This window comes from Primulina huaijiensis, chromosome 15 (genome assembly GCF_012295235.1).
Source record: "Primulina huaijiensis isolate GDHJ02 chromosome 15, ASM1229523v2, whole genome shotgun sequence".
Classification (NCBI taxonomy): Eukaryota; Viridiplantae; Streptophyta; class Magnoliopsida; order Lamiales; family Gesneriaceae; genus Primulina; species Primulina huaijiensis.
Window position 1 is genome coordinate 17,656,770 of NC_133320.1, and position 58,514 is coordinate 17,715,283.

The following is a 58,514-nucleotide window of genomic DNA, read 5'->3' on the forward strand; positions in this document are numbered from 1 at the left end:
ATTACAAGTTATTTCATTACAGGGATCCAAGGAGCAAACATTTTCACTATGATATTTTCAGTTCAGTTATGCACGTACTATAATTACCATTGAAATGATATTTTACGTTACACCTCAGTACAGGAAATTTTCACTTGCATGCGACTTTATTATTTATTTACTTGTTATATTTACGATATATGCATGCTGAGTCTTTAGGCTCACTAGACTTGATTGTTGTAGGTACTGATGATGTCGGGACCGAGGGCGGAGATCAGTGAGCCAGCTCGAGTCGGCAGTAGTGGGACCCGAGGACCTCATTTTCAGCATTTATTGTTGTTATCGCTCAAACATTTTTATCTACCGTTGGATAAACTTTTTACAGTTATTTTTACAACATTAATTTCTTCCGCTGCTATTTTTAAACATGATACGTTATTCAACAGTTTATTTTATGAACTGGATATTTTATTTAGTTTAAAAGAAAATTTTTAAATTTTCCGCAAATTTTCAAATACGGATTTTTAGGCCTTTACAAAAGCTCAGTTGATGGGTAAAAGTGTCGCTGATGTCTCCGCCGCCTGGTACCATAGTTATACATAGATGGATCCATCGACCAATAGCTGATACGAAAGTCACAATAATAATCTGAATAAAAATAAAAGAAAAACAAATACGTTTATGATGACATGATTTGAATATGTTTATGTTATGGTTTTGTTTAAGTTCATGCTTTTGAAGATCATGAAAGTTATTTTAATTACAGTACTTTTCACTGTTGCATGATATGTATATGTACTTCGTTATAACGGTTCAGGTGTGTTGAGTCTTTATACTCACTATGTGTGACTGATACATGTGATCATGTTGATGAGGAGACTGGAAGCCCGAGGACTGAGTGGACTGAGATGGTGGTGCACTGGAAGCCCGAGGACCTTGCGTTTCTTCCGCATATTATGATTTTTAAGAGGACTGGTTAAAACAATATTTCAAAACGTTCTTGATTTTATTACATTAAGGATGGGTGGGTTTTTTTAGTAATTTGTCAATGGTTGATTTTAAAAAGTAAACGTTTCCGTTGGTCACACTTTCTAGATTTGAACTGCAGTAAATTTTCTATTGGAGTTGGTTTTATTTTAGTACATGGTACGAAGTGTATGTATATATGTGTGTTTGTATTTTCGACCAAGGCTTGTTTTACTTTAAAAAAAAATTTGCATTATTTTAGTAGTAGATGTTTCAATATACTTCTTCATTAATCAGACCATTTAGAAATGTTGACTTGACATCCATTTGATAGAAATTAAAGTCTTTATATGCAGTAAATGCAATAAATACTCTAATGGTCTCAAGTCTATCTACAAAAGCAAATGATTCATCAAAGTCTATTCTTTCTTTTCGTCTATATCCCTGAGCTAAAAGTCTAGCTTTATTTCTTACAACTGATCCACTCTTATCTATTTTATTTTTAAATACTCGTCTAGTTCTAATAACATGTATTGTAACGTCCCGAAAATTTGAAGGTCAACGTGAACCACGTGCATGCAAGTTATTAAATTTATTTGGTATTTTATTAAATTGTTTTAAAGCATTAAAAGCATGCGTATTTCATTAATTTGTGTTTAATTAATTATTTTGTTCATTTAAGCATTTTATGCATAATTACTGCATGATAGGATTTAATTCATGTTATTTTATAAGTTCATGCATTAGGGTTTCTAGGTGCATTTCACGCTCGAACGAGGAACGGAGATCGGAGAATTTTTAAAAAATTATTTAATTATATGATTAATTTTTATTAGTTAATATAAGATGTTTTAAGGGTATTTTTCAAAAATAGGATTGTATTGAGTATTTTTATGCGCATGATTTTATTTTTAATGGTACATAATTTTTATCGAATCGATGGACTTTTTGAGGGATCGACTAATATTTTCAAGAACTTTCCAATGCGAAATATTTTTCGAGAGTGTGTTTGGGTTTAATGGGCCTAATTTTAATGTTAGTGGACTCAAAACTCTTTTAATACCTTTTTATTTAAAACTAGGACCCATTTACTAAATTGGCTTTTATTTATTTAATCACCTAATTAACTCTAAACCTAAACTCTCGTCCCCACATTAGGCCTTATTCTTGCAAGTGAAAGTTTCCGGCGCCTTCCCGTTGCTTCTTTCTTCATCGTTCTTGCATTGGAATCATCATCAGGCACGCATTGTATCAATTTTTTTACGCATCACACATGTCATATATGCTGATGAACGTGGTCTTGCATGAAATCGTTCGATCCAAAGCATGGCATGAAGTATTTTCGATTTTGGTTGCTTTTCCTTCATTATTCTTATCAACTACTCACGTCTTGGTTATGATATGTGCAAGGGGCTGCTGTGTTGTGTTGTTAGGGGTCTGTAGGTGTCGAGTTGCTTGAGAGGAGAAAGCTGCAGGACCCGGCAAAGCGTGGGTGAGCGAAGGGGTGGCGGGCAGTGGCGGAGCCAGGAATCTGGCGCTACCCGGACTAGAATTTTAAACTCTAACATCTTTCAATATTTTAAATTGATCTACCCGGGCTAATATCAAATTTATCCAAAATTATACACAAATTTACATATAAATTTTTTAAAAAAAATTTGGACCACCCGGGCTAAAGCTCGGGTACAAGGGGCTGTACCTCCGCCCCCGGCGGCGGGTCTCCATGCGTGCGTGCGTTTGGTGAGTAGATCGAGAGAATGTGAGTCGCAGCGGTGCATGGTTCGTCCTTGGCCATGGAGCTGACCCACATGGGTCCGTGACAGGTCCTGGAGAGAGAACCGTGAGTTGCTGGTGTTGTGGTGGATCGAAGGTAGTAGGATGAGTAGCAGGCTCGGGTGAGTGACCGTTTGTTCGGTTGTGCAGTAGCTTAGGATGTCGGTTTGGATTAGTTTAGAGGGGTCATTAGGGTCCTAATGGTGAGTCTTAAAGGCTGGACAAGTGGTGATAGAAGGGGACCGAAATAGTTAAGGTGTGGAGACATGTGTTGGAATATAAGCGTATGATGGATTTAGAGGACATAATTTATGTAGCAAATGGTTTAGAATGAGTTGTTTAAATTATGGTTCAAGTTGGGAAATATTTGGGTACGTTTTGGGTTGATTCGGGTTAAAACCGAGGTCCAAATTTTTAAACGAATCGATCACGTTTTGTATTGGGCTCGAGTTTACGTCTATGAATGCTTTTAAATATGTTTTGGGACATGTTAAGGAGTTTGGTAAGCTTCGGGTCAATTTCAGAAGTGGTCATTTTGGTTTCCAGGGCTTTAATGGTAAGCTTTGGGTTTGGGTTTAATGGTAAGCTTTGGGTTTCCAAGGGCAAAATGGTCATTTTGCACCCGGATTGAGATTTTTGTCCTGGCAGCGTCCTGAGCACAAATTTATGATATTTTAAATGTTTATGCATCACGTTTATGATTTTTATGAAATTACGATAAATACATTAGATGCTTGGTTTAAAGGAAAAGTTACGTAAATGCATGTTTTTTTTAGTGGTGAATATGATGATTTTTGAAGGATGGGAATTGATTGTGACTGACGATGTATATGTATATGATGATATGAGATATGATGAGCTGAGGCCCGAGCTCAGTGGGCGGTTAATGCTGTCGGTGATGTCCCCCGCTGCCCGGTACCATGGTTACATGTAGATGGATCCATCGATAGAGCTGATACGAAAGTCACAACTAATGAACTGAATTCAATTAAAAAAATGTTTAAGTTTATGATGACATGATGAGCTGTTTTGACACGTATATGATGATTTGAGATATCATGATTTGACATGACATGATTTTTATACGACACATTTATGTTATGCTTTAAAGTTCATGAACGATATGTTGAGTATGATATTTTTTACTTCTGTGTGCATGTATATGTACTCGTTATTCTTGGTACAGGTGTGAGTCTTTAGACTCACTAGACGTGTGTGATGCAGGTGAGCTAGTTACTGAAGAGATTGGAGGTGCTGGACTTTGAGTGGGCAGCACTGGTGCGGCGACACGACCCGAGGACCGCACGATTTTCCGCATATTGATTTATGACCTTTTGAGAGAAGTTTACACATTTTTATATAAGTTGAGGATATTACGATTTTACACATTTATGTTTACGTTGTTTCTGGATGATGTTAGTTAATTTTAAATTGCGCTACTTTTATTGGCAATTAAATATACGATCATTTTAAATGTAATTTCAAAATGGGAGCTTTAAAGAAAAAAAATATTTCCGCATTTTAAAACGATAGACGTTTCATGTATATTAGCTGGTTGAGGAACTAGATGTCAAACTTTATTTCTATCAAACTGATTAAGTTCTTCTTGAATAGCATTTATCTAGTTTGAATCACCTAAGGCTTCATCAATCTTCTTAGTTTCAAGTTGTGAAAAACACACATGAAAAAATTCATCTATCATTTGTTTTCTAGTTCCTAGAGGAGCGGTTAAGTTACCTATGACCAGCTCGATGGATATTCTTATTCTACTGGACACTTGGTTCAAATAGGTTTGGATCTGGGTGATGAATGGTTGGATCTTCATTTGTTTTAGTATGATCTTCCATTTAATGAATTTCTGGCTATTGATTGTTCAATGGTTCGATTTGTTCACCAGCTTGATTTTGATAAGCTTTTGCATTGCCGGTTGTACTTGCTTTAGGAGTAATTTCAGGCTTTCTTCTCAAATTTGTCTCATGGTCACTACTATAATCAAGATTACTTTTATCCAATCTATTGATTAAATCATGTATATTATTACTGCTATTATCATGACACATAAAGGATTCATCAAATACTACACGTACAGATTTTTCAACTGTTAGAGTTATATAATTGTAAAATCTATAATCTTTGCTAACCAAAGAATATACTGAAAACACACCAGCATCATATTTAGCATCAAAATTAGTTAAATGTGTTTTACCGTTTTTATGAATTAAGCACTTACAACCGAATATGCAGAAATATGATATTTATGGTTGTTTTTCCTTTCCAGGTCTCATAGAGAGTCTTTCCATAATTCTCGTTGAATCATTTATTTTTCAGTCTGTAGTATGCAGTATTTACAGCTTCTACCCAAATACTTTAAGAGGTATCAGATTCTGCTAGAATGGTTTGAGCCACCTCTTATAGTGTTCTGTTTCTTCTTTCAACAATACCATTTTGTTGAGGTGTTCTTGCAACTGGAAGCCCGTGCTTGATGTCATTATCTTCTAGATAGGTTGAAAGGAGTCTGTTGGTAAACTCGGTGGCTCTAACAGTCCCGATCCTATCCACCACAGCAGTTCTCTCAGTTTTAATCTCCTTGGGAGCTTGCTTAGTTGGGCAACGGTATGATCTTTGGAACTTAGAAAGATCACCCATGTATATATTGAGAAATCATCAACAATTATCAAGGTGTACTTCTTTCTTCTAGGCTCATTACCGGTATTGAACCAAATAGATCCATGTATAGAAGTTCAAGACATCCAACTGTTGAGATCCTTCCTTTGTTCTTGAAAGTTGATCTGACATGTTTGCCTAACTGACATACAATACACACTTTATCTTTGATAAAATCAATGTCAGTTAACCTTGAGACCAGTTTTTGTTTGCTAAGATTTGCAATATATTTGAAATTTAAATGATTGAGCCATTTATGACAGCCATTTCTTATTACCATGCAGAGCAACAAAATATATAGGAGCGACAAGATTTTCTTCATTCCACTTACTTTGTGGTTGTTTTGTTCTTTCAGTGCGGTTAACATAACATCTCCATTTCCGGATTTAACCATACATGTATGTTTGTGTATAATCATTGACACATAGTTGTATATATATCCATTGATAGAAAACACACATATATGATGGTTGGGTATTAGACCACAAAGGGACCAGGAAAACCTAAAGTATTCCACCGCATGGAAGGTGGTATAATAATAATACTCATACATTGACATTTTCAGTCACACTGACAATATCTGTCAAATCTAAGATCCAAAAACTAAATCTGTATCCGTATGAGATAAAAAAAAGTCGAAATTTCCGACAAGTACCCTATACTCCGATGACAAATGATTCCAGATACAAATTTAATCAGTACCATCACACAACATCTGCCACCGTGCTTAGCACAAGAAACACAATAAATATATTTTTTTTATGAGAAACACAACAAAATACTCATATTTATTAATCACTCACAGTAAAATAAAATTACTGTTAAATAAATAAATACACGAGTAGTGCACAAACCAATCCTGCTGATCAAACAAATACATAATTATTTTCCCAAATATACATAGCTAGCTTGTAATTGTTGTGTTTGAACAGAAGAAAGTACAAAATAACATAACATGTGTCATTGAAAAACGTATAAAGAAAAAGTATATTTACATAATAATGTTTATAACAATATAAGAGCTTCAAATAATTTGAGGCGAGAACCATAGCTTCCCACCACGTCGATACATGCTGACATAATTTTTCGTCAAAGAAAACCTGTCAAGGCATCTACTATTTTCTCTGGCCTGCAAATAGACATTGCTTTCAAGAGATTTGATTTTATGTATGAACAAATATCTGGGAGAAATGTTGATTACCAATCCTCCTGTGGCATGTGACCCGCGCCTTCTATCAGCTTAAGTTTTACTACATCAGGATTCCTTTTCTGGAATTCTTCGGCCACTGTTTGAGGAAGATACTTGTCTGATACCCCCCATGCAACTAAAGTCGGCTTGTCCCAGCTTTAAAAAAGAATCACAAGAGTTTTCATATTTCGGTAACAAGAAATCGTGTAGTTAGTAGCACTAACTGCAGTTTGTGTAAGTTTCAAGAATTTTGAATCCGTCGTATAGATCATGATCATGAAATATTTTCAAGAGTAATGCAGTTTCATTAAATTTAAAATGCATTGTATTGTGTTAACTGAATCAGTAATTCTTGGATTGCTTTGTCTCGAAAAGAAAATTCAGACTTCATGCATTCGCCAACATAAAAATGTAGTGTACAAACAAATCCAGCCTAATAAGTACCTTCCAGATGAAAATCCAACAGATATTTGGCTCGTAATATCCTTAAAGTTCATTCTCTTAGCAACTTCAAGCAGGGCTAGAACAGAAAAAATAAAATAAAATTAGCCGTGTATATTATGCGTGCATGAATGCTATAGGGACAAATATAAACTAATTTTCCCATGCTTTAGGAGAAGCTTAAGCTTCGGTTGCTGTAGTATTGAATTGGTCCTACCTATACGTGACTATGAGAGACAATCAACAGTGGGTAAATTATCTGTAATTGTTTGCCTATGCCTTTAATTTTGAGATCTTTCTTGACAAAAAATAGGAGACTGTTGATGGATTACTCATCTTTTTGAGAGTGAGAGTACAACGAATAAGTTCTGTAGAAATAATCATCACAAGATTTGAGTGTGGAACAAACCAAAACCAGGTCCACTGCTCGCCAAATATGGTAACCGATACACATCAGCTTTTTCCAACTTCAACACATAGCTGCCAAGTAAAAAATTCTTTTTTTCATTAGGATATGTTCCGTGAACGTATATAGACTAAAAAGAAAATAACTTCCAAATGCCAATCGATGATGATTTTTTAACATGATACTTCTTTTTGCTCTCAGGGTAAAACTCCAACACGTTGCTGTAAAAAATGTCTCATTCATGTCCAATTAAATCTTCAAGAAATTAGCAAAAAGGTTTCAGATGCATGCTATATTTGAAGGGCCACACTCATTTGAATGTAGCAACAGTGGAATTCAGTTTGCGAAAAATTGTAAGAAAATGTTGGCACAAAACCAAGAAAATATGACGAACTATGGGCTTGCTGACAAAAAGGGAAAAAAATAGAATCCAAAATTATGGACACATATTTTAAACTAAAAGTGGAGGGATTTAGACTGGATAAGAAATTTCTAGATACGTACGCACTACCAGCTTCAATAAAACGCTCAGCCATAACAGCATTCTGGCAGGTGAATTCACCAAGAAATGGAATCCTGGTTATCAGTACAAAGGGAGAAGAAAGACCATGTTGTATTAGCAAACAAATAGATAATTACTAAATACTTATAAACCATGAAAAATTGAGAATGATGGTCATTCAAATGACAAGCACTCTTTGATTGGGGGAAAAACGACCATTGTTCATGGAAGTTTCTACAGAAAGACCCCTTGGTTCTAGCAAACGGATCACAATTACAAGTACCTGGGAGCATACTAATAAAGTGAACGAAATACGAACAGTTAACATAATATGGTAATAGATCTTAGGTTGTAACTTGATCATGAGCGAATTTGTTGATGTTTCACCCATGAATTATGGAAAGAAAAATATAACCTGAGTTGTTGGAACAGTCCAGGGACTGGAGATGAGATAGTTAACGGGGTGTTCAGAATCACAAGTTTTGACATTTTGCTTTGATTTTTCAATGCCCATGTCAATCCATATGATCCCACAAGAAAACCCTACAAAAAGAAAATAAGTGGAAAAACTTCAGGCTCCAAATTGAAGTAAGATGGTAACTAAACGCAGCAAATGCAAATAATGACTTTGGATGTCTGCATAGTACTTTCAAGAAGTCCAAGAATTTTTGTGTTATAACCACAAGTTTTCTCGATAAATCAATTTAAGGCAAAAATGGAATGATATCACCTCTAAGTATTTTTAGACTTGAAATGTGAAGGAATACAAGAGAATGATAATTTCATCATGAATAAAAGATTATGACCCCAAGGGAGAACCCTTGAAACGAGAGGGTGATTTCTCTTGCTGCTGGTTCAAGCTAGGACATTCCAGCAAAATAATATTCTTGATAAAATCCCTTCCTAACAATCTTCCCGTATATATTCTTTTCGCCCCCGCTGTAAAATCACACCCCCTAACACATGGTCTCTTAGATTTCCACTATAGATCGATATAGAATAAATTGGATTATATTTATTTAAGGCCATAACAGTTTGCATTTGAGAAAGAAAGATGTGTGGAATGGAATCTATATGTTCACTTCACTAGCATATGCGTGGTTCACTTATTAGTATTACGTAAACAAACTCTGCATCGCAATTAAATATGTTCAAACCTGAACTACAAGATGAAACGGTGAGGTCACCCCTAGGGTAACAAGAAGTTTGTCAAATACTTCATGGAACTCTTTCTCTGCCAATGAACTAATTGAAAATTAAGAAGTTCCTCCATAAAATTACGTCAAACGAATCTTCAATGTGATAACATTTTTAACATGATGATTGAAAGTCACAAACCTGTGTAGTCGAATCCATATCTAGCCTGCGGCTTGTCACTAAAACCAAATCCTATCCAGTCAGGCGCAAAGCAATGAAACCCGACATCTGCCATCTAATGAAAGAAATATAGCCTCGGAAATCAACAAGTACGAACAAACAATATTTTTGTTTGTATAAACAATCACCACTTTCATTTTCAATTTCTGCATTTATCTCACGCGAGTACAAAGATCTTTACACCGTAAGAAAAGGCATCCAAGCAATAGAAGCACCAAGTTCCAACCAGTCGCAAAGATTCGGAAACAACAATTAATAAGTTCATTTTTAGAATGGGCAACGAGACCTGAGACATAACAACTCGATAGCTGAAGGATTGTGTTGGAGCTCCATGGAGAAAGACAATGGTTCCACGCTTGCTTTGAGGAGATCCTGTCAAACGGAAAATGCTACTTCTTGTTTCAGACATTCTGCCGTATTTTGTGCTACATTATCAGTTGCATTAACTCGATATCTCATACATGAACCCAAGTCTAGCCATATTGGCCCACACATCACATTATAGGACAAGTGAGAAATCTCCAGTGAAGCAGTTGATGTAACACCAAGCTTGTACTAAGTTGAACATTTTGAAATACGAGAATTGTAAATACAACTATAAAGAAAAATCATACCTGTCTCCCTCACAAACCACCGGAACCCTCCAGACTTAATGTAAGATCCATATTCCTTTCCTTTGTCTTCTATTCTCTTGAATAAATATTGGGACAAAATACACCAATATTAGTGTCTCCTCCACCGACAAACTCAAGCTGAACACAATGTTTAAGGCAAGAGTGAATTCAACAGCGGCAAGCAGAGCATCGCCTCGCTCAAATGAAAATAGGGTTTCATAATTTATGGGTCAAAATGAATATACATAAAGCTTATCTTATCAACACATTTGTGAATTATCCCCTGTTTCAGCGGGGTCAAGAGGGAAAAAAATGCAAAACAAAATAACTCAGTGATTAGGAATGTTGGAGATTACATAGAGCATTTGGCCGACATTTCCATCTTCGGCGGGGGATTCGGGTAGCTGAATCGCACTCCGACTCGAGGGGTTATCGGTGACGAATCCAAAAGGATTGAATGTCGGCTTGTCTTCGTCTTCCTCAGAAGCCTTGGCAATTGTACGGATTCTTTTCCACGTAAGAATTTTGTCCTTAGGAAAAGAAGGGGTGGTCGAGAATCCGATGAGCGCCGGCGGTGGAGAGAGAAGAGACAGAAGCATTATGGCGGCGGAGTGGTGGCGAAAGAGGGAGCTGGAATATTAACCACCACTAACCGCTGATACTGAAATCTTGATTTTTGAATGGTCAACATTCGATTGACTTCAAATAAAAGAAAACAATTTTTAAATGGTTGTTTTCTTTCTCAGAATCGGAAAAAAATTCACTTTCGCCAAAAAAAAACAAAAAAAAAAAACTTATTTTGGCTTCTGTAGATTTGAAATTTCATATTTTAGTTAAGCACAATTTTTACTTCAATTTTAGATTCATGAATTTTAAATGTTTTATTTGAAATTCGAATCAAGGAATCCAAAAGCAACCTATAAAATGGGGTCTCTTTGAAATATAAGAGTCTCTTTTTTTTTAAAAAAAATCCACCTATATATATAATATTTAATATATAATATCATGTTATTATATAAAAAAAATCTATGATACATCATTATAATAATGTGATGTGATTATATTATTATACCATTTATATATTTTTGTAGTATTACAGTTTATTTATTGTGTATATATATATTTGAATAATATCATATTATTATATAAAATGAGTCTACGACACCTCATTATAATAATGTTGTGTGATTATTTCACTGTTTATATATTTTTATTGTGTTATATAATAAATAAATATATATATATATGTATAATGTCACAGTATTATATAAAAAGAGTCAATGAAATCCCATTATAATAATGTGATGTTATATACATAATTACTTAAACATGATTAACATTATATACATCATATTATTATCATAAAATTATACATATACATATATTTATTTTTAAGATTTTGTAAACGGTCATAAACTGTCATAAAGAGCCAGTTTTTACCATATAAATATGATTTCAAAAACACATTCAATCACTCAAAACTACTCTTCCTCACTAAAAGTTTTCTTCATCAAATTTTCGAAGAAGAAGAAGAAGAAGGTGGTTTTTTCAATGTTATTTTTTATAATTATTTTGGTTATTATACTCACCAGTCTTGTATTAATCGGAGAATATATGTCTCGTGTTTTTTCTTTAATTTTAAGAATGCTTGTACTTGTAATTTATCCGTTAATTTGTATTGCAATATTAATAGATTTAGAATTTAACTAATAAAATACATTGTTATTTTTATAGTACCACCATGTCAAATTTGGCAAAGCTCGAATTCGTTGCGCTCGAAATTACGGGAAAAAATTATATGTCATGGACTCTCGATGTAGAAATGCATCTTGAGTCAATGAATTTAAATGAGACCACTAAAGAAAATGGTATCTTATCATCACAAGAAAAAAGTAAAAGCTATGATATTTTTGCGTCGACATCTTGATGAATGATTAAAATGTGAATATCTCATTGAAAAAGATATCATGGCTTTATGAAAAGATTAAAGGAAAGATTTGAACATATAAGGGAATTTATACTTCCGACCGCCCGTGATGAATGGAATACGTTAAGATTCTAAAATTTTAAGAAAGTCAATGATTACAACTCGACAATGTATCGAATAATATCACAATTAAAATTTTGTGGACATGAGGTTACGGAATTGGAAATGCTTGAAAAAACATTTTTCGCTTTTCAAGCATCAAATATAGATCTACAACTACAATATAGAGTGCGTGGATTTGCGAGATATTCTGAAATTATCGCATGTCTTCTTGTGGCGGAAAAGAACAACGAGCTGCTAATGAAAAATCATCAGTCCCGACCCATTGGATCAACATCATTTTCAGAAGTAAATGTTGTATGTAAAAATAAATTTAATCCTGGAAAACAAAATCAAGGTCAAAGATAGGGTTTTGGTCGATGTCGTGTTCGTGGTCGTGGTCGTAGCCGTGGTTTTGAAAACATTCAAGATAGTTATTTCTATAAATCATCTCAAAAGAACTTCACGAATCACCCACTAAAAAGGTATCATGAGAACATGAATGTTAATGAAAATCACTCAAAATGATTTGACAGTTCTTGTTTTAGATGCGACACTACAGGACATTGGTCTCATATTTGTCGAGCTCCCGGGTACCTTTGTAAGTTCTATAAGAATCAATAAAGGGAAAAGAAAAGAGAGCAACTTCATTGAAAACCGTGACCGTTTGAGTGATTCAACTCATTTTGATGCTGCAGCTTTTCTGAATGATTTCTCTGAAAATGATCAACATATTGGTGGAATAGAAATATAAAATATTTTATTTTTTATATACTCATATGATAATGTTTTATTCTATAATTATGATATGTGTTATAATCAATAAACTGGTGGAATGGAAATGTAAAATAGTTTTATTTTTCATTTACTCATATGATAATGTTTTATTGTATAATTATGATATGAGTTATATTTTTCAATAAATTACATTCTTATTATCAGTAAATTATTTTCATTGCATATTTTTTTTAAGTTCAAATATTGAAAATGCTATGAACAAAGCTAAACAAGGAACTAATCTCATGGAAGTTTTCATACTTGATAGTGATACAAAACACGCTATTTTCTGAGGTAAAAGATATTTCTTGGAACTAAAACCAGCAAAAACAATAGTCAATACAATATCAGGTCCCGTAAACTTGATTAAAGGTTGTGGTAAAGTACATTTTTTGTTACCTAATGGTACAAAATTTCTGATAAACGATGCTTTGTATTCACCACAATCGAAAAGAAATTTGTTGAGTTTTAATGACATATATTCCCATGGATATGATACTCAAACAATAAATGAAGGAAATGAGAAATATATGTGTCATACCACATATAAATCAAGAAAGAAATATGTAGTTGAAAAACTACAAATGCTCCCTATTGGATTGTATTATACACATATAAGTCCAATTGAATCAAACATGGTAGTTTATAATTTTTCAATATTAATTAATTGGCATGATCGATTAGGACATCCTAGTTCAACAATGTTATGCAGAATTATAGAAAATACACATGGTCATTCGCTGAAAGACCAGAAGATCTTTCAGTATAACAAGTTTCAATGTAAAACGTGTTCTTTTGGAAAACTTATTATAAGACCATCTCCCGCTAAAATCCAAATTGAATCACCCATGTTTCTTGAACGTATTCAGGGTGATATTTGTTAGCTAATTCATCCACCATGTGGACCATTTAGATATTTTATCGTATTGATCGATGCCTCCAGCAGATGGTCACATGTATATTTATTATCAACTCGGAATGTGGCATTTGTAAGAATACTTGCTCAAATAATAAAATTGCGGAATCAATTTCTCGATTATACAATCAATAAAATTAGACTTGATAATACAGGTGAATTTACTTCTCATATTTTCAATGATTATTGTATGTCAATGAGAATCATTGTTGAGCATCTTGTTGCTCATGTACATACACAAAATAGATTAGCTGAATCATTGATTAAACGTCAACAACTGATTGCTAGACCAATGATTATGAAAACAAAACTCCTTGTTTATATATGGGGACATGCAATTTTATATACTGCTACATTAATTCGCATCAGACCAAGTGCATATCCCCATTGCAGCTTGTCTTTGGTAAAGAACCAGACATTTCTCATCTAAAATTTTTTGGATATATAGTATATGTGCCTATTGAACCGCTTCAACGAACAAAATGAGACCTCAAAGAAATATCGAAATTTATTCGGTTATGATAGCCCATCAATCATTCGATATCTTGAGCCTTAGACAGACGACGTGTTTACAGCGCGTTTTGTTGATTGACATTTTAATGAAGAAATCTTCCCAATGTTATGGGGAGAAAAGAAACATATTGAAATGGATATTACATGGTATACATCATCATTGTTACATCTGGATCCAAGAACCAAACTGTAGCGTCTACTAATTTAAAATGCTGCTAAATTTTTTTTTTAAAAAAAATCACATTTTCAAAAATAAAAATTTAAATATTTTTCATGCATGCAACCCTACTGAAAAATATGTCATTTAAAAATAATCTTAAATTCTTTAAAGATAAAATATTTTTTGTAACGATAATGGGCCATTAGGTTGAACCAACATGGGTCTCGGCCATGCACCACTACTGATCATGAGTCGTTAGGATGGTCCAGCATGAGCCTTAGCCCATGCCCATGCACCGTCGCTCATAGAATATCCCACTCTTGGAAAGTGCTTTCTTTCGCCTCTCCCAAAAATTGAACCCAGGACCTCCAGGCATAATTACCTAGATTCTTAAAGTGTTGGTACTGTACCAACACTTTAAGAATCTAGGTACTTATGCCTGGAGGTCATGGGTTCAATTGTTGGGAGAGGCAAAAAAAAAACCACTTTCCAAGAGTGGGATATTCTATGAGTGACGGTGCATGAGCATGGGGTAGAGCTCATGATGGACCATCCTAAAGATCCATGATCAGTAGTGGTGCATAGATATGGGCCAAAGCTCATGTTGGTTCAGCCTAATGGCCCATGGTCATTACATAAACAATATGAAAAAGATGTACAGCAAATTGTGCACATGCAAAGAATAGCAAATTAAATACCAGATGTATTTGTCGACACAAATGAAATTCAAAACAAAAAATTTGAAGACACTCATGATGTCATAAAACGATTGAAGCGTAGAAGGCCAATCGGTTCCAATGATAAAAATCTTAGAAAAATAAAATACATAGAGAAACACGATGATTTTACCGTGTATGGAAGGTACTCCCAGATATTTTTCAAGGTCAGTCGTTAGTGGGATCCCTGACATAGAAGATAATTTATTAGCCACTGTATTCTCCACATTTTTAGATACAAAGATCTGTGACTTCTGGAAGTTAACTCTCTGTCCAGAGCAAGATCAGAATTTATTTAGAATCTCCATGATGAATATTAGTTGTTCCATTGATGCCTCCGCAAATAGGATCATGTCATCTGCAAATAATAAGTGCTATAAAGGAGGACCATTTCTAGAGAGTCTAATAGCTTTCCAATGGCCATTATAAACTGCTTGACAGATTAGGTGACTTAGTCTCTCAATACAGAGCACAAAGATGTATGGTGATATAGAGTCACCTTGTCGGATTCCTCTCCCTGGTTTGATCCATTCCAATTGTTCTCCATCCCAAAGAATCGACAGTCTAGGAGATTCAATACAAGTCATGGTTTTTCAGACCCATTCCTGAGTGAAGCACCTCTTGGTAGACAATTATGTTATCGGAAATTTGGCATCCTGTGACAAAACTTCTTTGACATGGCCCTACCAGGTCGGGCATCACATGTTTTAGACGGTTAGTCATAGTTTTTTTAAGTATTTTGTAGCTTACATTGCACAGACTAATAGGCCTAAATTGATTAACAAACTCCGGGTTCGAAACTTTAGGGACCAATGATAGAAGAGTATCATTCATGCCCCTAGGTAATTCTCCTGATGTGAAGAATTTCAGTGTGAACTCATAAATTGAGTTTCCCACTATATGCCACATTTTCTAGAAAAAACCTGCCGGTATACCATCTAGTCAAGGAGCTTTAAATGGTTCCATATCGAAAAGTGCCTATTTTATCTCTTCTACCAAGATTTGTGCATTTAGAGTAATTAAATTAGCTTCTGAAAGCAATGGGAATTTACATTTTTCCATAGCAATGTGATGGCAGTTGGGACCCGATTGGAAGAGGGAAGAATAATATGAATAGATCATGCTTTTTAGTTGCTCCACATCTGTAACCCAGTCTTTGTTATCTGCCATAAGAGCTCTAATTTTATTTATGCTTCTTTTGATTATAGCATAGGCATGGTAAAATTTAGTATTTCTGTCCTGTGAGACAATCCATTCTTCCCTGGATTTTTTAAACCACATGAGTTCTTCCTTCTTTAATACAATGTCTAATTCTTTTTTGAGTATGGTTTCCAGCTTCAGAAGTCAGTGCCTAGGTTGGTTATTCAGGCATTTTTGCACTTCGTCGATTCTAGCTATCAATATTCTCTTGCGTTTGTTCATGTTGCCAAAGGTAGTGGAGTTAGGCATGCTTAACGGGCCGGTTTGACCCGGAACCGACCCTGAACCGGTATGGAAGAACCGGACCCGAAACCATGTACAATCCGTTGGTTTGTGGGTTGAACCGGTTTTAGCATTTTCTGAATCGGTTCAACCGGTTCTGGGTTCGTTTCCGAATCAGTTTCGGTCCTTATCCGGAACCGGCTCGGATCCGGACCCGAAACGGGACCCGAAACCCATAATCCGAATTTTTTAAAAAAAAAATTAAAAAATGGCCTTTGGGCCAATGGCTGCATTTGCATTTGCAGCAGCCAACGGCGGCTGCACATTTTAAATTTGAACGGCTACTGAATTGTGCAATTTTTTTTTTAAAATTTGGCCCCCAATTTTGGAGGCCAAATTGTAAATATTATTTTTTTTAACCCTCAAAATCATCTATAAATACAACTCATTTTTTATATTTCACATATCAATTTTCTCTCAACTTCTCATTTCTCTACAATCAATATATTTCTTTGCTATCATTTCTCCAAATATATTCAATAATTGTGTTATAATTTTATCTATAATCCGTATTATTTTTATTGTTATTTATTTATTATTTCGCAATTTACTCATATAAATATTTTGATTTCAATGGCATCATCTTCAAACCTTTGTGGTGGTGGTGGCGAATATGCTCCCGACTTTGGTGAACATTTTGGCTACATCCCCGACTTTGATGAAGTCGAACCTGGCCACGAGGATGAAGAAGCCATGGAACTCCCCAACAAAGATGTAGGTACGCCATCGTCTACTCGAGCAAGCAACACAATGTCAACGAGCACGACGACAGCCCGTGTAAAGTGAAGCAAAGTTTGGGATCACTTTGATATTGAACAACAAGGTACGAATAACTATTTTGCAGTTTGTAAAATTTGCAAAACGAGGTATTCTTACAAAACGGGTGGTGGTTCCGGTGGTACTGGTACTTTAAAAAAACATTTAGTTAAGGTACATAAACTTGACCCTGATACGCTACAACCTTTCGGTAGGGAACCAATACAACAACAAATTAATCTTTTTAGCGGTAAAGCTTTTACAATTACAAAAGAAATTTCTCGGAAAGCCATCGTAAATTTTGTTACCAAATATTGTCAACCTTTTATACTAGCTGAACAAGAAGGTTTTGTTGAATTTACTAGTACTATTTAACCTGATTTTCACAATATTTCTAGGCACACACTTAAGAAATATTGTTTTGATATTTACAAAGAATATAAAGAAACACTAAAATCGCATCTTTCAAATATTTCTTGTAGAGTTAGTTTGACAACTGATATTTGGACTAATTTAAAATATGAATCATATCTTGTTGTTACATGTCATTGGATTCACGAAACTTGGACAATGCAAAAAAGAATTTTAGCGCTAGATCATTTAGAATCGTCTCACATCGCATACACTATAGCTAGATATGTTTTAAATGTTGTTAAGATTTATGGCATACAAAATAAAATAATGTCGATAACGTTAGATAATGCGAGTGCCAATACTCTTGCAATTAAATATCTTAAAGATTCATTAAAACAAATTTTAGAAGGTAATTTGCTTCATTTTAGATGTGCGTGTCATATTATCAACTTATGTGTTAAATGTGCCTGCGATGAGCAAATATCCACTGTAATAGAAAAATTCAAATTATGTGGGAAATTATTACGTGAAAGAAGATATGGACGTGACTGGAAAACACTAGTCGAATCAACCGGAATTAAATTTAAAAAATTTCCTCTTCCTATTGAAACTAGATGGAATTCTTCATATCACTTGCTTCATACTTTATTACGTTTTCAAGATTTAGTTACTCCATATTATAATAATATTACAACACAATCTTTAATGCTAACTGACGTGATTGGAATATTTTGAGTAAATGTGTTTCTTTTTTAGAAATTTTTGAAGAAGCAACCGAAAAATTTTCTGGCATCAACTACCCTACTTCAACCATGTTTTTACCTTTGCTTTTCAATATGTTTTATAAATTTATTGAATATCGCGATGATTCTGTTATGCGTGATTTTGCTTCAAATATGGAAAACAAATTTTTAAAATATTGGGAAACTATCCCAATTGTGCATGGTTTAGCAACATTACTTGATCCTACTCAAAATTAAGGAGGATTAGAAGTGTTTTTTTTGAATATTATGCTAAATTTCTTGGGAAGAATGTTGACGATCAAAAGAAGTCAATCATGCATTCTCTCCAAGAATTGTTTGATTTGTATGCTAGTGAACAATGTGATGAACCGAGTGCGCAGCCGGAGGAGATGCCGACATATAAGAGAAAAAGTGGATCACTGAACTTCTTTCAAAGTTTGAAACGACAAAAGTTCAAAGGAAAATCGGTGACAACAACCAATTACAATGAGATCCAAATTTATCTAAGTCAATATATTGAGACTACGGATAATTTCGATGTTCTTGATTGGTGTAAAGTAAATTCTAAACTTTATCCAGTTTTATCTGCAATTGCAAGAGATGTCCTACCCATTCAAAGTTCAAGTGTTGCTTCCGAATCAGCATTTTCAGTATGTTGAAGGATCATTGGTGACCAAAGAACTAATTTAAAGCCAGAAACACTTTCCATGCTAACGTGCCTATAAGATTGGTTTGCAGCAGAAAAAAAGAATAGGGCCTCTGGCGCGATCGACGAATTCCAAAGCTCAAGTTCCGACAAAGATCCAGAATATTCAAAATATATTTTAATAAATCGTGATGAATTTTAGATGTTTAATTTTAAAAATAAATGTTTAAGTTATTCTGTTAAATTTTTTTTATGTAATCACAATTATTTCCAATCAAAATACTAAAAAAAAAAATTTCCATTAATATTACTAATTTTAATTATATAGTAAAATATAATAAATTAGAGTTCGGAACCGGTTTGGCGCGAACCGGAACCGGTTTATTAGAAGCCGAACCGGTCTTGGTTTGGATTGGTTCCAAGTATTTCAACTTGGAACCGGAACCGGTTCCTAACCGGTTCGGACCGGTTCCGAACTCACCAGACCCATAACCGGTTGGAACCAGTCCGAAACCGGTCCGGTGGAACCGATAAGCATGCCTGAGTGGAGTTCCATTCTAATAGAGATTTGGCTAACTTATCCACATTGTTACCAAGCGTGAGATTGTTTTTCCAATCTTGTTCGATCACCTTATGGAAATCCTTGTGGATAAGCCATGCTGCCTGGAAACGAAATGGCCCTTGACCCTTGTTATTCTTGTGACCATTTAGTTCGACTAAAAGTGGGGCGTGATCCAATTGAATGACAGAAAGATGTATCAACGTAGATTCAGGAAACATTTTCCTCTGTTAGAATTTGTGTTCGACAGATACCAAAAATAATAATAATATCAGAATAGGATGTAAAATTGTAAATTTGTGTTTTATCAGAATTAAGTGTTGTGTCAAATGTTACAACATTTAAAACAACATGCAGCGGAATATTAAAGTTTGTAACATAAATCGATTTTAAATAGATAGATGGACAAGATTAAATATGCACAAGTATAAATACTTGTGCGGTGCCTTATGGCAAAAATTAATCACTAGAAAACCAAATCGTTTACACAAAAACCTATCACTAGTGATTATAACGAAAATCAATTTTCTCAAAAAGTTGAGAAAACGAACGCTTTCTAAAACAAATAACCAGAATGAAAACTTAATTAAGAAAGCAAAAACGTAAGCCCAAAAGTAAAATCAACGAAACACGATCTTCAGTCAACTTCGTTACGGATGTTGTCTGAAGATGTTGGCAACATTCAAGGCAACATGCGGTATCTGCACTCTTCACAACAGCATGTCCCTTGAAGAAATATTTCTCTGAAATCTATTACGTGCACAAGTGCGTGTATATTTGATCGAGAGAAGAGAACACCACGAAAATCTCCCACTAAAAACTCCCACGAAAATCACTCCAATAAAAACTCTTCCACGAAAACTCTCCTCCAATTAAAATCACGTCCACGTAAAATCCTTTCACGAAAATCACCTCACTTGAAAACTCTTCAACAAAAACTCCCAAGCACGTGAACTCTCTGAATTTTTCTCTTCTCTCTACTCTCTTTTCTCAACCTCTTATTTATAAATTTCTCCACTTCGAAAATCTACAAGATATGGTAAACAAAAATTCTATTAGAAATAATATCTTTATAAATCAATAATACCATATCATGAAAATCATTATCATAAATATTATATCTAGAAAAAAACTCAATATTCCACATAATCTTATCAAGAAGGAAATTAAATTTAAGTAAGATATTATATCACAATAAAATCTTAACATAATTATCTAGAAAAGCAAAACTATAATTAAATATTAAATATCATATCAACAAAGAAGAATATATTAGGAAAATTATTTAAGATAAGAAATCATATCAATTAAATAAAGAAAATATATTTCCCTTCATCCTCCAATATATAGTACACGCTCCTCTGTCATGGCGAGCTCCTTTGACTGTGTTAGTGCTTAGTCCTCTGACCCATGTAAATCTTGAGCCAATGTTACCCAGGTCTAGGAGACCTTGACTAAACATCCAATCGGTATGACCAACACTCCTATTACTTGCCACACTACCATTTGAGCTAACTTCATGCTCTGAGCTGACGGAATTGTAGTCTTCTATATATAACCAGGGCCTGAAATTTGATATTTTGCTTCGTGAGATCCTGCCACAACCTTTTTCTAAGCGTAGCATTGGGACTACCATAGACTACTGACAGGAACCAAGGTATCCGATTGTTGCCCTCAACACGAGCTAGAAAAAACTGAGTATGGGAGTAGACAATCTCTAAATGGATTTAAAATATCCAAATTCCCCCACTAAATCCTATTGCTTCAACCATTAGCCAGTTAAAGTATCCCATTTTTTTTACACATATCATCAGCATGGGAACCTGATACTCGAGGCTCAAGCAAGCCTAGTATACTTGGGCTGTTTTTTTTAATCATATCTTTTAGGATGCGGTTCAATTCTTTAGAGACCGCTCCTTGACAATTCCATACCAATAAGGTCATACTTAAAACCAGAAGCGAGATAGATTGCACCCTTCAATAGTGCCTAAACAACCCATCTGGACGAAAGGGAGAATTAACAAAGTTGGGGCTGGGATTCCCCAAACAATGTTATCTTGACAATCTCTTCCTCATTGTTTTCCTTTTCATGTTGCATGTATTCATCCTCATCTGTAGTTCTATATAAATGAGGAGGGTCCTGATGGTGCTCAGTTTCCATCTTGTTTCCTAATAGATAGATGTTTTCCCAATTGCCTTTGCTTTGTACATTATTGTTGAAAATTCAAGCCAAATTTTTATTCAAACCTTTTTTCAAAGTTTGGTTCAAAGTTAGGCTACCAAATTTTTAAAACACATCCAACATTCACACTTCACCAAACCCAAAATTTTTCCCATAAATACCATACATTTGCATCCATTCAATCCATCCCAAAAACAAGCAAAAACACAAGCAATTGAGTGTTGTATAGCCTAGTCATTTAGATAAATTTTAGTATGCTCTGTGGTTGCGGCAATGTCCGATCTTCCACATCAGAAAGAATTTTCTATGTGATTAGAGTTGTGTGAGTTCCACTTTGAAAGTGAGATTGAGTGTGTCATCCAAGAATAATTATTTTTGAAGTTCTTGATGTCCCCTAAGTTGTTCTAGGGAGAGTTGTTGTTATCTCCTATTATTGTAGGAATGATTTGTACCCATTATTGATATAGTGAAGATTTCTTTTGTTGGACTTCGGTCTCGTGGTTTTTCCCTAATTTGAGTTTTCCACATAAAAATCCTTGTGTCGTTTTATTCATAATTATTATCATTGTTGATATCGTGGAAATATTTTGATCCGATATTACCGCTAAAAGGAAAAGAATCAACCCTTCCGCTGTACGAAAAGTTATTTAATTTGGCTATCTTTCCCAACAATTATTGATTACCTCACGCATGATGTGTTTCCCCCCTTGTGAACCTCGTACCAAGACGTGTTCTTATTCAGCTGAAGCTTATCTCTGTCCATTATGGTTTTCTTTTCTTCCCATATTTGTGTTGTCCCCTGTAGTAATTTTTAGATGGTATATTATCAGAATCTCGTCTATTATCAAGCTTACCAAGTTTTTCTGTGTGTCCAATTCTGTTCTTGTCAAATCTGCGAGATACTCGCGATACCATCATCCAAGGCCCGAAGTTCTTTGTGATTTTTGCTGGAATTAGTTCTTTCCTAATCTGTTTAGTGTCTCCGCCTCCCTCCTTCGCATGCATTGTCGTCGTATCAAGGTTTTTCCCCACCTCTATTTCAGGGCAATCTCCTTGATGGTGGCCATACACTCCACACGTGAAGCAAACCATGTGGATGCCCTCATACTCAATCCTTCGGACTTTTCTTCGTAACATAAATTTTGCGAGGAGTGGTTTGGTGATATCCACCTCCACACAGATTCTTGCGAACTTGCCTCTAGATACGAGGCTGGTGGCTTGATCTACTCGAATGGGCCTGCCGATCTTCCTCCCAATCTTCATTAAGAGTTCCTTGTCATAGTATTCTACCAGAAGGCAAGGGAACCTCACCCAAATCAATAGCTTATTTGTATTATCCGAGAGTGGGTCGAAGTTGGGGGACCATTCTTTCGCAATCAGATAATGATCCATTACCATCCATGGACCTCCAAACTTAGCGTAGTAGTAGTCATCTATGGAAGCAAATCTGACAATGAAATAATCATTGTCAAGAGCAACAAGATCAATCGGTGCCTTAGGCTTCCACAATGCCTCGATACGTCGAAAAATATAGTTATACCCAATTGACCTGCCCATGACTTTAACGATCAAGGTTTGACGCCATGGCCAACGAAGCCTGATTTTTCCTCCTGGGATTGCTTAATAACCGGGCACCCTTCGTCTTCTTCATCTTCTCCATAAAATTCTTCGTCTGAAATGAGCCCATCATCATCTGGGTAGATGTGTTGTGTGCCTAGAGTATGAGTCCCAAGGAGAATATCCTTGAATGAGTGTTGGTTTGCTGCGTTTGTCGTTGTCATGGCTCTCCCCTTTGCATTTTGGTTGTCATGCAAATTTCCTTCCATTACCACGTCTTCTTCCTCTTGGAACATTGTTAGAGAAAAATCCCGAAATTTTGTGTTATTCCTATGGTATTTCATTCAATGATTTCTTTTGTCCATGAATATGTGAATATTATCATAACTAATGAACACATAAAACTATATAAATATTGCTCAAAAATAAAACCACAAAATAAAATTTCAATCAAAATACACAAATGGCTCCTATATTTAGATATATCCATGAATTAAATCCTTAAACCTTGCACTGAGCAATGAAACTATGACTGGATCGTTGTTACGATCTAACTTCATATGAAAACAAAGGAGATATCACATTAGAATGCATATTTCATGATGTTGAGGTGCATGATTTTCTCTTATTGATATTTGAAAGTATAATTTATATTTTTGTTTATTTTATAGGGCTCACGCATACATGCAACAATAAAAAAAATCGCGTCATTGAGAAAATCAAACCAATCCTAACAAATTTTCATATTTTTGTTATTAAAAACGTAATTGTTGCAGAAAATAGACTGAAATATAAGATTAAAACAAACAAATATAAAATTAATTTTATAAATAAAACAAATGTATGCAAGTATCATTTGTCTAAGATGTTTGAATTCAAAAGATTTTTGAATTCAATATGATCAACGTCACTCCACACACTGAGCACATGTCCATATGTTTGAATCATTGGAAAATCCATCCCACACACTGAGCACATATATAAATTCCAAATTAAAGTTACAAGCTGTTAAAATATTTTGAGAAATTTTTCCGTGACAATTACGATAACTGTTAGTATCATGCCTATACAATGTTTCTGGAAAATGAGTATCATCAATAGCCCCAATGCAATCCTACAACAAGACAAACTGAATTAAAATAGTTGTACTAATAATAATAACAAAAAAAATAATTTCATTAGTTACTTGAAAATAAAGATAAAATCTTGTACTCTCTCTTATTTTTTCTAGCACTACAAATCCAGGCTTGACCATCATATCTACTGCAATGCAATCCAATGCTCTCAACACTTTGTTGAAGTTTTGGTTAGAATTGTACTGTGATCGACCAAATATTTTACGAATCAAGCAATATCAAATATTTTGACCGACAAGAAGTAAAAACGTGGCAAGAATTTCTTCAATAAAATGTATTTTGTATCTTGCAATGATGCTTTTTCTATAAGAATGTTGCACAATTTTCAAAATATGGCATGGTACATTCTATGAATTTCTTGAAAGTTTTTTTGATCCTCTTTTAATATTTTATGAATATAATCATGTCCACTTGAAGTTGTTGGTCATCAATTTAAGGGACGATGGACAAGTTCGCAATGCATGTTAATTATGTGCTTGGTTAGCATATAGAGGATCCCAAGAATTTCCCTCAACAAATACCTAACAGTTTCTGTAATTTTTCTTGAAGTTCCTCTTCTTCCATTTGATCTTCTACTTCATCTACTTTGATATATGACATTAATTGAACCACCTGATATTAGACAAATAATTAAAATGAAAAAAAAATCTATGAATTTATCGAAAAAAATTCCTTGCAAAACTCAAATTTAAATTAATAATCCAAAAGTCAAGAATTTGTTAATACTTTAACAATCAGAAAAAAAAATCAAAAAAATATTTCCAGAGATTGTAACATAATATAACTCATTATTGATCATGTCCCTGAAAGTATCATTCATGTAATTTATAGTCTATCCATCCCGAATGCTCTTCAATTGTCATTTTCAAGAAATCCAACTTCTTTGATCTGGTGTTGAGCAAATCAAGCACCTTATATCGAGTACGGTTATCCAAATTTGGGACTTCCTTGATAGCATCCCAAAAAGTGTCACCTGCATTCCTTATTGATTATATCTTAGAAACTACTTTATCAAGAGAGTGAGATAATTTGGGTCTGTATTCTTGAATATGCTTGATTTTGCTTCAAACTCGGCCCTATCTCGTTTTCTATTTGTTGGTGGAACCTCTGAATTTATGGTCTGAGGGGATAATGGTGAAGCAGAGTCCTCGAAAAATGGAGGTTTGTATGAAGATTCTTGTATGTCACTTTGCACGAATTTACCACTATTATAATCAAAGATATAATCATTTAATAAATTAGTTTCCCTATTTTCTTCTATCTCAAATGTTCTTGCATCAGTGTCATCTCCTAGTCCAATTGAGTATTTTCCAATAGCCGTTCATGTCCCAACCGCAATTCTCAAATCTTCATAATCATCAAAAGTTTCTGTCCGATAATGTTCATGTATAGGATGAGAATGGTAAAAAATTAAAAAACACCAGGTGTTAAAACTAGTTATAATTATAATTATAAATATAAATTTTATTATTTTAACTCAAAGACTCTTATCTTAAAATAATCCTACCATACTTCATCTTTAGTAGTTAATTTCTTTGTCACGGAATCCCATCCAAAACCAGAGTTATGATATATAAGCTTACAATAATTGTTGTATCGTTGTTTGAACCACTTTAAACGACTTTGATATTGTGCAATAGTCTTTTCACATCCAAGTTTTTCGTTTAAAGTAGGAAGTAATTTTTTATCTTTTGTTTTTTGTTAAATTACTCCATTTTTATCACGTCATCCTCGAATTGCACCATTAACCATGAGTTTTAACAATTCATTACTCTCTTCAGTCGTCGACACATTATATTTTTCTTGTGAATCTCCATAGATAGTATTACTTGCATAAGATAGAAAATGTACAATGATAATAAGCTAACAAATATATACATTTTACTAGGTATTAACCAAAAAAAGCAAATAACAATTAAGTTTCCGACACAAAATAAAATCAATGAATAGTTATATGGGGAAGTCTGTTTTTATTTGTATAAAGCTAGAAAATAATTTATCGGTCTATGATTTTAATTGTTCACTATTATTATCTTGAGTATTACATATTTCTGGTGGATTTCTCTCCGTCGAGGAGCTATTTGTTTTTGTAATCTCGTTTAAATTGATTTACGATTATTTTATTTAGTGCAAAAAAAAAAAAGAAAGGAATGATAATAACATTTGATGTCTTCATTGTAGGTAAATCGACAGTATTGTTTTTTCAGAAATCCTATTACAGAACCCTATCAAAACTAGAATAAGAGTCATATATGTTTCAGAATTTTCACATCTAGAATAAGAGTTATATATGTTTCAAATAAGTCCAACCCAATAACACATCTTGCCCAATTTACAAATTAATTAAAAAAAACTTAAAAAGTTAAAAAGAACTTTATAAATAAAATATATATGTAAGATTATGTAATCTCTCTTATAAATAAGTTAAAATATTTTAAAATAACCACGCAGTTTATTATTTTTTCATAAGATTATGGCCACATCGTCTAAATTTAAGATGGAACAAAATTTTTTACTAAAAACGAAAGGAACAAATGTCAATTGTGAGAAAGTCTCACGTATATTTATTCATGAGATCCATCAAATCTGTCCATATTTAGAATAAAAAATAATATTTTTCACAAAATTTATATATTTTTATGGATGAACAAATAGAATATTTGTCTCACAAAATTGACCCATTAAACTATCTCACAAAATTTTTTGTGTATATATTAATATTTCCTAATCATTCTCAAATCTTTCCTTATTATGTGATTTATTTTTATATAAACATTTATAAACCCTAATAATTTATCAGTTTTTTTTTTAAAATATTTAGTTAAATTATATCCAATTTGTTCATCTCGGTACAACATATGATGACCTACTGTTGACAATTTGTTAGCTTCAACATAACAAAATATTAAATATAAGCATTGAGCAGAGAAAATAAAACATAAAATTAGATTAAAAAAAAATCGGTTTAATTCCTAACTAGAAACCGCAACTTTGGTTTGAGAAAATACAAATGTACAGACTTCCCCATATCACATTGTATGCAAAATTTTGGAGCACACACATAACAGACAGAAACAACGAACGGAACACAGAAAGAGATACATAGAAATCATAATATGTTTTTTTTTTATCAAATCACTCATGATTCAAGAAAGAAATCATATGTCTGAAATTCGAGGAACACTAGAATTGTCTTTAGAGAGGATAAAAACGTCGTCTTTGAATGACAAAGAGAGAGATGGGTGAGGATGATATTTTATTCGATTAAAAGTCTACCAAAATCTCTAGGGTGAGTAGAAGATAATTTTTGAATTTCTAAAGTTGTACCTAGAGTTTTAAAAGTTTGTACGTAAAGAATTATATTAGAATCATTGTAAATCTAAGAAAATATTGGATATCTATAGATTTTTAAAAAGTCAAGTTTGAATACCACTAGACTTTTTAAGACTCAAGAAATATCTAATTTGAATACCACTAAAATTTTATAGAGTTTATAAAAGTCTATGTTCAATATCTCTAAACTTTTAAACTCCACAAAAATCAATAAAAGTTATTAAATTTTCAAGATTGAATACATACCCCTAAATCAAGGTGGCTCCCCTCTAGTTTTTAAACTTCATAAGAATTATCATTTAATTGGAAGCCTACTTCTATGTGAAGGTGCATCCCTAAATTTTGCACAGTTATATATTTACGAACCAGAAAACGAAATTACTAATCGGATTTATATTTTCATGTATATTTTAAAATGTATATATTATATTTAATAGACCATATTTTCTATTTGGTTAGTATAAATTAATTTATATTGAATCAATGTATTTCTTCAGAAAAAATATCCACATAAATAATCTGTATTTGGAGATAGTTTCTGAGTTAAATGTCATGTTAGATGAAAACAATGTTTTGATCAAGTTTTTAGGATGACCAAGATAGAATGGTGGTAGAAGGAAGAGTACCATATATTAAAATAAAGTTGATTGGTATAAGATGTAGGTAGGAAGACAATATAATCTTCCTTATTCTTCTGAGATTGCTGCATTAATTGTGGGATATTTCGATGAGTCTTTGGGCGATATAGATATTTTAGTAGAAACACGAACATGACAACTTAAATGTATCAATGAATTGAATCTTGCATATTTTGCTCTCCGATATCTTGTACTTTTCCTGAGGATGGTTAAAATGAAGATTTTCAATTGTCAGAATCTATGTCAAGTGTTGGAGGTAGAAAAAAAATAAGTATAAGAAAATTTTTTGCTTATCATGATAGGTATTTCGAATTTTCGAGTAATTTGTTTCGAGAAGACTTTTTCAACTGTTAATTGTCGATGCATACACAATGATTGAATATGGAAAGTTGACATATATTCGGATGCATCAGAAACCATTGAAATGTGAAATGTACAAAGTTCTTCATGATACATTTTTTGTGTGGTGAAACAAATGCATGTACACAAGGAAAAATTATTATACCGCCTTCTAATTTTACTGCATGAGCAAGATATATGATTCATAATTACCAACATGCGATAGTTGTAAGTAAATAGGTATGTTACCCAGATGTTTTTAATTACATTTACATGTAACCCAAAATGTCCCGAAATTGTCAGATTTATCAAGGCATGGTGGTTGAGGGCCGAAGACAATCCAAATATTATTTTAAGAATCTTTAAAGTAAGTTTGGATGCCTTGATTAAAGATGTCATATAGAATAAAATATTTTGAAATGTTAAAGCAGGTAAAAAAAATTAAAAGTTTTTGCAATTATATCTTAGGTACTACTTTTTTGGATTTAAGCAAATTAATATCTTTTAATAAATATAATTCATTAAATATGTCATATAGAATAAAATATTTTGAAATGTTAAAGCAGGTAAAAAAAATTAAAAGTTTTTGCAATTATATCTTAGGTACTACTATTTTGGATTTAAGAAAATTAATATCTTTTAATAAATATAATTAATTATTGTTCTTAAATTTTTTAGTACTATTTATGTGGAATCCAAAAGCGAAGATTATCGTATGCCCACATTTTTCTTTTCTTATGTAAAAGAAAAAATATCCAGCAACAGAGACAATTGATCATATCATGTATGCTGAAATTCCTATGAAAAAGATGATCATGCTTATTACGTTGTAGTACGGGATCTATTGATGCACGGTCCATACAGTGAGGTAAGAAAAAATTCTCGGTGCATGTCTGATGGTCGCTGCACAAAGCATTTTCCTATAAAATTTGTTGAAGTGACATCAATTGATGAAGATGGATACCCAATTTATCGACGCAGAGATAATGAGCGAACATTTCTAAAAAATTGTGTTAATTTGAATAACAGATTTTTTATTCCCCATAATCGTTATTTGTTGATTTGGTACAAAAATTATAAGAATGTTGAATTGGTTGCATTGTGCAACCAATCTCGGGCTATAAAATATTTGTTCAAATATATAAACAAAGGACAAGATCATGTGACTGCACCATTCTATCGAAGCTCAGATGATGAGATTTGGGAAAAAGTGTTGATAGAGTTATTATGTACTACGACTGCATATATATTTCCCCGTGTGAGGTTTCATGGAGAATTTTTTTATTTGACATTCAATACAGAGATCCACCTGTTGATCGTCTAAGCTTTCATCTTTTGAAAGCAAAATATTATTTTTTCAGATTCAAATGAAATCAATAATGTTCTCGATCGACCTAATGTTAACTATAGCATGTTTCTAGTATGGATGGAAGCTAAAAAGGAATATCCAGAGGCAAAAGAATTAACATATGTTGAATTCCAATGAAGTATGTTTTGGAAGCAGGATACACGAGAATTTGTTCCAAGAATGCAGAGATTTTCAATTAGACGCACTTTTTTTACATTCCTCCAGGTTGTCGGGACATGTATTATTTAAGATGTCTCCTCAATGTAAATTGTGGTGCCACTTGCTATGATGATATAAATTTTGTTAACAGTGTTCAATACCGTTCATTTCACGATGCTTTCTATGCATTGGGGTTATCGAATGACAAAAAAAGAGTATATTGACACTACAACAAAAACGGCAAACGACAACGGATAAAATCCGTTGTCATTAGGTAATTTACAACTGTTGTAATTGATGGTGTTATTGAAAGTGCGTTCAACGACAACGGATTTTATCTGTTGTCGTTGCTATTATTTGCGACGGTTTATCACAAACCGTTGGTAATTAGCGACGGTTTATGATTTAGTTTGGCGAAGGTTTATGATTTAGTGACGGAAAACATACAAAACCATCGCTAAGTAGCGACGGTTTTATATACTGTCGCTAATATTACCGACGAATTTCCATACGTCCGTCGCGAATTTTAGCGACGGTGTTTCATGATATCCGTCGCTAAGTTTTTCAGTAAAATAAAAAAAATTTACTTTTAATAATTTAATAAAAAAAAACTTACAATCTAACTATGCTAACAATATTCATGATCTTAACTAACACTTAAAAATTTACCAAAAAGTGAAGCGAAATTTTTTATCCTAAATCGAAACTAAAATCGTCTAAGAGAGAAAAATTTCAAGTGTTGTGTAGTGATGTGGAGGAAAATGGACAGAAAACGGGGATATTTATAGACAATATGCGACGTGTTTGGATGAAACTGTCGCTAATAGCGACGGTTATTTATTAAACCGTCGCTAATTTAAAAATTACGACGGTTTTGCTTACAATCGTCGCTATATTTAGCGACGGTGTTGCAAAACTGTCGCTAAATTTAACGATGTTTTTAACAAAAACCGTCGCTAATTTAAAAATTCCGACGGTTTTGCTTAAAACTGTCGCTATATATAGCTACGGATTTAGAACCGTTACTAAATTTAGCGACGATTTTAAACAAAACCGTCGCAAGTTTTAAAATAGCGACAGTTTTGTTAGAACCGTCGCTAAATTTAGTGTCGCTTTTAGCGAAACCGTCGCTAAATAGAGCAACATTTTAAAAAAACCGTTGTTGTTTGTCCAAAAAACACGCTAATCGACAACGGTTTTCTAAAAACGTTGTCGATTGTCCAAAAAAAAACACGTAATAGATATGAACCGTTGTCTTTGACCCTAAAAAAAGGCTAAAAGACAACGATTTTTAGAAAATCGTTGTCATTTGCTTAAAAAAACACACATACGACAACGGTTTTAGTGAAAAACTGTTGTGGTATGTGCGTTGTTGAAAGGCGATGTTCTTGTAGTGCGACGATATTATTGAAGCAAGTCATTGGGCTTCAGAACAATCTGTGATAGTTTTACTCGCTACTATATTGTCATCGAATTATATCGGCCAACTTGAAGTAGTTTAGAAGTCATGTAGGACATATTTATCAAATGAAATTTTATACAGACACATAACTTGCTGCAACATCAAGGTATGCATGCACTTCATGATGAGTTGTGGTTTGATATAAGATCTTTGTAAGAGGAACATGATAATCTCCTTAATAATTTGAACTCTGAGCAACATCATATATATGATACGATAATGAATGCACTTCATTCAAATAAGGGAGGTTTTTTTTTTTGTATATGAGTATGGAGGTACTGGAAAAACATTTGTCTGAAAGACTCTCTCTACATTCTTGAGATCTAAAGGAGAAATTGTGTTGAACGTGACATCCAGTGGTATAACATTTCTTGTATTACATGGTGGAAGAAATGCTTATTCCCGCTTTGCAACTCCATTTAATCCTAATGAGGAATCAACATGAAATATCAAATAAGGGAGTTCTTTTGCGGAGCTTATTGAAAAATCTATACTTATTATTTGGGACGGAGCTCCAATGACACATAAGTTTTGTTTTGAAGCTTTGGATAAAACCATGAAAGATATAATGAGATTTTTCAATCCTTCAAGCCTTCATTACCTTTTGGAGGCAAAACAGTTGTTTTCAGTGACGATTTTCGACAAATATTGCATGTTATCCCAAAATATAATAGGCAAGTTATTGTTCTTGCCACCTTCAATTCTTTGTATATCAGGAGACATTGCAAAAGTTTGAGATTGAAAAAAAACATGCGACTACAAAATTTAGGTTCTGATGAAGAAAGTGTTAAAAAAAAAGAATTTTCGGATTGGACAGCTAATATAGGAGATGGAAAAATTGGAGAACAAAATTACGGTTAAGCGACAATCGATATTCCTAATGAAACTTTGCTGAAAAATTGTAATGATCATATTGGAGCAATACCTGAGAGTACGTATTTGTTTTCAGACATCACTATCAGTGATACTGCATATTTTCAGTGTAGGGCTATTCTGGCGCCGACTCTTGATGTCATTCAGTCCATGAATGAATATATGATATTTCTAAACCATTATGAGCGAAGGTTGTATTTAATTTCTGATACAACGAGCCACTCGGATAAATGTTGATCTACTGTATGATGTGCATACCCCTGAATTCTTAAATGGAATAAGATGCTATGGAGTACCAACTCATGATTTAAACTTGAAGGTTGGAACTTCAGTTATGTTGCTGCCTAATATAAATCATTCTCTTGTATTATGCAATGATACTATATTGATAGTGACTAGGCTCATAAACCAAGTTTTGTAAGGACAAATTCTGACTGGAAGTAATTCAAGTCATAAAGTTTTTATTCCAAGAATGTCATTAACCCATTTTGATCCAAGACTTCCTTTTAAATTCCAACAAAGATAATATCATTTGATTGTATCATACGCAATGACAATCAACAAAATTCAAGGTCAATAATTGTCTCATGTAAGAATTTGAGGTTTGATAGTGACAATAACTAGAAAATTCAACAACAAACGTCGAATTTAAGGAAGTTTCCAAATTTTTTTTGGATAATTTGTTTGTTTTCTAATTGTACATTTCATAATCCATTTAGCTAATTTGTATTTTAATTATTTGTTCAAATGCTCATATATACTAATCTTTATCGTTAATTACATTAAATAACATATCGTGCATCGCACTAGTGAGATGCTATTTATTTTTAAAATTGCCTAGTTTGTATCATATCCTAAAATTATAAACGAGATCATCACCAATGTTTTTGTAACGTCCCAAAAATTTGAGAGTTCACGTGAACCACATGCATGCAAGTTATTAAATTTCTTAGGTATTTTAATTAATTATTTTTAATGCATTAAATGCATGACTATTGAATAATTATGTGTTTTATTTCACGGTTTATTAATATTTCATGTATTAAGGATTTTAGCAGTATTTCACGCTTGAACAAGGAACGGAGACCGGGGACAATTAAGAAAAAATGTTTTTATTAAATGATTATTTTTAATTATTTAATTTATGATGTAAATATATGAGATTTTCGAAAATGGGCTTTTTAAGGTATTTTTACTCATCCAGTCAAATTTTAAACCGGTATGCAATTTTTGGCAAAACGGATTTTTGAGGGTTCGGATAATATTTTCAAAAACGTACCTAAACGAAATATTTTACGAGAGTGTTTTTGGGCTTAATGGGCCTAGTTTAAGATATATTGAGCCTAAAATCCTACTCATCCTCATTATTTTTAATTAAGGCCCAATATACACCTAATATTATATCGAACCTTACCCAAAACCCTAACCCCTCCTCACTACATATTTCGGCTGCCCTACCCTCTCCACCTCCAGCAATAGCTCGTGACATTTCGGCAACCATCTTGCTCGGTTTTCACAAGTTTTTTTCAAAAGAACTCATCCCAGTCCCTCCGGTACCCGTTCTATGCGATTGTGTCGAGGTTTTCGAGTGTCACTACAACAAAAACGCAAAACGATGTTGTAGCTGCCAGAAAACCGTTGTAACTTACAGTGTTGTTGAAAGTGGGTTCAACGACAACGATTTTAAACCGTTGCCGTAGCTATCATTTGAGACGGTTTTTCAAATTAGCGACGGTTTATGATATACCGTCGCTAATTTTAGCAACAGGTTTTGAATAAGCCGTCGTTCATTAGCGACGGTTTAAGATATACTATCGCTAAAATTAGAGACGGTTTTTTACTAAGTCGTCATTAATGAGCGATGGTTTTTGACTAAGCCGTCGCTAATTAGCAACGGTTTAGACATAATTCATCGCTAAATTTTTAAGTAAAATAAAAAAATTAATTTTATAATTTAATAAATCTACCAAACAAACTTACAATCTGACTAAGCTAATAATATTCACAACTAACACTTAAAAATTTACCAAGAATTGAAGCGAAAAAACTTACCCTAAATCGAAACTAAAATTTTCTAAGAGACAAACATTTATTGTAGATGTGAAACGGTGCGGAGGAAAATGGATAGAAAACGTGATCATTTATAGACGTCGCTAATTTATTAATAGCGACAGTTAAGCGGACACCGTCGCTTTTAGCGACGGTTTTGTTTAAACCGTCGCTATTTTAAAATTTGCAACGATTTTACTTAAAACCGTCGCTAAATATAGCAATGGTATAAGCAAAACCGTTGTTGTTTGTCCAAAAAAACAAGGTTTTAGAAAACCGTTGTCTTTACTTAAAAAAATTCTCAATAACAACGGTTTTAGTGAAAACCGTTGTTAAAAAGTAAAAGATAATGGTTTTTTTGTAAAACCGTTGTCTTTTAAGTGTTGTGTATTCAGTATTTTCTGTAGTGTGTAAATACGCAAAGGAACGCCTTATACCTCTTTTTTCTCATCAATCACATCATGATATGTATTTTGAATGATTTTTGCATTATAGTACATAATTATATCATTTTGCATTGAATTTACGTGATTTTTACACGAAAATATGCACATTACATGCCATGTTGTTCACATTCTTGATATGGTTGAAGGGCTGCCGAATCTTTGAGGTCTAGGGAGCATTTTACAGCAGGTTTCGAAGGTGTTTAAGGGTGATACCAAGTCTGGATCGAAAGGAGTAAGGACCGGTGGTGATCTCTTGGTTCTAGGGTTCGAATGCTTGGACTGGGTGCAAGGGAGAGGGAAAAAGTGCATGGTTCATTCTAAGCACTGGTTCAGGCCATGTGGGGTCTGTGTCAGGGCTGGGAATGGGTCCATGGTCAGCTGGTAAAACGGATAGGCTTGGATCGAATCTTGGTGACAAGTTAGGTCGAGTTTTGGCCGAGTTCGAGTGATCCCGATCGCAAAGGCTGTAGACGTGGGTTAGGTTGGTTCATTCAAGTGCACATGGGTCTGTTCATGGTCCTAGAGGGGTTAGCCAAGGTCTAGAAACGTCGGTTTCGGGTCTAGGGTCGAAGGTCAGGTGCACTAGGGTTTGAATCTCGATACGTGCAGAAAATTCCAGCAGCTACTCGAGGACTTTCGAGGATCTTAGTTGGTCTGAAATAAGTGGTTCAAGGGCTGGTCATGTAGGTTCAAGTCATGGTTTAAGTTGGGAAAGAATTGGTTGAGTTTCGGGTTGATTCGGGTTAAAATCGGGACCCCGGTCCAAGTTTTAAAACGAATCATTTAAGTTACAAAACGGGCTCAAGGTTACGTGTAGGAAATGATTATAAATGTGTGTTATGGTGTTTTAAGGAGTTTGGTTGGCTTCGGATCGAAATTTTGAGGTCCAGGAGTAAAATGGTCAATTAGGGTTTCTAGGGGCAAAATGACCATTTTTCACCCGAGTCAAGTTAGCAATCCTGGCAGCGCCCTGAATACTAAAATTGCATTTTTTAAATTTATATGTTATCACGAATATGACTTTTTATGAAAATATGAAAAATACGTTGCATGCTTGATTTTAAGGAAATTTACGTATACGCATGATTTTTATAAGTGATGAATATGATGATATGCTTTGAAAGATAAGAGTTGGTTGTGACTAATACGAACACGAACATGTAAGGCCAAGGCTCAGTGGATGGGTAAAACTGTCGCTGATGTCCTCGCCGCGGGGTACCACGGTTATACGTAGATGGATCCATCGACTAGAGCTGATACGAAAGTCACAACTAATGATCTGAATTCAAATAAAGAAAATGAACACATATATGTTGACATGGTGAGATATATTATGGACACGTTTATGCTTTGACACGATATGTTTAAGTTCATGCTTTTAAGATCATGAAAGGTATTTTGACTACAATACTTTTCACTGTTGGATGTTATGTATATGTACTTGCTACCGCGGTTCAGGTGTGTTGAGTCTTTAGAATCACTAGGTGTGATTGGTACAGGTGAGCATTATGATGTGGAGACTGGAGGAGCTGAAGACTGAGTAGGCGGAGCTGGGTGTGGGCACGTTAACCCGATGACCTTATATTTTTCCGCATATTATGATCACGAGTCATGGGTGTAAACAATATTTTAAATGCTTTTGCACCTCCTTATACGTTGATGATTTAGACAGACGTTGAGTCCTTTTAAAACAGTAGACTAGGATATTGATTTCATTTTAAGATTTAATTAACTACAATTCTTTATATTCAGTGGTTGGACAACTTTTTAAAATGCATGATTGATTCCTTTTATTTCATGCATGTGTTTGAGTATTTCCGAAAAGAACTTTTAAAAATAAATATTTAAACAGTTATTTTAAGCAGTAGACGTTTCAGTTTCAATCTCAAATATTCTTTAAACATTTACGTGTAACACATGATCTCATGACAGAAAATGTGGGGAAAGCTTTGACAATTCTGAATGTTTTGTTCTTCTCAGTTTAGTCCTAGATGTTTATTTTTTTTATCGATTTGGTCATTCCATATATTTAAAATGTGAAATCTCCCGACGATACAAGTTGGATTGGGACATGTTACACGAATCATAAAGAAATTTTTGTGCAAGAGATCCGTGGAAAGAGGGAATGGATGTGAAAGAATAGTACGAATTCCTTCCTCTTCACTGACAGCAGTTAAAGCAACAACATACCAAACCTGAATTGGCATTCATCACACCATCTCGCATCGACCTAACAAGATAGGCCTAAAGTGCACGTATTACCGAATCAGTGGCCTAAATTATTGATCTCCAGTTAAATTTAAATTATACGTGTGTTTTTAGGTAAATCGTGTACTCGAGTTTTTGCTTGATCTTAGTTCATCCCCACATGTAAATTCGGATGCGATCATATTCTATACACATTTTGAATATACTCTCGTTTAGTTTTCATCTTCCCACTGACATTTGAACTTGTGACATTCACTTTATCCTCCCAATGATTTACGGCTATATCACGCAGTGCAGACATTTAAATTATATTTTTACTTGATATCAAATTTGATTAAACAAATCAATTATTACCCAAACACAAACTCTTATCAACAAGAATTAAATCCCTGAAAAAAATAAATTTGTATTTTTTTTAATTAAAAAAATTGAGCAAATATAAATAGATTCAATATGAATACCCTGTCACCATGAACTTCATAATGTTTGCAGATTATTTAATACTTCAAAAGTTTCTTGGAAATGTAGGAAAATTGTGCCATTGCAAACTTATAAAGAAAAGGTCAGAAATTAGAGAGGGAGAATTTTAGAGAAAGTGGAATATGTGAGAAAATTTGAACTACTACATAAATAAAATGATTTTCATAGTTTTCTCTTTTTAGATGATTGGTTCTTGAATTTTGTTCTTTCTACCAAGTTTGTGTAACCTATAAATCCATTTGAATTGTTGGAATACTTCAATTTCCCGGAGGAAAAAACAGTTTCGATAAAAGATAAAAAAAATACTGAAAGGGCTGTTGATCATATCCTTTTCTTGATTTAAACTAAATTTATTATCTAAAAATTTGAATCATTGAATTTTTAGTTCATCGCATATATATATATAGATAAATATTAACTCTTAGAGAAGGTGCGTCGAAAAATATTTGAAAGTATTATAAAGTAGAAATATTAAAATTTTCCTACCAGAAATTTATCATTCAAGTTTTTGCCTATTCAATTCTAAGATCTCGCGGAAGAAAGGAAATCTCATCACCAAATCCAATCAAAATATAATTTTCTGTTCCAAATTTTCCATTTCATAAATGTAGTTGAATTACATAAAATCAAATATATTGTTATAATTTATAATATAACAAATTAATGCACAACGGAATTAATAGAATGAGCTGACATAAATTGAATTGTAAAGAAACTTACCATAAGCTGCAGATGACTGGAAAGCCATGGAAGAAGGTGTTCTTGTTCTCCATTCCACCAAATTTACGAACCAACAAAAGCATAAATAGCTTTACAAAAAGTCAGAGAAAATCCTTATTTCGCCATGTCTTCCCACAGGTTTCTTGAACTTCTACATCTATACGTGATTCTTGAAAAAGGGGGGGGGGGCATCCCAAGAAGTTCAAGAAAGCTGTGGAAAAACATGACAGGATTCCCAATACTCCCCATTCAAAGAAAATGGCTAAAACAAATTCAAGAAAATATAGTTCCACGAGGAAAACCTTAACTCGAATCGTGTCCACGAACTTAATTTCTTGAAATCGATTGAAATATGTAGAGAATTTCAAGAAAATATGGGTAAGAGAAGAGTATATAGTGGTGATAATGGGACTTAAAATAGCAAAAAATATATGGTGATATTGAATATTGATATATTTGAGCAATGATTAAATTTGTGGGATGGATTTTCCTTTGAAGGAAATGAGGACCACTCTGTATAATTCAGCAAACAATCTGCAGAAATCATGCAGCTTTATAGCAGAGCGTGGGGGAGAAAGGTAGGGTTCCTCTTCACGTTCATGTATAGGTGCAATACATACAAAAAAGTGAGTGCCCTCTGGGTTATTATGTTATCATGGGACTAAATCTAGCTATGATACATTTGTTGTGGTTTTCATATTGTCTATAATTTGATTATTTCTTGAATAATTCGTATGCTGTAAATAAATCGAGCCGATTCATGAGCTGACCAGATGAATAGGCCGAACTCGAACATGTTCGAACATTTGTCCGACCCGAACTCGAGCTAAAATTATTATGTTCGATAGTTCGCGACCCTTGAAATTTTACTAATATTATATAATTTTATATTCAATATATACACATCAATAGTTTAAATAGCTCGCGAATAAGTACGAACATTTCGAGCCAAACTTGAGAAAAGAATTTAAAATTTTCAAGTTTTGAATCGAACTCGAATATACTTAATTCGAATTACTTAAATTTTTACTGATAGTCGTTTCGATTCGGTTATTTTACACTCCTAGTTACGGTCATACCGCATTAATTAACCAAGTAGGGTTGGTTGCTAGTATTGAATATTTTTAGAAAATAATGTGAAATTTTTCAAAAAGTAAGCGTTCTCCACAGCTATTTGCGATTCTTTGAGAAATTAGGTCCGAAATAGCTCATGCATGGGGCTCATGTAAGGAAATATGCATGCAGTTGTGATTGATCACGCCACCGCGCAATGGGTTTGTCAGCAAATGCTCAACTATTTTAGGATGATTGATGCTTTGTATGTGGGCGATGGTAAATTTTGTGATACACCGTGAGAACTTCTCCTATGTATTGCTGACCATTGAATTGGGACGATGATCCCATGGTTTTCCCACAGAAGGAGAAGTTCTCCAATGTGACTCCATCAGCCTCATATATATTTTGAAATGAGTCAGTTTGATTTGCATAAGCCCGGGATCAATTCCTAAATAACTAAATTAGTTTTCCTCTTTTCAGATCTAGACTACACTTTTCCAATACGGCCGAGCAAACCAGACTAATCCACATTGACCAAGTGCATTATATTATTGGTGTACAATTTTATTTTATTTTATTTTTTTTTTATCAAGAATCCAAAGTTGGATGCTCAATATCTACGAAAAAATATGGGTTTTAGTAATTGGCTCAATTTTCAGATATCATTATTACTATATATCAAATTCATTCAACAAATACACTACAGTTTACATAACTACACTTCTCTTCAAATTTTCCAACTGCACAGTAACATGTCTGAAATGTTGTATGAATTGGTTAAAAGGCGAAGTATGAATGAATTCTTCGAATCTACTTACATCGTCATCATACATGCTTGTCTGCCAGACGAACCTTATTCAACGAATCCCTTAATGCTTGCCTAGCAACCATGTAACGCTCTTGAGTTGTGATCCCTTCTGCAACAACTTGCATTGCTCGTCTAGAAAGGTGATCATACCACTGAACAGGGTTAGTAATGTCAATGGTGTTAGATCCGAGATCGCGAGCGTACATTCGTTTCAAATCTTTTCTCCACCGAGTTAAAATGTACGTGCTCGGGATTTCTTCAACCCCGTTGTGGTTGAGGACAGTTAAGGCATGTCGGCACAGGTATCCTCGGAAGTTGAAGCAACTACAGATACAACGAACCTCTAGACCTACTTTATCGAACATAACCTCAAAATTTCTTGATTCTTGGGAATCTCCTTCGGTATTCCGTTCCTCAACCATATAGGTGATAACTGCCCCGTTAGCATGGATTTGAGTTACAATGCAACAATTAGCCATCAACACCACCTCTTCTTGGAATCTCAAGAATATATCTTTGGTATACACTTCAGAAAGCTGCAATTCGTAGCTGTAACTAGTTCTCAACACTGGTCTAAAGTCTCTTGACTCTAAATCGTTCAGAGATTCCTGATGAATTTTATTTTGTTGAACTAACTCGTAAAAATTAAAGAATTCAGTCCAAGTGGTTTGCTCATGTAAATGACCGTGGAAAAAGGGAGACATGTATTCACCTGGTTGTGAAGTATATATTCCGGCAAAGAAAGTATCTTTCAAATAAACTGGAACCCATCGTTCTCGATCTTCGTATAAAGTTCGAAGCCATTCACGATCCTTGATAGAACAATGCTGGATCATCTCCTCCCACGCCATTTCAAAATCTTCTACTTTCATTGAGCTGTACACTGCTCTGTTTAGTAATGTCTGGATTAGAACTGACTCCCTCATTTCTCCTACTTTTTCAAGAATGTACTGCATCACATTATGTAGACAAAGACGGTGGTTAGCCCTTGGAAAAACTACAGAGATTGCACCACACAATGCCTTACTCTTGTCTGTAATTATAGTTTGTGGAGGTCGTCCTAAAACACATGTAAGCCAGGCTCGCATCAACCAAATATACGTCTCCATAGTTTCATTCACAACAAAACCACAACCCAGCAATACGGACTGACCGTGGTGATTTAATCCAGTGACCGTCAAAAGCGGGACGATATATGTTCTCGAAAGATATGTTGTGTCAACTACGACGACATCACCAAAATAACTATAGGCAGCCCTAGACCTAGAACTGATCCAAAACACGTTCTTTAAACAACCTTCATCGCTTAAATCCATGACATAGAAAAAGTTTGGGTCAACAAGTTGCGCCCGATGAAAATATTCATAAAGAGCAAGCACGTCGCCGCCTCTGAGTTTTAAGTGTGTTGCCTGCTGTACATGATTGCTAATTTCTTTTTCATTTGAGCTTTGATAACTCACTGCATCTGCGCAAAAAGTTTGATATACCTTGATTGTTTGCACTTCTATGTTAACAGTGGACTCCAACTTCCTTTTGGCTCCTGCATCAATCTTCTTATGTGACCTGGAGTTTTGAGCTCTTTCATGGTCCAGCAAATGATTGTGTTCTGTTTTAACTTCATCAAACCTCCATCTGTTCGATTCCAGTAATCTCAGCCTAATCATTGCTGGGCATCCAGTCCTCGTCTCCTTTCTTCGAGTGCTTGCTTCTTTCATTGCCTTAAAACCTTCGCAATTACAACACAGAACTGCCCCACGCTTCTCTTTGCTGCTTCGCTTTGTCCATGAAGATTTGACTCTAATACCAAATCCAAGTTCCTTGGAATAGCAGTTGTAATAGTTATAAGCATCATCATACGACTCAAACTCCATCCCCACGGCAGGAGGGAGACAAGACTTACCCCCAGTACCATCATCTATTATAACGGGATTACCATTCCCGTGAATCTCAGGAAATTGATTGCCCCTGCTATTGTGGTCACTGCCCGGAACCTCCATAATTTGCACACTGTTGCTCTCATGACCATTTTTTCCAAATTCAAGCATGTGTCCACCGTCAATACTAAGAATTTTCCCTCCATCATCGCCAAGGTCATTTCTTTCGATGTCAAACACTCGCTGAATGGAATTTTTAAGATCATTGCTTCTAGCTCCAAGCATTTGGTTGTCCTCATGCTCAAGATCATTGGTCTCAAACTCGAAGTCAGCTTCACCTTCATCATCTACCAGTTCATCACCCTCTTCATCTCCATCCACCTAGAGCGAAATACAAGAAAAAATCACAAAAGCATACAAACAGGAACGAAGATACACCAAAAAGTGCAAAGAATTCATTAAATGAAAATTCTTCGTGCAACAAAAAATACTGCCAATTTCTAGTTTGGTAAAGATTTATCGATCATCCTTGAAGCCCATGTAATCGTAAACATCAAAATTACAAGGTAAATTCGAAATACCTTAAAATATAAACTATTTATATAATGATAACAAAAGCACATACAATGGCAAAAATTTACAGAGAAATCATGACTCTGTTTTTAAGTCACTCAACTTCAGCTTTCGCTGGACGTTCAATGTCGCAATTCAGTTAACAGATTTCAAATGGAAAAACGGCAACCATTTTTTCCGAAAATTTGGCGGAAAATATTATAAAAATGGGGCTAAATTAGGAATTGATCGCGAGTGATGCTAAATACAATAAGGAGGCGCACTGATTACTACGTAAAGGCGCCGGGGAATGGAAATTCGGGAGGCGCTTACGTTGAGTTCGATGCCGGGATCCGGATTCGGAGGGATGGCAGCGTCGGCTGGTGAGAAAACGGCGTCGTCCGCCATGCTGTGAAGGAGTGTCGCGCGATGTTGCGTCAAAGCCTGTGAGGATAGCTTCACCCTTACCTTTATTTTGTATTTTTTGAGTTTTTTCTTATAAAGGCTTTGTTGAAAAATTATTTAAAAATGTGAAAAATATTTGTGTTGAAAATGTGAATATTGAATGTTGAAAATTAGGTAAAATTAGGTGTTGAATATTGAAAATTAGTGTGTGATGATGTAGGTAATGATGTATTTTATTTTTGGATTATTTGTAAAAATTTTCTATAAATAGATCTCTCATTTGTGAATAAAATCACAATTGAGTTGAGAGAAAAATATTATAAAGTGTGTAGTGTGATAATTTTAAGAATTTGAGATTTTTACTTTTTACCGTAAATTTTTACTTNTACTTGTTATAAATCTTGGAAGGATGTTAAGACGACATCCCACACTCCCGGTAAGGGATACGACAAGTATAAAAGCCTATAAGGTTTTTAAACAAAATAACTTATGACACCTAATTATAATAATGTGATATGATATACATAATTATTTAAATATGACTAATATTATATACACCATATTATTACCATAAAATTATACAAATACATACATTTATTTTCTTATACACCAACGGTAATAAACGGTAACAAAACGGCTAGTTTTTGCTCTATAAATACAATCTCACAAATACATTCAATCACTCCAACTTTCTCTTCTTCTCTAAAAATTATTCTTCATCAAATTTTCGAAGAAAAAAAGAAGATGGCTTTCACGAGGTTATTTTTAATTATTTTGGTTATCATACTCACCAGTCTTGTATTTATCGGAGAATATCCTCCTCGTGTGTTTTCTTTATTTTTACGAATACTTGTACTTGTTGTTTATCCATTACTTTGTATTGCAATATTCATTAACTAATAAAATGCATCGTAATTTTTAGTACCACCATGGCAAACTTGGCAAAGCTCGAATTCATCGCTCTTGATATTACTGGGAAAAACTATATGCCATGGACTCTTGATGTAGAAATGCATCTTGAGTCATTGGGTCTAAGCGAGACCATTAAAGAAAATGGTATATCTTCATCACAAGAAAAAGCAAAAGCTATAATATTTTTACGACGACACCTTGATGAAGGTTTAAAATGTGAATATCTCATCGAAAAAGATCCCATGGCTCTGTGGAAAGGATTAAAAGAGAGATTTGAACATATAAGGGAAGTTATACTTCCGACCGCCCGTGATGAATGGAATATGTTAAGATTCCAAGACTTTAAAAAAGTCAGTGATTACAATTCAGCGATGTATAGAATAATCTCGCAGTTAAAATTTTGTGGACATGAGGTTACAGAATCGGAAATGCTTGAAAAAACATTTTCCACGTTTCACGCATCAAATATAACACTACAGCAACAATATAGAGTGCGTGGATTTGCGAGATATTCTGAACTCATCGCCTGTCTTCTTGTGGCGGAAAAGAACAACGAGCTATTAATGAGAAATCATCAGTCCCGACCCACTGGATCAACAGCATTTCCAGAAGTAAATGCTGTAAGCAAAAATGAATTTAAACCTGGAAACCAAAATCAAAGTTACAGACAAGATTTTGGTCGAGNGTGAAAATCACTCGAAAAGATTTGAAAGTTCTTGTTTCAGATGCGGCACTCCAGGACATTGGTCTCGTATTTGTCGAGCCCCTGAGCATCTTTGCAAACTTTAGAAAGAATCAATAAAAGGGAAAGAAAAGGAGACCAACTTCACTGAGCGAAGTGACCGTTTGAGTGATTCAACTCATTTTGATGCTGCTGATTTTATGAATGATTTCTCTGGAAATGATCAATATGTTGGTGGGATAGAAATGAACAATATTGATGCTGCAGATTTTCTCAATGATTTCTCTGAAAATGAAAAATATAGTGGTAGAATATAAATGTACAATAATTTATTTTTCATGTATTTATAGGATAATGTTTTATTGTACAATTATGATATGTGTTATATTTTGTCATTAATTTTTTTCATTGCATATTTTTTTGAAGTTCAAATATGGAAAATGCTATGAGCAAAGCTGAAGTTTGCATACCCGATAGTGGTACAACGCACACTATCCTCCGAGATAAAAGATATTTCTTGGAACTAAAACCAACAAAAACAACGGTGAATACAATATCAGGTCCTGTAGACTTGATTAAAGGATGTGGTAAAGCACAATTTTTGTTACCTAATGGTACAAAATTTTTGATCAATGATGCTTTATATTCACCACAATCGAAAAGAAATTTGTTGAGTTTTAATGATATATATTCCCATGGGTATGATACTCAAACAATGAATGAAGGGAATGAGAAATATATGTGTCTTACCACATATAAATCAGGAAAGAAATATGTGATTGAAAAACTACCAATGCTCCCTACTGGATTGCATTATACACATATACGTCCCATTGAATCAAACATGGTAATTGATAATTCTTCAATATTAACCAATTGGCATGATCGATTAGGACATCCTGGTTCAACAATGATGCGAAGAATTATAGAAAATACACATGGTCATCCATTGAAAGACCAGAAGATCTTTCAGAATAATAAGTTTCAATGTAAAGCATGTTCTCTTGGAAAACTTATTATAAGACCATCACCAGCCAAAATCCAAACTGAATCACCAATGTTTCTTGAACGTATTCAGGGTGATATTTGTGGACCAATCCATCCACCATGTGGACCATTCAGATACTTTATGGTATTGATTGATGCCTCCAGCAGATGGTCACATGTATGTTTATTGTCAACTCGAAATGTTGCATTTGCAAGATTACTTGCTCAAATAATAAAATTGAGGAATCAATTTCCCGATTATACAATCAAGAAAATTAGACTTGATAATGCTGGTGAATTTACTTCCCAGACTTTCAATGATTATTGTATGTCTATGGGAATCATTGTTGAGCATCCTGTTGCTCATGTACATACTCAAAATGGATTGGCTGAATCATTGATTAAACGTCTGCAAATGATTGCTAGACCAATGATTATGAAAACAAAGCTCCCTATTTCTATATGGGGACATGCAATTTTACATGCTGCTTCATTAATTCGCATCAGACCAAGTGCATATCATAAATACTCCCCATTGCAGCTTGCATTTGGTAAAGAACCAGACATTTCTCATCTGAGAATTTTTGGATGTATGGTGTATGTGCCTATTGCACCACCTCAACGAAAGAAAATGGGACCTCAAAGAAAGATTGGAATTTATATTGGTTATGATAGTCCATCGATCATTCGATATCTTGAACCACAGACAGGCGACGTGTTCACAGCACGTTTTGCTGATTGTCATTTTAATGAGGAAATCTTCCCAATGTTAGGGGGAGAACAGAAACATACCGAAAAAGAAATTACATGGTATGTATCATCATTGTTACATCTGGATCCAAGAACAAAACAATGTGAAAAAGATGTACAGCAAATTGTGCACTTGCAAAGAATAGCAAATCAAATACCAGATGCATTTGCAGACACAAAAGGGGTAACTAAATCATATATACATGCTGCAAATGCCCCTGCTCGAATTGAAATTCCGAAGAAACAAATTGAAGATAGTCATGATGTCATTAAACGCCTGAAGCGTGGAAGGCCAGTTGGTTCCAAGGATAAAAATCCTCGAAAAAGAAAATTCATAGAGAAACACAATGATCACAAAATAGAGAATGATGTTCCTGAAGAAACACATAATGATCACAAAATAGAGAATGATGTTCCTGAAGAAACACATGATGATGAAAATGTTTTGTCAGAACCACAAACTGACGAGAATCATGAAATCTCTATCAATTATATTAATACTGGAAAAATATGGAACCGAAAAGATATAGAAGAAATTGATGATATATTTTCTTATAATGTGGCAATCGACATCATAAATGATAATGAAGATCATGAACCAAAATCTTTTGGTGAATGTAAAAATCGGCAGGATTGGATAAAATGGAAAGATGCCATCCAGGTTGAATTGGATTCGCTAAATAAACGTAATGTTTTTGGACCTATAGTCCTTACACCTGAAGGTGTAAAACCTGTTGGATACAAATGGGTTTTTATTCGAAAGCGAAATGAGAAAAATGAAATAGTAAGATATAAAGCTCGACTTGTTGCACAAGGTTTTTCTCAAAGGCCTGGAATTGATTATGAAGAAACGTATTCTCCTGTGATGGATGCAATTACGTTTCGGTATTTGATTAGCTTGGCAGTATCTGAAAATTTAGAAATGCGTCTTATGGATGTTGTTACAGCCTACTTATATGGATCACTTGATAGTAATATATATATGAAAATCCCTGAAGGATTTAAGATGCCTGAAGCACAAAGTTCAAAACCCAGAGAATGTTATTCTGTGAAATTACTAAGATCATTATATGGGTTGAAGCAATCCGGCAGAATGTGGTATAATAGGCTAAGTGATCACTTGATGAAAAAGGGATATGTAAATAATTCAATATGCCCTTGTGTTTTCATTAAGAAAACAACATCCGGATGCGTAATTATTGCTGTATATGTTGATGATTTAAACATCATTGGAACAAATAAGGAAATTCAAGAAGTTGTGTCATACTTGAAAGAAGAATTTGAAATGAAGGATCTTGGAAAAACCAAGTATTGTCTGGGTTTACAAATTGAACAAAAAGAATGTGGAATATTTGTTCACCAGACAAATTATACAGAAAAGATCCTTAAACGTTTTAATATGGACAAATCAAATCCTTTAAGTACTCCAATGGTTGTTAGATCATTAAACATAGAAAAGGATCCATTCCGTCCATGTGAAGATGATGAAGATATTCTTGGTCCAGAAGTACCATATCTAAGTGCTATCGGTGCCCTTATGTATCTTACAAATTGTACAAGGCCTGATATATCTTTTGCCGTAAATTTATTGGCAAGATTTAGCACATATCCAACAAAGAGACATTGGAACGGAATTAAACATATATTCCGTTATCTACGAGGAACGACAGACTTGGGACTTTTGTATTCAAAAGATGCTAATCCAAGTATAATTGGTTATGCCGATGCTGGATACTTATCTGATCCACACAAAGCACGTTCTCAAACTGGATATGTATTTACTCGTGGAGGCACTGCAATTTCTTGGCGTTCACAGAAACAAACACTTGTAACAACTTCATCAAATCATGCCGAGATTATTGCACTACATGAAGCAAGCCGTGAATGTGTGTGGTTAAAATCAATGACTCAACATATCCAAATCTCATGCGGATTATCATTCGACGAGAAGCCTGTGATACTATATGAAGATAATGCTGCATGTGTTGCTCAAATGAAAGAAGGATACATAAAAAGCGACAGAACTAAACATATTCCTCCTAAGTTCTTCGCATTCACCAAGGAGCTTGAGAAGAATAAATGTATTGATGTTCGTCACATTCAATCAAGTGAAAACTCATCAGATCTCTTCACAAAGGCACTTCCTACGACAATATTCAGAAAGCACATATATAATATTGGGATGCGCAATCTACGAAATTTGTGAAGAATTGTTCGTGTCAACATGAGGGGGAGTTTACGTGACTGCACTCTTTTTCCCTTACTATGGTTTTTATCCCAATGGGTTTTTCCTAGTAAGGTTTTTAACGAGGCAGTATAAAAACACGTAATGTATACAATCATTATGATCATCATCACAAGGGGGAGTGTTGAAAAATTATTTAAAAATGTGAAAAATATTTGTGTTGAAAATGTGAATGTTGAAAATTAGGTTAAATTAGGTGTTGAATATTGAAAATTAGTGTGTGATGATGTAGGTAATGATGTATTTTATTTTTGGATTATTTGTAAAAATTTTCTATAAATAGATCTCTCATTTGTGAATAAAATAACAATTGAGTTGAGAGAAAAATATTATAAAGTGTGTAGTGTGATAATTTTAAGAGTTTGAGATTTTTACTTTTTACCGTAAATTTTTACTTTTTCACAACAGGCTTGTATTTTTGGTTTCGAACCTATATTATCTTGTCATTAGAATTGGGCCGTCATTTCCCCTCATATAGAAAAACATGGACTAGTAGTAATTCATCTTATACTAATATTGAAATTTATGATGAAATCTCAATTTCGATATCTGATTATAATAATTCTTTTTTCAACTAAAAAAAAATTTTCACCTCTATCGTTTTTAATTTTTTTTATCAAACTCCATTTTGCGTCATGACAATCACGTTTTTTAGAGTTATAATTTTTCTCGGTAAAACATGATGTATGATGCTATAAACAAGTAATATCACCCGTAATAAATACATTTATATTATCAGTCATTCAAGGTAATTAGTTATTTGATCCTTCTGTGCTCCTAACAAGTAATTTTTGAGGTCTCTTATGTAACGAGAAACATAATGGACGTCAAGAGAGACTCGACAAAAATCATTTGACACTCAATTCAGTTATCACATCAAGAAATATACCCAAAAAATGTTTAATTTTTATAATTGAAATGAGGGTATCCCTTCATCTAGAGTAGAGCCTATTTATAAGTTTTTGGGGAGTAATTTGTAGAGGTGGACATTTCGGTACCCGACTTGATCGAATGGGATCGGATTATTTTAAAAAATATCGACTTTAGGTAATATCATACCCCGACTTATATATATGTGGTGTTGGGTAAGATTTTTTTACTCGATATCTGATCAGAAATTCACGATATAAAATTTATTTTTTATAATATTTTTAAATATATTATTGTACAATAACTATAAATTAATTAAAATAAACACTACTTTCAATCACAATATTATATTAAAAAAAATCAAACTAATATTATACCAAAAAAATAAAATTATAGAGGTGATATCAATTCAGTTATCTAAATTTCCAAATCATATATTTAAATAAAACCGAAGCCAAACTTGTTTACTTCTATTAAAAATTATTTCTTTATAGTTATTGGTTGAAAAATAATTAAATAAAAATATATTATCGAATATCTTTGCAATTTTATTATTATAAATAAAAAAATTTTAAAAATTTAAATAACATATCAACAATAATTATCTAAAACATATTTTTATGGCGTTGAAGATTTGAGAAGCTTGCGGAAACTTCGCGAGAAGGAAGGTAAGTTTCTCTGCAATTGATTGATTCTAGAATTTTTGTCTTCCTTCAATCTTTATCTTCGATTGATTGTGGAATTGTTCTCTTCGAAAGATCTTTGTGTTTGGGTGTATTTTTTCATTCTTCCGATTAAGGGGAAGCCGAATCACAGAGACACCGATGGCTTTGAACCCTCAACTTTTTCCGAATGGTATTCCGGTGCCGTTTGTCCACGAAATGTTCGTGTTGGCCAGAGATGGTGTCGAATTCGAGATTGACAAGATCACAGGGTAAGCTTTTCAATTACAAACCACCCCCCCCCCCCCCCCCCCCCCCCCCCCGGCGGATGCCCACGCGGCCTATTTTTCTTGTGTCGGCTATGGAAGAATCGAATTAGATTGTGATCTTATCAGAAATTTGAAATCAAATTGTTTTCATCCCGGTGGATTGATTGTAAATGGCGTAGTTCGGTGGCATTATTGTTCTTGTTTATGAATTGCTTCTTCACTAGAAAATGTGAAACTATTATCACACTATAAATTTGCATGTTATCACCGATTTGGTTTTTATAGCTAGAATGATGGTGTTTATGTTCCTAAAGGGATGATAGTTGCGATGTTCATTTGCAGTGCTCAAGGTGGAAATGTTAAAACAAAAGGAACTGTTTATTTGTCAAACATCCGCATGGTCTTTGTGGCAAACAAACCAATTGGGAACTTTTTTGCCTTTGATTTGCCCCTGGTATGTATAGCTTGTCTTGGTTTGGATGCTTTTTTCTGAGTGTGCAGGAATGGTTGTTTTTTTTTTAAAAAAAATAAATAAATGGTAGGGTTTAAATGGAAAATAAATTATAGTTGAGGCCACCAACATCGTTTTTACTCTTAATTCAAGGATGGGTAAATGGATATGTTTGCTCTTTTAATTGGAGTTGCATCTCTTTTGGTGTTTCTTTTTGGTCCGAACGTAATTTTATATTCGCTAAGAATGTAGTATAATCTGCGAAGTTTCCTCATGAACATGCTAGTTAGAAACTTCGAATCTAACTGAAAAGTATAAGGGATTTGCCCGAAGGCATTTTGGAGAGTATGATGGTGGCTTTAAAATTTCACTATGGATGTGTGTATGTTCTTATGTGCTGCTAAAATTTTACAATAGGCACCTATATTTTTATGCTGTATGTTCCAAAAACTATGGTTTTTTTCGGTGTCCCCTAAAAAGTTTGAAGTTTTTAATTTCATGTCGAATTTCTGACTGTGGGCTACTAATTGACTACTAGAAGATAGGATCCTCGGGAATTAAAATTTTATCAAATGATCGTATTGAATTCTTTGATCCAAACGATGTCATTGTAATACCAGTATGAGAAGATGGTGGTACTGTCTTTCGTTTGACCTTCCCTCTCGTAATTTTGTTTTACTCTCGATGGTCTTGTATTTGACATCAATGTCTGTCAACTAACCGTTGTTTCTATTGGAATTACTTAATGCAGCTTTATGTTCGTGGTGAAAAGTTTAACCAGCCAATATTCCATTGCAACAATATTTCTGGTGCTGTGGATCCTGTATGTACATGAATTTATATTACTTATATTTGCTCTTTCACTAGCACAATCTGAAAATATCCCACATTTTTAGGTTGTACCTGAAAACGAGCACGGAGCTCTTTATTCGACCCATTCTTTCAAAATTCTGTTCAAGGAAGGTGGTTGTGGGACTTTTATACCTCTGTTTTTCAATTTAATCGCTTCTGTTAGACGATACAATCAGCCTGCCAGTGCGCCGCAAGTTCGTTTGGATCCTCTCCAAGCAGCTCAAACACCTGTTGATGAGATGATGAGACATGCGTATGTGTTTATGTTTATCAAGCCACTCATACGATTTCTTAAAATCTCTCTTTTTTTCGGTGGAAGGTCAATGGAAGGATGTATATGATCTGATACTTTCATATCTTTTTTTACAGTTACGTTGATCCTAATGACCCTACAAGAATTTTCTTACAGCAGCCTAATTCTGAGAATCAGCTGAGGCGCCGCACTTACCAGCCGCATAGTACCGAAAACTCGATATGAGAATCTGCTCAAAGTTTCATTCCAATATATATACAACCATGTAATCCTGCTAGCTGCTTGTGTGACAATTTCCTGGTTATTTTATATGGAAGTGGTAATTTGCTGCTGTAATGCGTACGAAGATACAATTACGATGGATATTCATTAAGACTCCTGTTATTGTTATTGCATGCGAAGTAGGAGTTATATTTCATTGGCAATGTAAAGAAAACTAACCCCTAGGGATGAATTCATAACTTCTCCATCTTATTAAGTCATCTTGATTGATCGAAAATCATTTTCCAAAACCTCAATATTGCTACATTATGACTAGGCACGTTACCGGTAATATTAGATCGGTCTAGGACGCTCTGGGATTGGATTAATGGTTCTGAATTGTGAGTAGCAAAATTGAACCAATCTTGTATTATATCGGATTGGATCGGATCCAGATTGGAATTGAATTAACTAATATTGGGAAAATATAAGATTTATATTTTGTAGTTGAGGTAATTTAGCATATTGTTACCTAGCTAAAGCTAGTGGTACATTCTAGAAAAGAAAAGAAAATAATATATCAAATCGGATCCAGATTGGTCATGGATTGGATTAAACTGGTTCTGAATTGTGAGTTGCAAAATTGGACCAACCCTGTGATATTTCGGATCCAGATTGGAACTGAATTGACTAATATTGGGGAAATAATAGATTTATATTTTGTAGGTAACGTAACTTAGCACGGCAAAAATTTGTGTGAGACGATCTCACGGGTTGTATTTGTGAGACCGGTCTCTTATTTGGGTCGTTCATGAAAAAGTATTACTTTTTATGCTAAGAGTATTACTTTTTATTGTGAATATCAATAGGGTTGATCCGTCTCACAGATAAAGATTCGTGAGACTGTTTCAAAAGAGACCTACCCATTTAGCACATAGCGGATTCAAACCGGTTTCTAATTATTTCAAGCGAGCTCCGATTCAATTATATTGTAGATTTTTTTCGAGCTGGAACCAATCCGAATTGGATTTGGTTCGATTCCACTGAAATTTCAAAATTTCCATAAATTTGTTGAAAATTTTTATTTGGAACAAAAAATTGTATATAATTAAATAGATGGTTATATGTCTGAGCATAAAAAAAATGTATGTTTTGTTTCAGTAATTGTTTATATTTTCAAAAATATCATATTTGATGCGGTAAAAAAATGGTATCACCTTAAGATCTAAACAGTCAATCGGAGAATCTGAGTAGTAGCAAATAATCTTATAATGATCTAGAGAACAAATTTCATGGATTTTTACCTCCATCAAAAAGCCAAGTCAGAGAGGTATTAGACGAAAACACCCAATTACTCAACTTTGTAGTTGTCTCATAACATTCCATGAGAAACTAGAGCGCTGGAATGATAATAAATGAGTCTACCTCGATAACGTGAGATTGTTTCTTATTTATAGATTTTTGACAATCTAGTATCTGAGGATGTCAATAGGTCGGGTTCAGAACAAGTTTTGCTAAACTCGAGACTCGATCCACCTACCATTAGACTTATCCTGCCCCTTGAACCCGATAGGTCCAATCCAGGTTGAATCAATAGACCGGTCAAATTTATATGTGTGTGTGTATATATATATATANTTATTTTCAAAATTTATGTTAATAATATTTAATAACAAAAAAATATTATCACAAAGTTAAAATATTTAATTCAAAATTAGTTATATGTTCTTATTAAATAAATAATTAATAAAAATATATAATTATATATTTGTACATTAAATATATTTATTTCAATCTTAAAATATTATAAAATAATATCATCCCTACTAATGTCTTAGGAGTCTTACGAATCAATTTTTTGAGACGGAATAATCGATCTATGAAAAGTGTTAAACACTGAACAAGTACAATTTTCATTGTCGCCAAGATTAATGAACATAATTGTTGGGATTGTATTTCAAAACATTTATTTAAATGGCTTCTCGAACAATTGTATAGCGAGCTTGGTGTTCGTTGTTGGGGGTTCATTGTCGAGCAACAGTTGTTTTTATTAGTATAGTAATTTAAAAATAGCGTCTGAGTTGCTGGCAGTTTAAATTTTTTTAAAGCAAATTGAGTTGCATTATTAACATTAGTTATTATTATTATTATTATTGTGAAAAAGTAAAAATTTACGGTAAAAAATAAAAATCTCAAACTCTCAAAATTATCATACTACACACTTTATAATATTTTTCTCTCAAATCAATTGTGATTTTCTTCACAAATGAGAGATCTATTTATAGAAAATCTTTACAAATAATCCAAAAATAAATTACATCATTACCTTCATCATCACACACAAATTTCATTATTCAACACCTAATTTTACCTAATTTTCAACATTCAAATATTCAACATTCAATATTCAAATATTCAATATTAAAATATTAAATTTCAACAATTATTATTTTTAAATAGCAAACGTTCATTTTTACATATTTTTGATTAAATATTTTTTCAAACTTGAAAATTTTTATACAAATTTTTTTTATGTTAAATATTCTTTATTTTCAAAAAGTTTGTTTTAATTAAATTAAATTTAACTATTATTGTATTAAATTTTAGATTTTGAATTTTTAATAATTATATTGATAATAAGCGGAAAGTTATTTTAACCAAATTAAAGGAATATTTAGTAAAAAAAATAAATTAAGTGGAATGAAATATTTTAGATAATACCTTTATTTATTATTTTTTTGAAATTTGTGCTTTGTTAAATAAGCTTTTGTATATATTATTTTTAATAAAAAAAACTCTTATGAAACCATCTGACAGCGTAATTTTGTCATACAAATCTCGTATCCACTCCGAACCATGAAAAATATTACTTTTAATATCAAAATTNCTAAGGATAACAATTTTCTCTGAACTCGACGGAGAATCTGATATCTGACTCGAATGGAACAGAGTAAGGAGCGAGTTTTTTACCCGATTAAATAAATAGGTAGTCGGGTAAGGGATGAAGGTGGATATTAAAGAATCCTACACATACCCAATCTACTGTGCGGAAATAGACTGACTGGAGTTGTTTGAACAAAATGACTTATCAAAAACTCAGTTGCGCTCTCAAATGAAAATTAAATGCATGTATATTGAAATGTAAATATGCACATGTTTCTAGATATTCGGAGACTTCAATAATCCTACGTCACAACTTCTTCGTTGCTGAATGATTGCACTAAAAGAGTTTAGTAATTACAAACAATTTGAAATCACCAACTTCAATATCACTTATCACTGCCTAATTGAAACTTTTAGTATACTTCGATCCTAATCAAAATGAGTAGTAAGATTTCTCATTCTCAATTACAAAGATTTCATAAGAAAATTTCTATGCACAAATTGATCCTTAATTAATCAGATAATAATTTAGCAGCATATGCTTGCTTTGATCATTTTGGCTTGCAGAAAGCTTTTCAGAAAATTTAGAGTATCGGAGAATTCAGAAAATCTGAGAGTCGAAGAGAGTTTAAAAGCTTGTCTAACTGATCTGTATATAAACTTCATCTGCAACGGTCATCTTTTTAAATCATATATTAGTTTCCAAATACAAATTTCATTGTTATCATGTTATCGTCATTTCTAACAGATTCAGGTGGTGCACAGGATGCTGACATTCTGTTGGTATAAAAAATTTTATCCGATATTTCAGCTGAGGCCTGATTCTTAATCATCGAGTATATTGATAATCTTCACAGAATTTTCAGATTTGGGCCGATTGATCAACTGAAATAACCTGCTATCAGTTGAGCTCCATCAGTTGTCCTTTGATCAACTTATTGTATCTTTTTGGCCTTTGAATAACACAATATCAGTCAGGCTGAGTAATCAATTGAACTTTGATTGACTTAGAAATATTCTGCTCGTGAATATTCAGTTTTTTTTTCTTGAATTCAGTTTAGTTAGACTTTTTAATTCTCCATTGGATCAACAGTGTCAAATCACCAAAACTGAAATGTTCTAATAATTTCTCCCTTTTTGGTGTTTGAAAAAATTGTTCCATCGGATAAAAATACTGAATTCATTAATAAAAAAAAAATACAACAAGATTGACTTGCCAAAACTACAAAGCATGTCCTCTAAGCTTTATCTTCTATGATAATATTTTTGAGATCCAGAGTACTTTTTAGTTGACTTCTTAGACTGATCATTTGGCTTCGGATTTCTTTCTTATGAGCCTGACTGGAGGATTCATTTGACTTCTTTTCTTCTCTTTTTTTGTCAACACCAAATGATGCCTTCAAGTAGGCAAGAACAGTTGCTAACTGAGAGCTAACTCCATCAATATTCTCATTAAAGTTAGCCCGAACTTTCTCAATCTTGGTGCAAATTTGAAATTGTTAGATTGAATTTGTCCACTGAGATGAGAAGCAATATCCGCCCGATCCAACTTAATCTGCTCTAGTCGAGTAAATACATCAATAATTATTTTTTATAGGTCTGATACCTCCTTTAGAATCTTGTCCTTGAAGGATTCCAGAACTTCCTCAGTATTTAAGTTACTCTTTTTGAGAATAGTGATAGAAGCAAAAATAGCTGTGAGTCTAGAATGGATTCTGTCCAAGGTGTTTTCATCTAAGAGATCCAAATCAGGAGAAGATGGCTCTATTTTTGGAGTTTACTTAGATACAACAAATGTCGAATCAGGAGCCTGACTACTTGAAGGACCTGCATGTTCAATAATCAGAAAACCTGAGTTAGGCTGATTGAAAAATGCTTCGATCTGGGCTTCTTCAACTTCATTGATTGGATGTGCATCAGTTTTAGTATGATCTTGGCCAACCATAGCTATTTCAACTATTTCTTGCACCATGTCTTGAATGAATACATCTTCATTAGACTCTACTATGAGTACATCCTAAGATAGGATGACTTCTTCTTCTTCTTCAGTAACCACTGCATTAGTCTTCTGACTTCCTGAAGATGCAGAAAAAAGTTTTCTCAAAGTAATGTCATCATCATTATCAGCCTCTTCTTGTTGTTGTTGTACAATTTATTGTACAACTTCATCTACGTTTTCCAAGGTGATCTGTCTCAGAGGAAGAGATGTAGCAATCTTTGATTGTATTGACATTTTGGCTTCTTGAGGAACAGGTTCGGTCTGGTTCTCAGAGGCAGACTGGGATGATGATCCAGCAGCTTTTTTGTCCTTGGCCTCTACTTACTCGAACAAATTGTGATCACTTTCCCATAACTTTACCTTCAATTTTAGTGACACATGATCCATGTCAAGTTTGTTGATCACAATAATGTCGTCGAATGCGGTTGGGAAGGTGAGATCATAGTTGGACCTTTGCTCAGCAAAAACGGTAATTTAATTTCTGAATCTTCAAAAGATAAACCTGATAATCTCGGCGTTGAAAGCTTAATAAATAACAATGGTCTTCACTTGATTTAGTATTGTTTTATCTAGTTCGATGAACCTTTCCAGCACGGTCTTCTTTATCAATTTCTTGGCAAAGGTGATTGTCTGGAATTCCACCCACTCATCAAAGAATTTGATTTTGTCTTTTGCAAATTCATTCACCTCGTCCATCAACGGATCAATATGAGTCTAAACTGTAGATACAGACTCAGTTTCCACAAGTTCAACAATATTTTCTTTCCCTTTCACTGAAGTTGTTGAGAATGTAGAGTCTAGTCCTGACCTTGTTGATTGAATAAGATCTCTGATTATGACTCTCTTTGTTGGTCTACGAGGAAGCATAATAGTTGATGTGGTGATTTTTCTTGCCTGAGCTGCCACAACTATCAGTTCAGCTTCTCAGTTGGCTCTTAAGTAGCCTTGTCCTTAGTAGCCCTGATTTTTTGTACCTGAGAGATAGGTACATTATTGATAGTGTAGGCACTGGTCTGGTTTTGGTTGTCTTTGGCTTCTTTGGAGGAGGAGAAATGATTGCTACCTCAAAATAACTGGATTGAAGAACCAGTTTCCTCTTTAGCTTAGGAACAAAAGCCTTATTGACTTTATTCTCCACAGTCTTCTTCACAACATCATTTCTTCTCTAATTTCTTTCTTAACCGCCAACAGTCCAATAGAATGAAACGAAAAAGCAAGTTTTTAAACCTTTTTTTTTGCATCATTCAAACCATATTATATGTATTTATTGTTTTTAAGCATGAAAAATTTTTAGATCGAATTATTTAACGTTTT

General features: G+C 33.7%; 4 protein-coding genes across 7 annotated transcripts; 1 reads left to right on the plus strand and 3 right to left on the minus strand.

The window, feature by feature from the left end:
- Window positions 1-6,227: 6,227 nt before the first annotated feature.
- On the minus strand, window positions 6,228-10,605 carry LOC140960464 (uncharacterized). Of its 2 annotated transcripts, none has more exons than XM_073418744.1 (11): window positions 10,268-10,605; window positions 9,912-9,987; window positions 9,584-9,669; window positions 9,259-9,352; window positions 9,078-9,154; window positions 8,336-8,463; window positions 7,923-7,994; window positions 7,422-7,492; window positions 7,016-7,091; window positions 6,584-6,727; window positions 6,228-6,511 (listed from the first exon to the last, which is right to left on the minus strand). In XM_073418744.1, the coding sequence occupies exons 1-11, from the start codon at window positions 10,508-10,510 to the stop codon at window positions 6,472-6,474; spliced, it is 1,107 nt and encodes a 368-aa protein (XP_073274845.1). In that variant the 5' UTR covers window positions 10,511-10,605; the 3' UTR covers window positions 6,228-6,471. The 2 variants fall into 2 exon arrangements, with proteins under 2 accessions (XP_073274845.1, XP_073274846.1); XM_073418745.1 differs by having other exon boundaries at window positions 9,912-10,049; window positions 10,268-10,468.
- An 11,898-nt stretch (window positions 10,606-22,503) lies between these two features.
- On the minus strand, window positions 22,504-23,298 carry LOC140959362 (uncharacterized). The gene has a single exon (XM_073417215.1). It carries the CDS (start codon window positions 23,296-23,298, stop codon window positions 22,504-22,506), a length of 795 nt encoding a protein of 264 aa, XP_073273316.1.
- A 16,900-nt stretch (window positions 23,299-40,198) lies between these two features.
- LOC140960447 (protein FAR1-RELATED SEQUENCE 8-like) lies at window positions 40,199-43,268 on the minus strand. Of its 3 annotated transcripts, none has more exons than XM_073418716.1 (2): window positions 43,113-43,268; window positions 40,199-42,608 (listed from the first exon to the last, which is right to left on the minus strand). In XM_073418716.1, the coding sequence occupies exons 1-2, from the start codon at window positions 43,185-43,187 to the stop codon at window positions 40,371-40,373; spliced, it is 2,313 nt and encodes a 770-aa protein (XP_073274817.1). In that variant the 5' UTR covers window positions 43,188-43,268; the 3' UTR covers window positions 40,199-40,370. The 3 variants fall into 3 exon arrangements, with proteins under 3 accessions (XP_073274817.1, XP_073274818.1, XP_073274819.1); XM_073418717.1 differs by having other exon boundaries at window positions 43,064-43,174; XM_073418718.1 differs by lacking the exon at window positions 43,113-43,268 and adding an exon at window positions 42,899-43,045.
- A 6,978-nt stretch (window positions 43,269-50,246) lies between these two features.
- On the plus strand, window positions 50,247-52,507 carry LOC140958520 (UPF0664 stress-induced protein C29B12.11c). The gene is made up of 6 exons (XM_073415984.1): window positions 50,247-50,298; window positions 50,389-50,564; window positions 50,904-51,015; window positions 51,764-51,835; window positions 51,909-52,117; window positions 52,234-52,507. Exons 2-6 carry the CDS (start codon window positions 50,455-50,457, stop codon window positions 52,340-52,342), a joined length of 612 nt encoding a protein of 203 aa, XP_073272085.1. The 5' UTR covers window positions 50,247-50,298; window positions 50,389-50,454; the 3' UTR covers window positions 52,343-52,507.
- Window positions 52,508-58,514: the final 6,007 nt, after the last annotated feature.

Coding starts and splice junctions, on each gene's coding strand:
- LOC140958520 (XM_073415984.1), top strand. CDS start 50,455: ATGGCTTTGAACCCTCAACTTTTTCCGAATGGTATTCCGGTGCCGTTT. Junction 51,016..51,763: donor TTGCCTTTGATTTGCCCCTG/GTATGTATAGCT, acceptor TACTTAATGCAG/CTTTATGTTCGTGGTGAAAA. Junction 51,836..51,908: donor TTTCTGGTGCTGTGGATCCT/GTATGTACATGA, acceptor CCACATTTTTAG/GTTGTACCTGAAAACGAGCA.
- LOC140959362 (XM_073417215.1), bottom strand. CDS start 23,298: ATGGGCAGGTCAATTGGGTATAACTATATTTTTCGACGTATCGAGGCA.
- LOC140960447 (XM_073418716.1), bottom strand. CDS start 43,187: ATGGCGGACGACGCCGTTTTCTCACCAGCCGACGCTGCCATCCCTCCG. Junction 42,609..43,112: donor ATCCCGGCATCGAACTCAAC/GTAAGCGCCTCC, acceptor ATTTCGCTCTAG/GTGGATGGAGATGAAGAGGG.
- LOC140960464 (XM_073418744.1), bottom strand. CDS start 10,510: ATGCTTCTGTCTCTTCTCTCTCCACCGCCGGCGCTCATCGGATTCTCG. Junction 9,155..9,258: donor ATATGGATTCGACTACACAG/GTTTGTGACTTT, acceptor GTTCATTGGCAG/AGAAAGAGTTCCATGAAGTA. Junction 6,512..6,583: donor CACATGCCACAGGAGGATTG/GTAATCAACATT, acceptor GTCTATTTGCAG/GCCAGAGAAAATAGTAGATG.